The sequence below is a fragment of the Lynx canadensis genome, chromosome B4 (genome assembly GCF_007474595.2).
Source record: "Lynx canadensis isolate LIC74 chromosome B4, mLynCan4.pri.v2, whole genome shotgun sequence".
NCBI lineage: Eukaryota > Metazoa > Chordata > Mammalia > Carnivora > Felidae > Lynx > Lynx canadensis.
In genome coordinates, this window is record NC_044309.1 from 135002849 (window position 1) to 135073108 (window position 70260).

Here is a 70260-nt window from a genome sequence, read left to right on the forward strand (position 1 = left end):
GGAGAGGTGGGGTGGGGCAGGACAGGGGACACCGGCCTAGGGGCCCGGGGAGGCTACCCGGCCCTGAGTCAGCGGTGGGGGGCGCGCAGAGTCAGGGTACGCGCCCGCGGGCAGGCCCCGGCCACCAGGGGGCGCCCAGGGCCAAGAAAAGTCTCCCTGCGCGGGTTTGCGGGCCTGCGGCCTCTTGCACCCCTAATAGCCACCCCTGGCGGGGGCGTGTCTCCCTACGAATTGTGCGTGCATCTCCGCTATGTGTGTGTGTGTGTGTGTGTGTGTGTGTGTGTGTGTGCGCGCGCGCGCACTCGTGTCTCCACCGCTCTAGGAGATGTTCCCGTTAAGCCGGCGTCTGTCCCCCTTGCAGACCCCTCGGCGGGGAGGAGAGGCCGCGGCCCCTCTAGGAACCGTGCAGTATCCTCGGGCCGTGGGCTCCGGGGAAGCCGCAGGGCGGAGCAGAAACTCTGTCCTGGGGCGGGGTGGGCGGCCTGGGGAGGCTGCCCGGGAAGGCCTGGGAGGACCGGCAGGAGTTCAAGGGGTGGAGAATGTGTTCTGGCCGAGGGCGTGGCTCGAACACAGGCCGGGAGGTGGGAGAGCTGGGGGGCCTGGTGAGGGGCCGAATCAGCCTGCGGAGAGCTGCCCCCCTTGCCCCCCCCCCCCTGCGCTCTCTGTCCGGGGCTCCTCAGATACCCGGAGGGGCTGTGGGGCGCCCTCTGGAGCCTCGGGGTCGCCGTCTTGGTCCCCCGCGCAGCCTCGAGGCGGTGGCAACCGGCCACCAGCGCTCGAGATGAAATTCCCCTCCATCCCGCCCATCTCCTTCCTTGGCCATCCCCTCCTCGGCTTATTCCCCCGCCGCGCTCAGCACTTCTAGCCCTGCCCCTTAGTTCTCCAGCGCCCCGGAGGCTCCCGGCATCAGCAGGATGAAACTCTAGAACTGGGGTCCGGATGGCATCCGCGGGGGCGCGCACGCAGGGCCCATCCCCTAGGCGTCCCCGCCTGATGGGTTCAAGGAGGTGCTGCGGTCAGTGCTGAGGACAGAGCCTGGCGCAAAGAAGGTGCTTAATAAACTTTAGCGCTTGGTAATAGCTGTCTTCCCTCAAACCTCCCATAGGTGCCCGTTAACTCCTCCAAATTTCACACTCTGGAACTTTCTTCTGTCCCTTTCCACCTACCTCCTTTCAAAACAGACTCTGCTGCCTTTTACTAAAAATCGGGAAAGACACCTTAGCCCCTCCCTGGCTGTCTTCTACCCGATTGTTAAGACTTCCTAAAGTCTCCCCTCTGGGTAGCATTTCTATTTTATGAGAAAGTTCCGGCTACACAGCAACTTAAACCCAAAGGAAGTGATTATGACGGGCTTTCAGGCACAGCGCCAGGCCCTCTAACCCAGCCAGGGGAGGATGGGGTCCTGGGGTGTTCTGGTCCAGACCCCGTCTCCTTCCACCCAGTCGGACACAGGTGCTGAGCCCAGAGGGAGAGCCAACATTTCCCAGGGGACTTTCTGCACAGCCCTGAGCAGGTGAGGCCTGAGCAGGGCAGCCTGGAGGAGGCAGGCTACTGTGGTACCTACACCATCTTGGGCCACCTGTCCTCTGGGGCCACCTGTGCCCCGTGTGAAATCCTGCAGAATTCAAAACGGGGGATATTACTGAGGGCAGAGGTGAGGCCTAGGCCAGAGAGGTCTAGGCCTGGACCTGGCTTTGACATTGACTTTGACCCTAAGCCCATTACTTAGCTCCCTTGAGCCTCAGTTTTATAGTCTGTAAAATGAGAATAATTATACCCATTCTGTCTCGGGCAAACTTTTTAATGCTCCGAGCTTCAATTTTCTCATCTGTAAAATGGGGCTAATTATAGCCTCTCTTGTCTACCTTATAGCGTTGTAATTAAATCCATCCATCTGTTCATCGAATAATAAGGAAAGGAGGGTGCTTGTTGTATGCTATAAGGGACCTTATAGACACACTGTAACACGTCCATTCCTCCCGACCGGTCTGGGCTGTCAGCTGTATTGCCACCGTTCCAGAGAAAACACGTCACTGACTCGCTTCCCAGCATCACATAGCTGGGATCCAGGCAGTCTGGCCTGGCAGGTGCCTCTCTGGACACAGCCCCCAGGGACTGCTGTACGGCCAAGTCAAATAGTGGTGGGGTGAAGGGCACCGCCCAAGTGCCCTTCAGAGAGAGGAGCCGGCCCAGCTATTCTGACACGCTTAAGTCAGACTGGGATCTGGGGTCCACACTGCAGCCTGCACACGGACACAGATGAGCATTGCGGGTTTTTGCGCTGTAACAAGCAAGGATGGGATTTGTCATATATTTTTATCCCCATCTGAGATCTGGGTCCCCTGGGTAGTCACAGGGCAGGGGCTTTGAGCGAAAGCCTGGGACTGTCTGGTGTGGTTGACCGAGCATGAGTTCTGTCCTCCGAGAGACAGTGATTCGAGCCTGGACCTCTCTGAGGCCTCAAGAGCCCCATCTCTAAAATGGGAATCTTGGGGCGCCTGGGTGGCTCAGTCGGTTAAGTGTCTGACTTTGGCTCAGGTCACGATCTCACGGTTCGTGAGTTTGAGCCCCGCGTCGGGCTCTGTGCTGACAGCTCAGAGCCTGGAGCCTGTTTCAGATTCTGTGTCTCCCTCTCTCTCTCTGACCCTCCCCCATTCATGCTCTGTCTCTCTCTGTCTCAAAAGTAAATAAACGTTAAAAAAAAAATTTAAAAAAATAAAAATAAAATGGGAATCTTTAGGGGCACCTGGGTGGCTCAGTCAGTTGAGCATCTGACTCTTGCTCTCAGCTCAGGTCTTGATCTCAGGGTCGTGAGTTCAAGCCTACTTAAAATAAAATGGGAATCTTTATTACAACTTAGTAAGGTGGTTGTGTGAAATAAACAAGAAAGCTAGGTGAGAAATCCTGCAACGTGAAAGGAAACAGACCACTTTCTCTGGGGAATAATATGCTGTGGCTGTTGCTGCAGGACCCCCCCCCCCCCCCAAAAAAAAAAATTAACTTTGCCTGGAAAATAACTTCTTCTCCTTCTTTTTTAATGTTTATTTATTTTGGAGAGAGTCCAAGTGGGGGAGGGGCAGAGAGCGAGGAAGACAGAATCCGAAGCAGGCTCCAGGCTCTGAGCTGCGGGCACAGAGCTGGACGCGGGGCTCCAACTCACGAAGTGTGAGATCGTGACCTGAGCCGAAGTCGGACCCTAAACTGACTGAGCCCCCCCTCCAGGCGCCCCCCTTAGACACCTTTCCTGTGTTCTACAACAGCTGGGCTAAGTGCTGTGGTATAGAGACTGAAATTAAAGCCAATATTGCGTACCGCCTTGACTTCTGGTGAAATCAGAAGGCCCTCAAATGGCCTAACGGCAAGTCCCCCTAACCTCAGCTCTGCTCCTGTGGTTGGATAAGGTCCCCTAGCCAGACAACCCTCCTTGTCATCTGCACCAGGTACAGTTCCCACTTACGTGTGCGTGGCGGGTTTCGGTTCCCTGGCAGCCCCAGGGAGCTACACGAACAAGCCCATCACATCCTCCCGTGGGAGCCAGGGGCACTCCACCCTCTCGATACTACAAAGCTTGCCTCCCACCGCCCCTGGTTGTCGCGCCGTGCCCGGGTCCAGCCCCGAGTGGCCCTGCCTGGCCTGCGGTGACTCATACGCTGCTGTCTGTCCCACCTGTCCGGTGGGGGGTGTCGTGTTTTCAGCCATCCCGTAATCCCCCGTCTCACCCATGAGATGAACGGGAGGAGATTAAAACAAGTGTGTGCTTGTAGTCAACTTGGGTTACATCACCGGGGTCCCATTTTCCTCAGCAGCCACCCGCAAGCTCCTCACTGTGCTTGCACAAGACCCTTCGTACCGTCTGGTCCCCAATCCAATGCCACACGAACAAAATGCTTGTTTCAGGGAGAGGCACCTGGGTGGCTCCGTGGGTGAAGCATCTGACTGCGGCTCAGGTCATGATCTCGTGCTTCGTGAGTTCGAACCCCGTGTTGGAGCTGACAGCTCGGAGCCTGGAACCTGCTTTGGATTCTGTGTCTCCCTCGCCCTCTGCCCCTCCCCCGCTCACACTCTGTCCGTCCGTCTCTCTCTCTCCTCTCTCTCAGAGATAAATAAACATGTTTAGAAAATGTTTATTTCAACAGCATCCTACTTCTACATACAGGCTGTCTGCTGGTCACCCGTTGCTTCGTAACCCATCCCCTTCAAATTTAGTAGCTTGGAACAAAGATCCTTTGTTTATTTGCTCACACCTTGCAATTCCGTGGGGTCGGCAGGATCACGTCTCAGCTCCACTGGCCATCAACTGGGATAGTTGACCGCCTGGAAGATCCATTTCCCTGATGGCTCATTCACACAGCCGGGAGCCTCGTTCTTGCCTGTGGGCCTGTCCCTGCACCTGCTTGGTCTTCCTCACCGCCTGGCGTGCGGGTTCCGAGAGGGAGGGAGTGGAAGCTGCCTGTTCTCTTAAAGGTCAGGCCCAGAGTGGCACACTATCCCTTCTGCCGCCGCCCTCCGCCCAGCCCAGACTCAAGGGGTGACCAGTAAGCTCCCCATCCTGATAGGACATGTGGTGCGTGTGCCTTGAGTGGGAGAGACTGTTTGGAGCCATCTTTGGAGACTAGCCATCACACCCGTGAGTTAAAAACATTTTTTTAAATGTTTTATTTTATTTTATTTTATTTTGAGAGAGAGAGAGATTGCGAATAAGGGAGAGGCAGAGACACAGAATCCGAAGCAGGCTCCAGGCTCCGAGCTGTCAGCACAGAGCCCGATGAGGGGCTCACACCTACCAACGAGAGATCATGACCTGAGCCGAAGTCGGACACTTAACCGGCTGAGCCACCCAGGCGCCCCGCACACCCATGATTTTATAGATGAGCAAAGTGAGACTGAGCAGTGGGACTGGAGGCTAAAGGGGCGGGGGGAGTAACAATGAAATAACAGCGTTTCCCGACCTTTTCCTACATGCCCAAGACTGTGCCGGCCATGCGATCTCACAGTCATACGAGGCAGGAACAATTACTATCCCCATTTTACAGATGAGAAAACGGAGTGACAAGCAGGTAAGGAATTTGCCCAAAGCCATATGGTTTACGGGAAGAAGGCCCAGAATCACACCTGAGTAGTTAAACCAGAGTCAAACTCCAGAACTCATCCTTGGATCCAGTAGCAGAGTCCAAAAAACATTACATTTTTATCTTGGGACACGGTTTTGGCATTAACAACAAAGTGGGACCGTGCCCAAGATGCTAGCAAGTTCCAAAGAAAACAAACTTTGACATTCGTCATGCTTTAGCGTGGTGCATTCTGGAAAACTGTGCCATAAAACGATCTGTATTTTCCCACAGGAACCCTCTGTGGCAGAAATGGCCAGTTTCTCCCAAATAACTATTTCCCTGTCTAATATACAACAATAGACCTTTTTAGTTGGTCACCTGGCACCCCGTCTAACAACTGTTTTTCCCAGCTTCCCTTGCAACTAACAGGAGTAGGGTGTAGCCAATGGGATAGAGCAGAAGTGATGGGAACAAGCTCTGGGTTGAGTCTGCCGGCTGAGTGTGGGTGCAATGGCAGGAGCTAGAGCAGCTGCTTTGGACCATGAGATGAAAGCTGGATATGGAGGGACAGAGCAGGGTGGCAGGAGCCTGGGTGTTTGGATGACTTTGAGAAGCAGCTAAATCCTTGAGCCCTGACTGCCACCCTTGGCTTCTTACTTTTAGAAATAAAATGTTACTTTCTCTAAGCCATTGTCAATTTCAGTGTTTGTTTCTGCATTTGGAATCGTATCAACACTTACAGGCTATCTTCAAATGGAAGGGTGAGTGTTTGTCCAGGGATGTTGCCGCTGGGCCTGTGGGTCTGCGGTCCCTCACAGTCCTGGAATTCTGTGGCTTTGTGATGGGAAAGGGTTGAGTTGGGCTGAGGACTTCCAGTAGTTTCTAGGCTCTGGACAAGATGCTGATCTTTTCCTCCCTTTCTTCATGTGAACTATTTTCCCGCAACCTTGCTTTGGCCTTCTGCGGTCGAACGGACCCGTTGGACTACATTTAAAGCCCAGTGGAAAGTAAGAAGCTGTTTGAGATAAATTTTCCTTTCGGGCTCTTTGGGAGGTTGAGACAATTTATGATCATTTTGCAATGGCCAGAAATCTACTTTGTAAAATGCTGTGTGTGTGTGTGTGTGTGTGTGTGTGTGTGTCTTTTTGCTCTACGAAAACATCATGGAGTCGTTTGGGACTTTTTTTTTCCTTTTACTCTGATTAGGAAAAAAAAAAAAAAGCTTTGTTTCCCCATCATGGCTAGGATGTGGAGCTTTCTGGTGAAGAAATATTCAGTTGATTTGGCCTCTCTGGGCATGTGGGGACTTTCCTGGGACAGGGAACAGGACGAGGAGGCTCAGTAGTGGGGGGAGACAAAAGCGGCCCTGAGAAGGGGGAGGGCTTGCCAGGGGATAAGGCCTGGAGCCCCAGCCACAGGGAGAGGCTCGGGCAGAAACACAGATGCAGGAGAGGGGAACAGGGCAGTGCTGGTGACGACAGAGGCCTGAGGGCAGGGAGCCAGGTAGCTGGTTCCAGGGGCATAGTCCCCCACGTCTTGGGCCTCTCTTGGAAGGCGTGCTTCTGTCCAAGGGGACGTGCCTGATGTGTCTCACCAGAGGAGTCAGGAGCCAGACTGGCCAAACATGGGAGATGTAGCAATTCGTGAAAGGCCAACCTCAGAATGACCTTGACCACAAATGGCTCATCTTAACCCAGAACAGCCTTCGAGATCTTGCAAAGTGGGTCAATATGCCCCTTCTTCAAAGGGTGAGTGTGAGGGTAAGTGAGTTACACATGTAACAGCTGGCTGACAGCAAGGGCTGGAAAACTGTCAGTGGCCATCCCCGCCATCATGGCCATCATCATCATTTCCCCTTTTAAATAGATAGTCGCTGGAGTCCGCTGTGGCCTTTCATGACCGAGAAAGGCTTTGTCGTAACCAAGTTTCATGTTGCTATTAAAACAGTGGGTTGCTAAAGGCAAATAAGGAAGTCACTTCAATTTCCCCGAGATTTGAGGAATTTTAGGTTTGGGGTTTTTGTCTCGTAAGCACAGTCAGCACTGACACATGTCTGTTGGATGGGTTTCAAGTTCAAGGCTTTGCCGTAGTGCTTCCTGATCTCATTGCATACTTTCCTATTGATTTTTTTAAAAACTGTTTATTTATTTATTTTGCAGGGAAGAGGGGGAGAGAGAGGGGGAGAGAGAGAGGGAGAGAGCGAATCCCAAGCAGGCTCTGCACGGTCAGACTGGAGCCCAGCTCCGGGCTCAGACTGATGAACCGTGAGATCATGACCTGAGCCACCCGGGGGGCATCCCTGTTGGGCATCTTTTTGTGTGCTTATTGGCCATTTGCATATCTTCTTTGGAGAAATGCCTTCATAATCCATTGCCCATTTTTTTAATTGGGTTGTCTTTTTATTTTTGAGTTGTAACAGTCCTTTGTATATTCCAGACATGCAAATATTTTCTGCCATTCTGTGGGTCCTCTTTTCACTTTCCCAATTGGGTGTCCTTTGAAACATCAACATTCTAGGGACGCCCCCCTGGCTTAGTCGGTGGAGCATGTGACTCTTGATCTCGGGGTTGTGAGTTTGAGCCCCACGTTGGGTGTAGAGACCGCTTAAAAGCTTTTTAAAAGGGGGGGAGGACACCTGGGTGGCTCAGTCAGTTGAGTGTCCGACTCTGATCAGCTCAGATCGTGCTCTCACAGTTTTGTGAGCTCAAGCCCTGATTGGGCGCTGACAGCACAGAGCCTGCTTGGGATTCTCTGTCTCCCTCTCTCCGCCCCTCCCCCACTCACACTCTCTCTGTCTCTGTCAAAGTAAATAAACTTACAAAAAAATAATTTAAAAAATTCTTTTTAAAAAATTAATGAATTAATTAATTATGTAAAATGTGCATCCAAGTTAGTTAGCATATAGTGTGCAACAGTGAGTTCAGGAGTAGATTCCTTAGTGCCCCTTCCCCATTTAGCCCATCCCCCCGTCCCACAAACCCTCCAGCAACCCTCTGTTTCTTCTCCATATTTAAGAGTCTCTGATATTTTGTCCCCCTCCTTGTTTTTATGTTATTTTTGCTTCCCTTCCCTTATGTTCATCTGTTTTGTCTCTTAAAGTCCTCACTCATATGAGTGAAGTCATATGATTTTTGTCTTTCTCTGACTAATTTCACTTAGCATAATACCCTCCAGTTCCATCCACGTGGTTGCAAATGGCAAGATTTTATTCTTTTTGGTTGGCGAGTAATACTCCACTGTGTATATATACCACATCTCCTTTCTCCATTCATCCATTGATGGACATTTGGGCTCTTTCCATCCTTTGGCTATTGTCGATAGTGCTGCTATAGACATGGGGGTGCATGTGTCCCTTTGAAACAGCACACCCGTGTCCCTTGGATAAATGCCTAGTCGTGCAATTGCTGTGTCGTAGGGTAGTTCTATTTTTAGTTTTTTGAGGAACCTCCATACCGTTCTCCAGAGTGGCTGCACCAGCTTGCATTCCCACCAACAGTGCAAGATTCTCTTTTTTTTGCATCCTCACCAACATCTGTTGTTGCCTGAGTTGTTGATGTTAGCCATTCTGACAGATGTGAGGTGGTACCTCATTGTGGTTTTCATTTGCATTTCCCTGGTGATGAGTGATGTGGAGCATTTTTGCATGTGTCAGCTGGCCATCTGGATGTCTCCTTTGGAGAAGTGTCTATTCATGTTTTTGCCCATTTCTTCACTGAATTATTTGTGTTTTGGGTGTTGAGTTTGATAAGCTCTTTATAGATTTTGGATACTAACCCTTTATCTGACATGTCGTTTGCAAATATCTTCTCCCATTCTGTCGGTTGCCTTTTAGTTTTGCTGATTGTTTCCTTCGCTGTGCAGAAGCTTTTTATTTTGATGAGGTCCCAGTAGTTCATTTTGGCTAAAAAAAAAATTCTTAAAAAAAAAAAAAAAAGAAATATCAACGTTAATTTATTTTTTTTACTTTTTTTTTTTTCAAGTTTTATTTATTTTTGGGACAGAGAGAGACAGAGCATGAACGGGGGAGGGGCAGAGAGAGAGGGAGACACAGAATCGGAAACAGGCTCCAGGCTCTGAGCCATCAGCCCAGAGCCCGACGCGGGGCTCGAACTCACGGACCGCGAGATCGTGACCTGGCTGAAGTCGGACGCTTAACCGACTGTGCCACCCAGGCGCCCCTACTTTTTTTTTTTTAATGGTTATTTATTTTCAGAGAGAGAGACACACACAGCGTGAGCAGGGGAGGGGCAGAGAGAGAGGGAGACACAGAACCCGAAGCAGGCTCCAGGCTCCAAGCTGTCAGTGCAGAGCCCAAGGTGGGGCTTGAAACCATGAACTGGGAGATCATCACCTGAGCCCAAGTGGAGTGCTCAACCGACTGAGCCACCCAGGTGCCCCCCAATATAACATTTTTTATGAGTAAAATAACTGCTAAGATTTCCGTTTTCCTGACTTGACCCTCGCAGATACATGCTTCTATTCATTCATTCTTCATTCATTCATTCTCTCACTCAGTTCACACTTCTGTGATGGGGCCCAGGCAGGGCAAAGCTGGGGGCTCGCAGATAAATCAGACGTGGTTCAGGGTGCCTGGGTGGCTTAGTTGGTTGAGCGTCTGACTTCGGCTTGGGTCATGATCTCTCATAGCTCGTGGGTTCGAACCCCGCGTCAGGCTCTGTGCTGACAGTTCAGAGCTTAGAACCTGCTTCGGATTCTGTGTCTCCCTCTCTCTCTCTGCCCCTCCCTGCTTGTTCTCTCTCTCTCTCAAAAATAAATAAACATTAAAATAAAATAAATCAGACATGGTTCTACCCTTGAGGAGCTCACAGGCCGATAGGAGAGGCATTCACGGACACAGAGCCAGTCCCGAGACCAGCTGCCAAGGAAAACCAGGACCACAATTTGAAGACCCATGTAAGCCTTTCATGCTTCCTGTCTCCTCCTTGTCCAGTCCTGGGAGACTTCTGGGGGTGGGGGCTCTCACCCCTGGGAGCTGCTGGGGGGAGTAGGGACAGATATGAGTTGCATCAGCCCGGCTGGGGTCCCCCGGGGGCTGCTGAGATTCAAGCCAGCCCACAGCAGGCTAATGGGACCCAGATGCCACAGCAGGTTCCGGCACATGCAGAGTCGGGCCTGAGGCCTCTCAGAGGAGCCGGGGGTGGGGGGGTGGGCAGTGGCTGCCCACAGGGGAGGAAGCGTCGTTCTGCCTGGATTCCCCCATCAGAGATTCGGTCTCTTGGCACAGAAAGGCCTGAGCCTTACCTGATGGGATGGACCGGACAGTGGGCTGGATCTGAGGGTGGTCCTGTGACCCTCTCTGCACGCCCCCCACCCCAATAATGAGTGGGTCCTTCTTGGGTTTCCCTAGAGGACGGCCGAGCGGCATACTCCTGGGCTTGGGACAGGAATCAAGCTCAGACAGACCTGGATCACGTCCGGCTCTGCCTCCCACCAGCTGTGGACTTTGGGCCCGGGCTTCTTAGGGCATGGGTGTCTCCGCAGTGAAGTAGGGCTCACACTTGCCTCACAGGAGGACGGGGCGCTTTGTGAAACGTCAAATCCTGCACCCATGCAAAGGGTCGTGTGATGACCTTGTCCCTGAAGCTCTCAGAGCCTGCAAGGGAAATGAAAGTGCTGTGTGTGGGAACTGCCGGGAGGGACAGGGGGCAGAGAGGGGCCAGGGGGCCAGGCTGTGTTCCAGATGGATCTGTTCCGGGTGGCAGGAACCAGCTGGGAATCCCTGGGCCCCTGTGGTGCCCATCTCCTGGCAAAATGACGGTCGGTCGTGATACCCGCCCCAGAGAGTTGGGTGAGGTGACATAAGGCAGACACTTTCCTGCAATCTGGGGACACGTTGTCTCAGGCCTTCGTTGCCTCCGGGCTTTGAGGTGTGTGATCTCCTGGCGTGGATGCCCTATAATGGCTCTGAAGGCTGTATCCAGAAACTTCCTCCCAGGTGCTGCTACAGGTACTCCCAGGGCAGCTGGGTCAGAGCCCCCTGTCCCATCCAGGCCTCACAGAGGTCCTGTGGCCACATCCCAACTCTAGCCCTTGAGGCCCCTTGAAGTTTTTCATCCATTTGGGGATTCTATTTATTTATTTATTTATTTATTTATTAATGAGAGAGGGCACAAGTGAGCGAGGGGCAGAGAGAGAGGGAGAGAGAATCCCACAAGGGGCATAGAGGGAGAGAGAAAGAGGGAGGAAGAGAGAGAAGCGGGGTTCACCCGAAGCGGGACTCAAGCTCACCCAAAGTGGGGCTCGAACTCACGAACCGTGAGAACATGACCTGAGCTGAAGTCCAACGCTTAACCGACTGAGCCACCCGGGCGCCCCTGTTTGGGATTTTAGAGCCAGAAACTGCTTAAGGGCTCCTTAGTACCTTGTCCCCACTTTGCAGATGAGGAAACTGAGGCCCAGAGAGGATGTGACTTTCTTCAGTCCCACGGGGGGGTTGTTGGCCCATGGAACACATTTCTTCCCACTACCCTGCAAGGCAGCCTTCCAAGGGGTCTTTATCGAGTATGATTTGCACACCGCTAACTCTTTCGACTTCCTAAGGTAACATTTGGGCTGAATATCCCAAAGGCCCCGAATCCCAGGGCCCAGCCTAGCCCTCCCCCTCCTGGCTACGCTGGAGTCCTAGCCCAGCCCGGCTCTGTCCTCCATACCATGCAGCCCGGGCCGCTTCTGGCCCAGACTGCTTGGGCCCCCTGCTCATCCTCTGCTCCAAGAGCATGGGCTGGGCTGGCAAAGAGGGGCCAAGTCCCCATCAGCCCTGTCAGTGCCTCCTCTGCCTGGGATCCCTGCAAGGCCTCCCTGATTACTGCCGACCCTCTTCGTAAATGCTCACTGCCCGTGCCTGGAGGGAGAGAGCCTGGGACTGCTGGCCTGGGGGCTCAGAGGCCCCAGCTGTTAGCACCAGGGGCCTCTCTGAGCCCCAGAAGGACCGACCCCCCTTCCCCACCCCGGCTCACTTCCGGGACACTGCTGGCTTCTGGCCTCGCTCCACCTCCTCCAGCTGCTTCTCCAGGACTCACTCTCCGAGGGGTAGGCATCCCCCTCCAGCGGGTCTTTGGCCTCCAAGGTCCTTATGTGACACTCTTGCCTGGGACCAGCTCGTCCTTTCTAAGCCATCCCTGGCCAGGGCCTTGGGTGAGCTCAGTCTGGGCTGTCGTGGAGCCCGAGCCGCATCTCCAGGGGCCGCTCACATTCAAGTCTCGTCTGAGTTTCTTGTCTGCTCACGCTCCCACCAGGCCAGCGGGCAGGCCGTACCCCAGGTCCCCACGTCGTCCTGCGCTGCAGCATAACAGCCTCCCCAGCCCTCTCCCTCCGCCCTCAGAGCCTCCGTCCTGTTATTCCAGCGAAGCACATAATCCGTAAATGTAAGACCAGCGGATTTTCTTGATCACCAGATCAAGAAATGGTAACCGGAGCCCCGAGCCCCCTCCCAGGGCGACCGTGATCCTGACTTCCAACACCGTGGATTATTTTGCCTGTCTTTGAGCAGCGCATGAGTAGAATCTCATAGTATTGGGGTGGGTGCTGTGATGAACTGCCCAGGTTCCCCTCCTGGAATGGAGAACTTAACTTGCTTCTGGGAGAGCAGCTGGAACATGGTCGTCAGTTCTTGGCCCTTTGGGGGCTACAAAAGCTGCCTTGCCCAAGGTCATGTCTTCTAGGGACTGCCTGCATCCAGTGACTCGTTAGCATGGGCTGTAAAGACCCAGCCCCTTGCCCTAACTCGGGACAATCCTGCAGGGCCGTCCAGCCCCGTGGGTGCTGAGGCTGTAAAGGGAGGGCATCACGGTTCAACTCCTCCTTTGCAGCTAAGTTGTCCTATGACTTAAGTTCTGGCAAATGATGTGAGGTGTAAATATCACATGCCACTTTGGGGGACTCCCTCTAAGGGGCAGAGAGTGCCCTGCTTCAGTCCTTCCTTATTCCTTCTGGCTGGAATGCATACGTGATGCTGGCGCTTGAGCAGCCATCTTGGACTGAAAGGTAGGTGGAAGCCGTGTGCTGAGGGTGGTACAACCCACAAGCCGATGGGAACCTGGCTCACTGACATTGTGGTGACCAGCCCTGGGCTGCCCTCCTTGGGCTTCTTCACAAGCGAAGAAAGTAACTTTTTTTTTTTTTTTAAGTTTATTTATTTATTTTGACAGAGAGAGAAAATGCAGAATCCCAAGCAGGCTCCGCACCATCAGCGCAGAGCCCGATGCGGGGCCCGAACTCACGACCCATGAGATCGTGACCCGAGCCAAAGTGGGATGCTCAACTGACTGAGCCACCCAGGCACCCCGCGAGAAAGTGACTTCTAACCTGTTTAAGCCACTCTTACCTTGTTGTTGCTATTTACCATTGAGATGAATCCTGACAGATTCGTTTCATTCGTGATTAATGAACCCTCAAATGGTCTCAACGCCAACCAGTCATGGACGAGTGAGAGGCCAAAAAGAGTAAAATTGTGCACTGCATCTAATGAAAACAGATACCTCCCCCCAAAAAACGATTTTGCAAAGAGCCTTAGGATACTATTAAAATGTGCCTTCAGTTTTGATGTAGAATAAAACCCATGTCTCTGCAAAAATACTCCGCCATTCCCTCTCTCTCTGCCCGTCCTCTACTTGGGCTCTCTCTAAAATGAGTAAATGTTAAAAAAAAAATACTCCGCCATTTACATCAGCATGGAATATTGCTTAAGATCTGATTTTGCCGGTCATAGAACTAAGAGGTTCCCGTCACCGGAAGGGCCTGGCTCTTGAGTTCCACACACCTGGGCTGCAACTTGAGCTCTTCCAGGTGTTGACTGTGTGGCCTCAGGCAAGTCACCTAACCTCTCTGAGTCTCCATTTCCTCATACAGGAAATGCCGCCGGCGTCCAGTGGGGCGAATGAAATCATGTGCAGGAAAGTGTTTATTGCTGGGCTTGGGGCAGAGCAGGTGGGCGGGAAATGCCAGTTCCCAGGGAAGCTCCTTACCCACACCCACACCTACCCTTCTTCTTTCTTGCTAAGGGAACCCTGATTGTGTTCAGCCCTCAGGTGGTCTAAAGCTGGAAAGGAAGTGGGGCACCCTTCCCAGGCCCGGGGGGGGGGGGGGGTTAAATCTCAATTGGTCTAAGCCAGTCTTTGTCATTCTACTCCCTTTGCTAGTAATTGGGGTAGGGAAAGGGCTCTGCAGCGACAGTGGGGAGCCTACCTGGGATTCTCCCTCTCTCCCTCTCTCTCTGGAGACTTTTGGATGCCCCATCCAGGCCCACGGGCCTTGCAGCGCTCAACCTAGGGCCATGATGTGAGAGAGGAACAATTTCTTGCCTTGTTTAAGCAACCCTACTTTTGGAGTCTTTTCATGACAGCAAGCTTCCTGAGTACCTTATGGAGACACCCTGAGTTGTTGAGTCTCTGTTCTTGGTTCTCTCCTTGGAAGGTGGTGGGGATTGGGGCGGGGTTCTGATTTGTGTGGGTGGTGGACCATGGCTGTGACGAATGTCTTCCTGTTTGGGGACCTCCCTCCCCCCCCAGTTCAGTCTCACCCACCACCTTGGTTCCCCCCTGCTGTGGCCCTTGGCCAGGAAAGTGGGTTCCCTTCCGCCACAGCCCAGATCACCCCTGAGTCCACGGGCGTCCCAAGCCCCGACCTCACGGTGGAATTCCCAGCATGCCTTGCACCGGCCTGGGCCACGTCAGGACTAGCAGAGGTTGAGGGATAAGTGAACCATGAAACCAGACTTCCAGGAACACACTTCTTAGTTAACTTACTCATCCTCTGCCTCTGTTAGGCACTTGGATGGAGGACGTCCCAATTTAATATTTAAACAAGAAGTTGAATTTTGATACAGGGGCGAGGGGACTTGTTCCCCTAGCCCAGAGCTGCTGGAAAAGCTACTGTCCTGCTTGCCTGGGCTTGGCCAGCCAGGAAGATTCATTAGATTACCTGCCTCAGGCCCTGCTGGGCCCCTCTTGACCCCCCGTAAAGGGCTGGATCCTCATCTTCCTAGACTCCCAAACAAAAGCATCTGCAAACACACAGCCAGAAACCAACCGCAGGGTTCCTAGGATCTGATTACTGTCCCCAGGGCAGCCTTCCACGGGAGCCCGCCCCTCCCTTCCCCTTTCCGAGAACTGGAGAACTCAGTTGCCCAGCAAATGTTCCGGCTATTAAGAAGGGGGGTTAGCCCAGGGCTGTGAGCTTGGGATGGGGTTGAGCCAAGCACCAAGAGGCAGAGGAGCCCCAGGGGGTGGGTGGGGAGGCGGGAGCTCTGCTCTGTGGGTGCTGCCCTGGGAGGTCAGGAAGAGCCCTCTCCAGCGTCCCCAGCCTACCTCCTCCCTGCTTGGAGCTCAGGCCTCAGGCCAGCCCAGGGCTGGGTTCGAATCTCGGTATTGCTGCCCACGTGCTAAGCCTCAGTTTCCCCAGGGAGCATTTTGGGGGAGGGGTGTAACATAGAAACGTATTCCGTGCCAGGCGCCGCGCTGGCCCATTTGATCGTCACAACCATGCAAGAACAGAGCACCAGGGCGGGTGGAGGAGGCTGGGGTCCTCCAGGCTGGGTGGTGAGGGTGGCATCTTCCGGCCTCACAGCCAGGGGATGAATCAGCCTTTCCCCCTTACCTCTGCCTGCCCACACCCATCCTCTCGGCCTCTTTTCTCCAGGCCGCTGCTGTTATTTCTGGCCAGCTGGATCCTGACTGGTTTATATCCGCCGCATTAAGAGGCTGGGCGTGGGTCAGGCTGAGGTCCAGTGTCCCAACTGCCAGGCTGATGGATGGAGGGTCCTTTGTAGAACGCGGAAGAGGAAAAATCGCCTGTGTGCCCCCTCCGCCTTCCCCTGCCCCCTTTCTCAGAGAAAGGATGCCAGGAGCATCTGAGAGTTCTCCCGTTCTTGGCCCCGCCTGGCGTGATGTGAGGAGAGTCTGGAAGCCAAGGCTGCCTCCTGGGCCCCATTTCCAGAATGGGGTCCTCTTAGGAGGTCTGTGAACATTTGGCCAGGCTGTGCTCCTGCAGAACTGGCTTCAGCTGCTCTGGCCTGGCCTGGCGGATTAGAAGGCGGCAAGGGCGGCCGAGGCCCCAACGATCTTACTGATGCACCCCTCCCCGGGGAGAGGGGACCCAGAGCTGGTCCCTCAGCTCTGCATGGACTTCTGGGAACCTCTTGAGGCACCCCCGTGCCCACCCCCGCCGAAAATTACATGGATGTGCCTCACTGGGAGCCTGAGCCCAAACCCAGCGATAGCCCTGAGAGGCTTTGACAAGCCGCTGCCCTTCAAGATCTTTGGGGACGGGCCAAGGATCCAATAGTAGTCGAAGATGCCTGGGAGCTGTGGGGCCGCAGGAAGGGCAGTCAGAGAAGGCTTCCCGGAGGGGACATCCACCTTATGGGAAGGAACATGAAGAGTCTGTTGGTGAAGATGGATGGGAAGGGCAATACAGGCACAGAGAGGCCAATAGAGAGGGAGGGGAGTCAAGCATATGCAGTTTGGCTGGAGTGGAGGGCCATGCTGAAGGCTGCAGAGGGAGGCAGGACCAGCGATCAGTAATGCTGGGCCCGAGTTAGGCCCACAGAGGCGCTGAGGGTGAGCAAGTGACGTCGTCTGTTCACCTCTGCGTGCTGGTACCCAGTAGGCACTCACACACGACGGCTAAATGGCTGATTAACCAATGCTTGATCCTAGGAGGGCACCTTACCTGCCTAAGTATATACAGTTATAGAATTTCCATTATTGAAGTAAAACCTGCTCGTTCTAAAAAAAAAAATTAAAAGATAGGTGAATGATGTTGTGGTTGGAGAAATTACTTACATAGAATCCATTGTTTTCACCAAAATATCTCCTGTTCTTGAGTACCCCTAGAGCCAGGGAGCTCACTTCCTAATAAGGCTGCCCAAGAGGGTCTGCAGGCAGAATCCAGGGGTCTCTAAACACCTGCCCCTTGGCTGCCAGGGCGCAGCCTGCCGAGCCCGAGTCCCCGGCAGCATCGTGGCCCCGCAGGGGGAGTGCTTCTCCAGGCTGACCAGAATGCCCAGCTCTCAGAGACGGCTTCCTCAACACCAACCAGCAGGGGCCTCACCTGGCAGAGAGCATTTTCCTCTGGCCCAGCCCTGGGACTGCCAGCAGGGCACCTCTGGTCTCTCCCGGGATCTTGGCCAGGCATCCAAGGTGAGGCAGGAGGGACCCCACGGGCCGGGGGCAGCATGGCCCTACTCTGGTAACGGGCTCTTGGGGGCATCTCATTTGGCCTCGTTTAGGTTACACACCGGGGGTAAAGGGTAGGAACGCAGGCTCCCCACGCCAACCCCACCCCCAGGCTGTCAGCTTATTGGCTGCTGGGTCCCTAGACTCTGCTCTCTGGGCAGGCTGAGTGACCTCAAGCTTGTCACCAACCCCCTCCAGCCCCAGATGCTTCCCCATCTGCAGGATGGGGCTGATGTGGGCTGTGTGAGCGGGTTCGTTTCATCAACCACCAAGCACTTGGTGTCAGGGCGTCACTTTTATTATATTTATTATTATCATGTGTTGATTGTGGGTGGGGGGGGGTGTTTTCCTTAAAATGCTTTTCCTGAGCCAAAAGAACTCCACGCCCCCATGCCCTGGGGTGGCCAGCTGGCACATCTCACCCTTGCAACAACTCTGGAAAGAAGAAAGAATGGGGTGGGCAGGCAGGCCTCCCCCAAAGGGCTCCCCAGGCCAGCTCTGCATGTCTCAGTGCTGCTGAGAAAGAAACCAAAGGCAGAAAAGAGCCAGGCACCTACCTGGGTTCACGAGGCTGGGTTTGCACCCCCGGCTCTCCTACAGGCTGCCTCCCCCTGCTGCTCAGGAGCTCCCCTCTCCTTCCTATCCCCTTTTCTTGGGTTTTTCCATGCTCCCGTGGTGGGCACCTCAGCCCCCACCAGCCTGGCTTCCCTGTGATGCCCTGGAAGACGCTTCGGTGTTCACGACGGCTCTGGTGTGTCCCGTCCAGATGACCCAGATGTTCACCCGGCTCACTCCAGCTCATTCTGGCTGCCGCTCCCCCCTCCCCGCCCCCCGGGACCGGCTGCCTCCACCCTGAGATGGCACACTGGCCTGGGGGTGTCCCACCAGCCTCACACTGAAGGGAGTGTATCTAGGGGCCTACAGCAAGGCCTCCAAGAACACCTCCTGGGCCAACAGTTCCCCGCCCTCCCCCCAGCCTGCCCCAAATCCTGGCCTGCAGCAACTCGGGCCTCCCTCTCCCAGGCCGCACCCCCCCCCCCCGCCCCGTCTCGCCTCCCCCGGGGAAAGGTGACCGGGAGCCCCTCTCATCAGGACGCCCGGGTGGGGCGCGGGGTGGGCGGGGCCCGGCAGGGCCCTCACAAGTACATCTTCATGGCCTCGTGTGTCGTGGGGCAGTAGCGGGCATGGAGCTGGGCCAGCAGTGCCCTGGACGTGGCCTTGAAGCGGGTGCCCTGGCTCTTCCTGTTCCACACGTGGACGGCGTAGGTGGCGTTGAGCAGCCGGCGCAGCTCCTGGGGGCTGATGTCCTCGAAGTACTTCTTCCAGTTCTGCCAGGGGATGGGGTAGAAGGCCTCACAGGGCAGGGCGGTGACCCCGCGGCAGGCGTGGCTGTCACCCAGGCTGCGGACGGAGCACCACTTCTTGAAGACCCGCGTGAGCAGCTGCGGGCCCTGGTGGCCCCAGATCCAGCCGTTGTAGTGGGCCACGAAGTCTCGCATGCACAGCGCCATGAACTCGTGGTGGCGCTCGAAGGCCAGGAAGGCCCCGTTGAGGACGTAGCGGGACTGAGTGCCCAGCGTGTTGGTCAGATTCCGCAGGCTCTTGAGGACGATGAAGTCCGTGTCCAGGTAGATGCCCCCGAACTTCCACATGAGCGCGATCCTGGAGGCGTCGGAGAGCACGGGCAGCAGGTAAGGCTCCCACCGGCGTCGCCTGGCCGCGTACCAGGCCGCCAGCGGCGTGTCCCGGAACAGCTCTTCCAGGTCCAGCGGGAGCACGTGGACGTTGGGGAAGCAGCCCAGAAGCGAGAGCCCCAGGTGCCGGGGCAGGGAGGCGTTCCCGCCGGGCAGCCCCTTCATCAGGACCACCACCCGGGACTCGGGGTGAGCCCTGGCCGCCGACTCCACGGAGCACATGAAAAGGAAGTTGGGGTTGGTCCGGTCTGAGGTCTCCAGGAAGAAGATGTTGCCCGGAGGCGGGGTGCTGGAGATCGGCGTAGGGGGCACCAGCCGGGGGCAGGGGACGTCGGCAGGCAGGTTAGAGAACTCCCTCTGGCCGCCGGGCTCTCCCGCGATGTGCCAGTAGATCATGACGGAGACGAAAAACGTGAACTTGAAGCTGATGATAAACAGGGTGCAGACCCGCTGCCTCGGGGCTCCCCGGAGCAGCCGCAGCAGGCAGTCAGGGGGCCTGGACATGTTCTCCCCGGATGACCCCAGGAGCCTCCAGCGGGAACTGGCTGGTCTGCAAGAGACGAGCAGCACATCAGGGCAGGCTGCCACCTCCCTAAGCCCGAGAAAACGCTTCCCACAGACACCGGCCACGGCCGGTGCTGGCTTCCGAAGCCCTGGGGCCCGCTGGTCGCAGAGTCCCATCTCCTTCCTCACCTGGGAAAGCTGGAAAAGCAGGCCACGGGGCCGAGGTCTGGGCAGAGTCCCTTTCGCTCTCTGTGACACACCTGTGAGCTTCCCAAGGACGCAGCCAGTGCTATCTACGACACGTGGCCATCGCGGGCCCAGGCCGGGGGTTCCGGCAGCCACGAGGGTTGTCAGAGGTGATGCTCCTGCACGCGGCACACAGGCCCCTTTGCCGGGTGAGGCCGGTCCCCCTCGGGCCGCTGGCAGCCTGTGACTCGAAGCCTAGCGCTTTACCCCTCAGCCCCATTCAGCTCCACAGACCGGCTGGAACTGCGCCGAGGAGGCAGACGGCCAAGCAGCCTTGGGGACTTTCTGCAGAGAAGCCTGGGGCTCCGGCGGCCTGGGCGCTGGCTGCTAAGGGGCTGGCTGGCAAGCTTGCAGGACGGGTGGGCTCCAGACACACGGGGATGCGTGCTGGGTCCTAAAGCCCTTGCCTCAGACGCAGTGGGGTCTCCTGGGCACCTGGCTTCCCCAGCCCCCGCCCTGGGCCGTGCAACTTACAGACGCAGGTCTGGAGGGACAGGGGCGGGGAGGTTGTGCCGTAGCCCGTAACCTTGCCCAGGACTATTGCCCTTGGACCCTCACCCTCTCCTGGTGATGTCCACTTGGCCAGCAGCTAAGAACATCCTGGGGGTCCGGCAGGTGGCTGGGGGAACAAAACAGGCTTGGGCTCTGTCCCCAAGGGTAGGACTATAGGAGCATCTGGGAGGCACGGGACCTGACGTGTACCTGAACCAGCTAAGACCTGGGGCAACGCACTCAGCTCAGATTTGCCACCTTCAGGACGGGAACACTGGAACCCACTCAAGGGCTGGCCGTCACCACACACGTGCCAGGTGACGTGCTCAGCATTTCACACATAGTCAACTTCTTAAACCCTCACAACCGCCCTTTGCAGAGGCGATCATCGCCCCCATCTTACAGGTGAAGAAACCGAGGCACTGAGAAGTCTGGTAAGCTCACATACAGTCCCACGGTAGGCAAGTGGCAGGGCAGGGCTTGGAAGCCAGGCCATCTGGCTCCAGAGTGCACTCTCTCACCACTGCACAATCCGGCCCGGGAGAGAACCGGCAGAGGGGACCTGGGAGCGCGCCTGGCACTTTGAGGACTCGGTGCACATTCGCCGGGGCTGTTCTCGCTTTTCGCAGGATCCTGGCCACCGTGTACTCAGTGCCTTCTAAATTCTTGGTGCCCCACGCACACCCCCTCTGGCTCTCAGTAACCCCAGGGGTAGTTGTATCATTTCTCCTTCGGCGGCCAGGAAACTTGGACACAGAGGGGCGGGGGGACTGGGTGCGGCCCGCAGGCTAAGGGGAGCTGGAGTCACCCCTTCCCCAGGACGGACGGATCTCCTGGCCTGAGAGCGAGACTGAGCAACTGGCCGGCCCTCCTGGTGGAGGGCCGGGAACCGCGATGACGTCACTGGCTGGTAACTGACCAGCCTGGGCGGCCCATGGCGGCGAGGTGGGGATCTGGGCAGCCGGGCAGCCCTCCTGGAGACACGCCCCGGCTCAGCAGCCAACCGTCTCTGCCAACAGGAACACGGCCCTTCCACAGGCTCTCCGCGTCCACAAATCCATCTGTAAGACACAGCGAGACACAGAGTGAGGGGGGTGGCGGGCTCACGGAGTCAGCCCCCAGCCGCACAGGGGGGGATGTTCATTGATTTGTTGACTGTCTCGGCCCCACAGGGAGTGTACTTGGGAGAAAGGGAGAGCTGGGCGCGGCTCTGCCCTGGGGGAGCTCTCAGCGTGTGGGGGGACCATCTGGAAATGCACTAGTCACAGTTGAAATGGAGCAAAGGGAAGGTGGCTTCTGGAGAGGTCACACTGATGGAGGGGCCTTAGCCAGATGGGCCTCCATACCGCCAAGGGCGCCTGCACACCTGCCCTCCTCCCCGGAGCCCAGCTCGGTCCTTGGCGCATAGTAGGGACACACAACCTGACTCATCCTCTCGTGGACCCGCTCACTCACTGACTCACTCCCCTGGCCGCCAGAGGGACACTTCAAAAACACAAGCCAGGTCACGCCATTCCTCTGTTCAGACCCTCAGTGATGTGGGAGGCCCCGGTCGCCCAGGTGCCCCCATCCCTGACCTCACACCCCACTTGCCCTACCCCAGCCACGCCTGGCCTCCTCACGCCTTAACCCCACCGCCCACCCCCGTGCTGCCATCTCAGGGCCTGCACACTTGCTGTTCCCTCGGCTTGGAATGTTCTTCCCATAGTGTTTACCTGGCTCGTTCCCTCACCTCCCTCTCGTCCTCAAAAATCATGCCTCCCCAGCCCTTCCATAGTCCCCTGTGGAGCTCGCGGCACCTAATCGAGCATGCTGGACATTTGGTACTCGTTTGTTTGGGTTACTTATTTGGAGCATAACCCCACGAGGACAGGTATTTTTTGCCTTTTGTTCAGCATCCAGAAGAGATGACTCTTGGAAGGTAGTTAACGAATACCAAGGGAGTGAGTGACGCAGCGGGTGGGTGAACGAAGGTGGGAGCGAGTGAGTGAAGGAGCAGATCAGTGAATGATCAGCGAGTGAATGAACGAATGAGTGAATGAATGAGTGAATAAGTCAGTGAGCCAGCAAATCAGCACGTGACCGAATAAAGCAGTTGAGCGCCTGTGTGAGGGACCTGGGGGTCGGCGGCTGGGTCAGGAGTGGCAGGGCCAATATACATCAAGAACCTTGCGTTCCCCCGCCCTGGTTTTCGCCTGCGAGGAGAGGCTATTTTGGTCTTGAGTATTTTTAACCCAGTGTGAACCACACCGAGCAGGGGACAGACAGTTGGATCGAGCAAGGTCCTGGCTGCTCGGGGGTCCCGAGGCGTTGGGGTGATCTGGGCCTTCTGTGGGGTGGGGTGGGGTCTGGGCCTGTTGGGGAGACGGGATTTGCCACCTGAGCCCGCGCCGACCGCAGGGGAGAGTACCGGCCCCGAGCAACACCGTATTTGGTGCTCGAGCCCAAGACCCAGGAATAGAAACGACGCGCGGGGCCAAGTTGGCCACAGCCAAATACCCGTGTGACCTCAGGCCCGAAGCATGCTCCTGGCCCCCCTGGATGGGCCTCGCAGCTGTGGCTCAAGTCCTGACCCTTGTCAGTGGAGCCTGGCACACTGCTCCTCCTCCTGCCTCCCTGCCTAACGCTTTCAGCCCTGCACCGGGGAGAGATTTCCAGTTAGCTGGTCAGCTGTGGCCACTTCCCTGCCCTGAGCTCTTCTGTGGCTCCCCATCCTCAGGGACCCTCCCAGCCCCCCATGATCCATCTCAGGCAGGACGTGAGGGCGAGAAGCACACAGCCGGCAGGCCAAAGGGCCAAAGGCCTGACCGCTCCCTGTGGGTTCGGCCCTTGCATTAGTTTTGGGGGCCCCACGTCAGGAGCGTCAGCATCAGGGACCAGCCCAGGGCCTTGGAATGGCCCCACTACCTGAAGGTTGTCATTCATTCACGGCCCACAGTAGGGGCATCTCCCTCTGCCCTTCCCTCGGCTCCCAGGTCCAGCCCAGCTCAGCCCACTGCTGGCTGACCACGACCCAGACAGAACAGGGTCGCGGCAATGGTCAGACACAGTCCACACTTCCTGAACGACTTACTACCAGGATAGGTGCTCACTGTCCCTGGGGTTCCAGAGCTAGGCCCTTGGGAGAGTCTGATATCCCAAGGGGGACACAGAGGCCCAGAGACGGTGAGGGACTTGGCCAGGGTCTCGCAGCAGCAGAGAGTGGAACTGGCACCCTTAGGGAGCTCTTCCTACCCCTCTGCAAGAAACGTCCCCTCCCCGGGCCTTCCTCGAGCTGCTGCAGGAGGCTGAGAGCCCAGCAGAAGTCTCAAACCACAAAACCAAGGAGATGTGCGAGACTCTGATCAGCATCCTGTATCGGCTTCCTGTGGCTGCGGAAACTGATGACCCCAGCTCTGAGGCTGAACGCAGACGCGTATCTTCTCACAGCTCTGCAGAGTGGAGGTCTAAATCCAAGGTGTCAGCGGGACCACGCCCCTTCTCGGGCTCCGGGGGAGAACGGTTCCTTGCTCCTCCCAGTTTCTGGCGGCTCCAGGCATTCCTGGGCTTGTGGCCGCTTCCTCCAATCTCTGCCTCTGTCTTCACGCGGCCTTCCCCTCTGTCTCTTGCAAGGACACTTGTCATTGTACTTATGGCCCACCTCACTAACACGGGGTCATTTCCTTAACTCAAGATCCTTAACTTAGGAACGCCTGCAGAGACCCTTTTCCCAAAGGAGGTCACGTTCACGCGTCGCAGGGTTAGGACGTGACAATCTTCTCTGAGGCCACGATCCACCCCACTACACCTCCTTTCTGTGTCTCTCTGCCCTGGAGACTCAGAGCCCCTCTCAGGTCACACACTGCCTGGAACGTCCCTGAACCGGCAGCTCCGTGGAGAATGTGCCTGGGGGGGCCTCTCTGCGTGGCAGGACAGCGCTGGGGAGTCCCAGTGGACATGGGGTGGCAGGCTCTGCCTGCCCAGCATCCGTCCCCCCTCTGCTGATAAGAGTATCCTGATTGCCTTTGAGGGACCACCTCTGCCCCACAGACCCCACTCTCTAGCTCTTGGGGGCGGCACAGATTCAGATCTGCCTAATGACTGTGTCACGTTCTCCAGCCACAGTGAGTAGCCGGGGGCAGGGCATGTAACCCAGTGCGGGCCAAGCAGAGTCAGGAGCTTTCCAGTGGGGTCTCTAAGATGAGGCCCGAGCCAGAGGGGAGAGCCTGGCTGAGGCTGAAGCCGGCCCAGAGGCAACAGAGCCAAGAGACGGAGAGAGAGAGGCACGATGACATCATCTTTACATCTGGATCCCGCTGTGTTTGAAACTGGTACATCCTGCACTTTCCACAGACACAGAGACGGGGTGGGGGGGACGTGGGAAGAGTCTGCCAAATTGAAAGCAGGGACACTTCTGGAGACAGGACAGGATCAGGAACTCAGACCCTCTTTGATGGGAAAAATCAATACCTAGAGCTTGGAAACCCTGCTTGAAGGGTCCGCTGTCCTGTCCCTGCACACCCCCTCCCATCTTTCAGGGCATAAATAAATTCTTCTCTTTTTAAAAACTTTTTAAATGCTTATTTATTTTTGAGAGAGACAGAGAGACACAGAGAGACAGAGCACGCGCGTGCATGGGGGAGGGGCAGAGAGAGAGGGAGACGCAGAATCCGAAGCGGGCTCCAGGCTCCGAGCTGTCGGCACAGAGCCCGACGGGGGGCTCGAACTCACAGACTGCCAGATCATGACCTGAGCCGAAGTCAGAAGCTTAACCAACTGAGCCACCCGGGTGCCCCAGTAAATGAATATTTCTACTGAAGGAGTAGGAGTTGCAGTTATTAGAAAGTGATCCTCGTAAAAATGGCTGTTTTCAGAATGGAGGTTATAAAATGTTCCTCCTCCAGAGCCTATAAGATGTTCTAAAGCCAGGGAGGTAGGGAGGTAGAGACTTCTTTTTCCAATAGGAATAAGGCAGATTCTGGGTTCTGGATCTTTCCCCCCCTGCTGATGTCATACAGAGCAACACAGGAAAGAGAAAATAAGCCACAAGCTACAGCTTTAGCAAAACCGGGGCATGAAAAACCCATAAACTCCAACTCGCAAAGCTGGACCAGCAGATACAGCGGTGAGGTGGGGAGGAACGGGGGGGGGGGGGGGGGGCCGGAAGTGGAAGATCGTAGAGATCGCCACTTCTAAAAGGAAGACGAGGGGCGCCTGGGTGGCGCAGTCGGTTAAGCGTCCGACTTCAGCCAGGTCACGATCTCGCGGTCCGTGAGTTCGAGCCCCGCGTCGGGCTCTGGGCTGACGGCTCGGAGCCTGGAGCCTGTTTCCGATTCTGTGTCTCCCTCTCTCTCTGCCCCTCCCCCGTTCATGCTCTGTCTCTCTCTGTCCCGAAAATAAATAAACGTTGAAAAAAAAAATTAAAAAAAAAAAAAAAAAAAAAAAAACAATGGTGAAAGGAATAAACACAGTGCCCATATAAGGAAGCTACAAGAATGAAAAGGGGAAGGAACACTAATGTTCTCCTATGTAGAGAAACTATTCACTGTAGTTTAAGCATTCACTATAGTTGGGGGCGCCTCGGTGGCTCAGTCGGTTAAGCGGCCGACTTCAGCTCAGGTCACGGTCTCACAGTTTGTGAGTTCGAGCCCCGCGTCAGGCTCTGGGCTGACAGCTCAGAGCCTGGAGTCTGCTTCGGATTCTGTGTCTCCCTCTCTCTCTGCCCCTCCCCCACTAGCACTCTGTCTCTCTCTTTCTCAAAAATAAATAAACTTTAAAAAGAAATTCACTATAGTTAAGAAAATTCACTACAGTTAAGAAAATTCACTGTGAAAATATCACCACATGGGGCACCTGGGTGGCTCAGTCAGTTGATGACGATCTGGCTCAGCTCACGAACTCACGGTTGGTGAGATCGAGCCCCGTGTCGGCCTCTGCACTGACCGTGGAGCCTGCTTGGGATTCCCTCTCTCCCTCTCTCTCTGCCCCTTCCCCGCTCGTGCTTTCTCTCTCTCTCTCTCTCAAAAATAAATAAATAAACTTAAAAAAAAATCACAAAACATGTGGCATCTGGGTGGTGCTGACAGAGCAGAGCCTGCTTGGGATTTCTCTCCCCCCCCCCCCCTCTCTCTCTCTCTCTGCCCCTCCCCAGCTTGCTCTCTCTCGAAAAATAAATACACATTTAAAAAAAAAAAAAATCACCACAGGGGCGCCTGGGTGGCGCAGTCGGTTAAGCGTCCGACTTCAGCCAGGTCACGATCTTGCGGTCTGTGAGTTCGAGCCCCGCATCGGGCTCTGGGCTGATGGCCCAGAGCCTGGAGCCTGTTTCCGATTCTGTGTCTCCCTCTCTCTCTGCCCCTCCCCCGTTCATGCTCTGTCTCTCTCTGTCCCCAAAATAAATAAACGTTGAAAAAAAAATTAAAAAAAAATCACCACAAAACAAATAAAAATTCGAATACAAAATTACAGCATGAATTTAAAACAATGAGAACAACAACAACTTTAAAAAGTAATTCTAGCCATGAAGGCAGACCAAAAAGCAGAATGTACAAGAGCTGGAGAAGAAACAATTAGGCAAAGTGACAGCAAGAGAAGAGGATGATGTGTGAGGACTGACAGACCTCAGGAAAGAATTAGAAGGCGATAACAAAAACACTTCGGAAATGAAAACCAAACGGCCGGGGACACACGGGAGCACGGGCTCCATACAAAGTATCGAAAGAGATACAAACAGGAAAGGGAGAAGAAGTCAAGAAAATCCAACAGAAATCATCAAGGAGATGTTAGAACTGAAGACACGAGGTGGAACAGGCAGCAGAGGGGAGCCAACAAACGTGCGGCCAGGGCTCCTGAGGAAGAAAATGACGCCAATGGCTAGAAGAAATATTTGCGATTAAAATTCAGGAGAACTTACCTGAAATAGGGGGAGACTTGATCCCATGAATGGAAAGGCACACGGTGCGTTAGACAGCGGTGACCCGGAACCGTGAATCCCGAGACGTGTAATAGTAAAATCTCTGGACTTTAATTTTTTTAAAAAATGTTTTATTTTATTTTCGAGAGACAGAGACAGAACACGAACAGGGGAGGGGCAGAGAGAGAGAGCGAGACACAGAATCGGAAGCAGGCTGCAGACATTGAGCGTGTCTCCACAGAGCCACGATGCGGGGCTCGAACCCACGAACCGTGAGATCGTGACCTGAGCCGAAGTCAGACGTTCAACCAACTGAGCCACCCAGGTGCCCCCAAATCTCTGGACTTTAAAGGTACTTTAAAGGACTTTAAAGGCCCCTCTGAGGCTTTAGAACTGACAGAAGATATGCCTTAATCACTCAGTACAGTATCAGCTGAAATGGGGCAGCCACAAGAGAAAGGGAAACCCGTTAAGTTTATTGTTGTTCATAGAAGAGAAACAACAGAGACTCTCTAAAGAAAAAAGAAACCAAGAGTATTTTATATAAGGGTGTCAATATAAATGTAGCCACTAGAACAAAAATACAAGCTTTCCCGAATATCAGAGGGATTTTTTTTAAATTTTTTTTTTTTTTTCAACGTTTTTATTTATTTTTGGGACAGAGAGAGACAGAGCATGAACGGGGGAGGGGCAGAGAGAGAGGGAGACACAGAATCGGAAACAGGCTCCAGGCTCCGAGCCATCAGCCCAGAGCCCGACGCGGGGCTCGAACTCACGGACCGCGAGATCGTGACCTGGCTGAAGTCGGACGCTTAACCGACTGCGCCACCCAGGCGCCCCAGAGGGATTTTTTTTAAACACAATGAAAGAATAAAGAATATAGCCCTCCCACGTGTGCAAAGACATATACACACATACACAACATGATGGAAAGAATACCAGACACCTGTCGCATCAATATATATAAACAGGCTTGCCTCGCTTACCTTCACTAAGAAAAAAGATTTTTTTATTTAGATCCCAAACAAAACCCAACTCTATCCTGTATTTAAGAGATATACATCAAAATGATTTAGAATGGTTAAAAGCAAAAGAAAGAGCAAAAATATAAAAACAAGTATAAACAAAAAGAAAGCTGGGGCCGTAATCTTAATATCAGACTGAGAATTCAAGCAACCATCAGTAAGTGAGCCAAAGAAGGGCCAATAATAATGCTAAAAGGTATAATTCACAACATACCAGCAGCAATTTTCAGGAATTAGAAATTACAGAATGCTACGATAAATAGATTGAAACACACTAATAAGAGATTTTAATTCACCACTCTTTTTTTAGAATGTTTTAAATGTTTATTTAATTTTGAGAGAGAGACAGAGACAGAGACAGAGACAGAGCAGGAGTGGGGGAGAGGCAGAGAGAGAGGGAGATACAGAATCCGAAGCAGGTTGTAGGCTCCGAGCTGTCAGCACAGAGCCCGACACGGGGCTCGAACCCACGAAGTGTGAGATCATGACCTGAGCCGAAGTCGAACGCTTAACCAACAGAGCTACCCAGGCACCCCTTAAGTCACCACTCTTAACCCAAGAAATAAATATAAATAAGAATTCAGAAGATGTAAATAAATGATCAGTGAGGTTCTACACTGTATCAAACTCTCTATCTTCATAATAGGCAACACACTTTGTTCTCAAGAGTTGAAGCATTCACTAAAATTGAAAACAAAACTGACAAACCTTTAGCTGGATTCATTGAGAAAAAAAGAGAGAGGACTCAAGTAAACAAAACTGGAAATGAAAGAGAAGAAATAGCAAGCAACACCACAGAAACACAAAGAATTATACGAAAATACTATGGAAAATGACATACCAACAAATTGGACAACTTGGAAAAAATGGATACATTCCTAGAAACATATAACCTTCCAAAACTGAATCAGGAAGAAATGGAAAATCTGAAAAGACTGATTACCAGCAATGAAACTGAATCAGTAATAAAAATAAATAAATAAATAACAAACAAAAACCCAACAAACAAAAGTCCAGGACTGGATGGCTTCACAGGCGAAGTCTACCAAAGGCTTAAGAAAGAGTTCATACCTATTCTTTAAATAGTTAAACTATTCCAAAAAAATAGAAGAGGGAGGAAAGTTTCCAAATTCATTTTATGAGGTCAGCCTTACCCTGATATCAAAATCAGATAAAGATACTACAAAAAAAAAAAAAGAAAACTATAGGCCAATATTTCTGATGAACACAGATGCAAAAATTGCCAACAAAATATTACCAAGCTGAATCCAACAATATATTTAAAAAATCCTTGGGAGGGGCAGGGGAAAAAAGCATTCAGCATGATCAACTGGGATTTATTCCTGGGAGGCCAGGGTGGCTCAATATTCAAAAATCAATCAACACGACACATCCTATTAACAAGGGAAAGGATGAAAACCATACAATCATCTCAACAGATGCAGAAAAAGCACCTGAGGAAGTACAACATCCATTCATGATAGAAACCCTCAACAAAACAGGTTTAGAGGGAACATTATCTCAACATAATAAAGGCCATATATGAAAAAGCCACAGCTAACATCATGTCAATGGTAAAAAACAGCTTTTCTTCTAAGGTCAGTAACAAGACAAGAACGTTCACTCTCACCACTTTTATTCAACACAGTGCTGGAAGTCCTAGCCACAGCAATCAGACAAGAAAAAGATATAAAAGGCATCCAAATTGGTAAGGAAGAAGAAAAACTCTCACTATTTGCACATGACACGATACTATAAAGAGAAAACCTAAAGTTTCAAAAACAAAAACAAAACAAAACAAAAAAACTATTAGAACTAATCAGCGAATTCAGTGAAGTCATAAGACATACAGAAATTAATACACAGAAATCTCTGTTGCGTTTCTACACACAAATAATGAAGTAGCAGAAACTGAAAGTAAGAAACCAATCCCATCTACAATTGTACCAGAAGGAATAAAATACCTAGTAATAAACTTACCCAAGGACGTGAAAGATCGATACTCTGAGAACTATAAAACACTGATGACAAAAATCAAAGATGACACAAAGAAATGGAAAGGTATTCTATGCTCATGGATCAAAAGAACCAATATTGTTGAAATGTCCACACTACCCAAAGCAAGTTACAGATTTAATGCAATCCTTATCAGAATACCAACAGCATTTTTCCACAGAACTAGAACAAATAATGCCAAAATTTGTATGGAACCACAAAAGACCCCGAGTAGCCAAAGCAATCTTGAGAAAGAAGACCAAAGGGGGTGGTTTCCCAATCCCAGATGTCAAGATGCACTACAAAGCTGTCGTCATCAAAACAGCATGGCACTGGCACAAAATCAGACGCATAGATCAATGCAACAGAATAGCGAGCCCAGAAATAACCCCCCGCTCGTATGTCCACTTAATCTTCGACAAAGGAAGCAAGAATACGTAACGGGGAAAAGACAGTCTCTTCAAGAAATGGTGTTGGGAAGACGGGACAGCCACATGCAAAAGCATGAAACTGGGCCGCTTTCTTCACGCACACAAATAAACTCAAAATGTATCAAAGACCTAGATGTGAGACACAAAACCATAAAATTCCTAGAAGAGAGCACAGGCAGTAATTTCTTTGATCTCAGCTCTTGAAACCCTTTTCTAGATACCTCTCCACAAGCAAGGGAAACAAAACCAAAGACACATGTGTGAGTCTGGAATTTACAAATTGAGTCTGAAGTTCATATACCAAAATAAACAAGCCAAGACCCATAGGAAAACTCTGAGAAGGAGGAAAAAATGAGAAAGGGCTGGAGTGCTTTAGATATTAAAACACACTCTGAAGTTTCTTTTTTTTTTTCATGTTTATTTATTTTGAGAGAGAGAGCGAGTACAAGTGTGCATGCACGAACCGGGGAGGGACAGAGAGAGAGGGAGAGAGAGACTCCTAAGCAGACTCTGCTGTCAGCACAGAGCCCCATGAGGGGCTTGATTTCATGAACTGTGAGATCATGACCTGAGCCACATCAAGAGTCAGACGTGACTGTGCCCACGTGCTCCTATAAATTTTCAATAATTAAAACAATGCAGTCTTTGAAAAAAAAAATGAAGTTTATGTATTTATTTATTTAGAGAGAGAGAGAGAAGGAGAGGGCAGAGAGAAAGAGAGAGAGAGAGAGAGAGAGAGAGAGAGAGAGAGAAAATCCCAAGCAGACTCCACACTGTCAGCACAGGGCCCTATGCGGGGCTCGAATTCACGAACCATGAGATGATGACCTGAGCTGAAACCAAGAGTCAGATGCTCAACAGACTAAGCCACCCAGGCACCCCTAAAACAATGCAGTCTTTTTTTTTTTTTTTAATTTTTTTTTCAACGTTTATTCATTTTTGGGACAGAGAGAGACAGAGCATGAACGGGGGAGGGGCAGAGAGAGAGGCAGACACAGAATCGGAAACAGGCCCCAGGCTCCGAGCCGTCAGCCCAGAGCCCGACGCGGGGCTCGAACTCCCGGACCGCGAGATCGTGACCTGGCTGAAGTCGGACGCTTAACCGACTGCGCCACCCAGGCGCCCCAACAATGCAGTCTTAAACACACACACACACACACACACACACACACACACACACACACACCAGAAAACAAAAACAGTGCAGTCTCAGCATACGAACAAACAGGGCAATGAAACAAAACCTATCACAGCAATAACGAAGTGCTCGCACATCCAGTAAAGGCAGTATCTCCAATCAGTAAAGTTAAATGGGTCTTCTAAGGTGTTGGGCAGGTGACATGCCCCAGGGTAAACTCCAAATGGAAAATAATAAACCCCATAAACATGCAGAACAAAACATGGGTGAATTCCTTTGTAACTTCAGAGTTGGGAAAGTTTTCTTAACTATGTAGGAAATCCATCCAGAAGCCATAAAAGAACAGATGAATAAACTTGACTCCTTGAAAATGCCAACTGATCTGTGTCCTCCTCCAAAACACCATCAGGGAAGTCAAAGTAGAAGGAACTACTTGGGAGAACTTTTGTGCCCCTCGGATCCCAAAGGTCCACTTTTCCTAACCTCTAAAGAGCTCCCAGAAGTCAAGGAGAAAACGACCAACAACACAGAGAAGAAAAAGAGGCCAAGGGCAGCTTTCGCACAGGCAAAACACGACCCTTAATCTGTCAGCGAGAGGGAGGATCTTTTTGTAAGTAAAAGAAATGCAAATTGAAACACTCAGATAGCATCTCTCACCTGTCAGATTGGCAAAAATCCAAAACTTCGACAACACGTTCTTCTGGCCAGGCTGGGAGCAAACAGGCATCTCGCACACGGCCGGGAGGCATTCCAGATGGTACCAGTCCAGTGGTGGAGGGCAACTGAATGACATCCACCGAAACCCTTTCGCCACGCCATCCCAGTCTGTGAATTTATCCGTAGATAAGCGCCATTTGTACAGGTCACAGGTTGGTTCTCGATCGCAAACGATGAAAAACAACCCAAGGTCTTTCTCGACGGCACTGATTACACATTGATGCCATGAAAAACAATGTCAGCTCCCAGAGGGCAGGGACCAAGTCTGCTGTGACTCATTGTTGCGTCTTTCGTGGCCAGCACGGACGCTAGCGCAAAGCGGGGGCTCGATATATAGGTAGATAGATGTAGACAGATAAATATATATATTCTGAACGAGTGAGTGAATGATCCCTAAACGGCCCACAAAGCCAAGATCAGATACGGTCACTGACCAGGGAAATGCCCTTTGCAAACTGTAAGCCACGTGTGGATGCAGATTACAGCTGGTAGAAAGCGTAATTGACACGTCCTGCCTCACCATCTGTGGGTACAAATTAAGGTCACACGCCTTTGACTTTTCATATTAAAGTACCTGAGTGTTCACGGGTCCCGAGAGAGGAAAGGCCACCTTCCCAAAGCCTGGGAGACACGATTTGCCCCTAGGGAGATCTGCCCCCAAGTCTTAGACCTCTCCTCTCTTCCCGAGGCCATCCCTCCCTGCCAGGGTCACTGCCCCTCTGCACCGGAGGCTGGACTGAAGATCGGGCTGCCTGGGGTTGGCTTCTCAGGAGCAGAGGGTGAAGTCACCGTCCCCGAGCTTTCTGCTCAGTTCAGGCAGGACAAAAGCCACCACGAATCTGGATTCCTACACCTTTGCTGTCTTGGCATGTCCACACACGCACTTGCCAGGACCCCCTGCAGTGCCCCGGTGGCAGGGCGTGGTGAGCTTTCTGCGTCGGTCGCTTGCTCTGCCCAGAGATCACAGAGGAACAGGTAGCAGAAAACTCTTCATCGGATAAAATCATGCCCGGCTTTAGGCAAAACTGGTGCCTTTAGCACTTAGGTCTAGGCTACATTCTCGGTTAATTTTTGTGTGTGGTATGAGGGAAGACTGCGGCTCATTGTTTTCCGTAGGGATAGTTAGTTTTTCCAGCCCTGGTCCGGAAATGTCTGCTCCCACACTGAATTACCTTGGCACTCTGGTCAAAAATCGATCTGCTGTTTAAGCGGGAGTGTGATTCTGGACTCCAAATTCTGCTAATTGAACGACAGGTCTACCCTTGTGCTAAGACCACACGGACTTCATAACTGCAGCTTTATGATAAGTCTCGAAATCAGGTATCCCTCCCACCCTCTGTCCTTTTTTTAAGAATTGTTTTGGCCACGATAGGTCCTTCATACTTCTGTGTCAATTTTAGAATCAGCTGATCAATCTCTACCAAAAACTGCTGGGATTTTGATGGGGATTGCACTGAATCCGTAGGCCAATTTGGGGAGAATTGTTATCTTAACAATATTAAATCTTCCACTCCATGAAAAAAAAAAAAAAATCATGCCTGCAAATGCAATGCCCATGGAAAAGGCATTTAGAAACTCTGGCCTGGGGGCTCAGTTAGTTAAGCATCTGGCTCTTGATCTCGGCTCAGGTCCTGAACTCACGGTTTGTGGGATCGAGCCCCACATGGGGCTCTGTGCTGTCGGCGGAGAGTCTCTTTGGGATTCTCTCTCCCTCTCTCTTTGCTCCTCTCTCGCTCACACATACTCTCTCTCTCCTAGAGTAAATAAATAAACTTAAAAAAAAAAAAAAAGAAAAAGAAAAGAAAGAAAGAAACGCTGGCCTGAGTTAAGAGTCCAGAGTTCACCCTACTTGGAAGAAAGTTTCCATGTTGCTTGACTTTTTCCTCTTTTACTGTATTCAAGATTAAAACTAATTGGCAGCAAAAGACAGTGCCCACCCTGCCCCACGCTGTTTGCACACACACACAGCACTGCCCACACTCGGTATTCTTTCGATTAGCAATAATCGCGCCTCCGATAAACCTCATTGGCTACGATACTGCCAATGAGCAAAGCTCACACTCGGTATTCTTAACAGCCTTTGCTAACTGCACATTACCTGAGCAAGGGACCTGGTTTCTATCTTCTACACACTTGCTCTGTGATCTTGGGGTACGGCCTCCCCCACCATTTCTGAGCCTCAATTTCTCCACCGGTAAAATAAAGAGCTTGGAAAAGACCATCTCTAAGGACCCTTCTAGAAAGACCTTCCAAATCTGGTTTCTCCAGCACCAGTTCTGTTCATGGCCAGCATCGGCCTCTCTAGACAGAGTATTTCAGGGCCACCTGCCCCTTGGTGTCAGGCCAAGAGCGCAGGCAGATAATAAGGCCAAGGGGCTGATAATTCACAGATAAGAGAGTTCCTGCTCAAGCTGATACCAAAACGTCTTCTTGGAAAGAAACCCAGCCAGCCCTCGGCATCACACAGAGCACCCTGGTCCTTCATTCAACAAATGCTTGGACACCTACTATGTGCCACCCCCCACTCCGAGGTCTGGAAACACAGACAGCAGTGAACAAAGCAGATACTCTTCGGCTTCATGGAGCTGAAATCCTAGCGGAGAAAATTAACGGATAAAGAAATACAGTAAGCGATAACATGTGCTGGGTTGAGAAACACAGCAGGAACACTGGACTGGAGGACCAGGGGCAGGGGTGCTACCTTACATAGACCAGCAAGGGATGGCCTCTCTGAAAAGCCGACAGAGACCTGAAGGAAGTGAGGGGGCAAGCCTTAGGGCTACCTTGGGTGGGGGGGCGGGTAGTGTGTCCAGGGAGGGAAATCAGTGAGTGCAAAGGCCCTGGGGCATGTGTGCCCGAGGTATTGGTGGAATAGCACAGTAAGCAAGGTGGGAGGAAGGACAGGAAGTCAGAGAGATAATGAGGAGGCAGGGTCATGGGGGGCCTTGAGGGCCACTGGAAGGATTTGTCTCTCTGATTGGGAGACCTGCCTTTGGGAGATTTTGAGGAGGAAGGGGCTACAATGTACCTTATGCTTTAAAGAGATCTTTAGGATCTGGATGTTTTTTGAGACTAAACCAAGGGAGACGTGTGGCAACAAGAAAGCAGTTACGAGGCTCTTGGGGATAATCCAGAGGAGAGGGAGGCACAGGGTTGGGACACAGGGGGACAGCCGCTCTTGCAACACCTTTCTGACACATCTCTCCTGCCCATCTTCAGCCCTGTGACCACAGCCCAGCTCAGGACTCTGTCCTCTGCCTTGAACCCCAGCAGGTCTCCACACCCCACCCCACCCCACCCCGCAACACCCATGCCTTGTGGGCACTTCCCCAGCACCCCCCGCCCCTCTCCAGGCCCACAACCTCCAGACCAGCCAAGCTGACCTCTGCCACATTGCTCAAGCCAACAGGCTCTGGGAATTCCGGATTTCTGCAATACGCTCCCTCCTTTCCCTAAAACTCCCCCCCCGCGCTCCCCTGTCCAGGAACCTCTTAACCGAAATATGTGGGAAGAGCTGCCATTTGCCAAGAATGTGCCACCTTGTTGTGGCATCCTGTGATGCAATGTGAGGCATCCTGCCAAGCACCGTTCGCCCTTTACTGTGTCCTCGTGTCTACCACCACGGCCCCATTTTACACATGAGAAAACAGAGAGACCGACAGGAAAGGTGACCCACCCAATGCCGCGGGGCTAGTAAGCATGGGAGGGAGGATTTGCACCCAGGTTATTATATCTGCCCCAAATTCTCAGACAGCCCTTCCTCCCTGAGTCTCTCCCGACCTAGACGAGCAGGGCAGGCCACCTCCAGGAAGCTGCCTGGATTTTGGCACAGCTCCCACCGTGGGCCGTGGGCTGGGGCCCCCGCGCCGCACACAGTAGGCCCTCGTGGCTCCCTTCCAAACGAGCAGCACTCACCCCAAGGCCTGGCCTCGCCCACAGCCTGGATCCCGGGCAGACCCTCAGGACCCCGGGGGAGTCCCGCTGGGAATGGCCAGGGTGATTTGGCCTTGGGGCCTTCGGGGCACTGAGCCAGACGCCGCTCTCCCGAGGCTGTAGGTGACCCTAACGAACTTAGGGAGGGCCTGGCGACAGCAGGTGGACCAGAAACTTGTGACGACCGAGGGATAAAGGAAAACCATCCTGATGCTCCAGGAGCCCTTGAAAATGACGGTAAAAACTTGAAAGGAAAATCAACTCCATGGCTCAAACCCGCCAGGCTCTGGGAACTCCGAGTTTCTGTAAAATGTGCCTCCTGCTTCCCAGAATGCCAACCCCCCCATCCCCTCCCCTGCCCCAGCAGCCTCCAGCCACAGTAGGTAAGATGAGCTGCCGTTTGCTAAGAGTCCCAAATGCCATTCCTGGCGGCGAGGGTGACGGGCGACGTTAGCTGTGTCTTCGTGCCTGCGGCTACTGTCCCCACGTGTCCACAGAGAGGGGGACGTGTCCAGTCACCACCCTGCAGCGACACCTCCTGCTTTACTCTCTCTCACGGACGGTAGTGTGACGTCACTAAAGGCCTGAGGCGAAAGCACGTGCCACGGTCAGCCTCCCCGTGACCTTGGCACCTCGAGTGCCCGCGTCAGCGTTCCGGTGGAGCCTTTTCGGTCCCTTTCCGCGCACCTGCCACACACAGGGCTGCCGTGGACAGACAGAGCCACATACGACGGAAGGAGACCCTATCCCCCGCGCTGTTCTATACCTTGTTTTATTTTTCACCCAGAGACACGCCGGGCCCCTGTATTTTCAAACCAGATAGCGGTGGTGCATACGGGGCGATATCCACGACCTGAAACTCATCGAGCCGCGCGAACGGTTCTGGAACAAACCCGCTCGAGAGCACACGTGCCCTCTGCCCTCCTATCACGCCCACAAACGCAGACCCGTACCCTCAGTTCCCAGGGTCGCGCGTCACCTCGCGTGGTTAGTCGCATCCTTCGTCCCGCCTGCTTCCCGTCTGGGCTGCCGGAAGTGTGGTTTGCATCCTTCTGCTTTTACGGGCGACACCGCGGTGACTGTCTTTGCACTCCCGTCTTTGAGCACATCCTTAATTGCTTCGGGAGGACTGGTTCCTCGAAATGAGCCGCTTGGGCCGAAGGAAATGGAATTTGCACTTACAGATGCGGCACAGTAACTGGCCTCCAGAAAGGCTTTCCAGAGCTCACGCTGTCATCCCCTCAGCATGGGGAGGGGTGAGCGCGCTTGAGTTGACGTTTGTGACTGGCTCCCCCGTGACAGGCGCGGAACTACGTGGTCAGTGTCCACTTCCTGAGGACTTCCTGTGCACAGCCACGGGGCAGAGTGGCTTTCGCACGGTAACTCACTTAAGCCTCCCGCCAGCCCTCTTCGTATCCAGCGGGCACTCTTCGTATCCACCAGTTTTAAGAGTTGAGGGAACCGCTGGGGTTCGAACCCCCTCCCCTAGGTGAAAGGGGTCTGCCCGTGGCCAAGTTCACCTGGGAGTGCTGTGGCCCCGGAGCCTCAAACGTCCCCCACCCCCCGCAATAAAGAAAAGGCACGTAACTCTTGACTCTGAGTCTTAGTTTCTTCACCTGTAAAATGGGCAGAATGGCACAGGGTGACCGAGGGGGTTAAATAAGGTCAGGTAACAGCGTCTGGCACCGGGTAAGGGCTCAATCGTGGAAGCCCGCCCCCCAAATCAGGAGGTTGCCTTGGAGACCCGATGGAAGGTGCAAATGAGGACTGCAGAGGACCCCGGAGAGGTGGGGGCGGGGGGGCAGCCGTGGGGACCTTTCTGGGCTCTGTTTCTACACCCGGGACAACAGATTCTGCTCTTCCAAACCGAGTCTGTTGGGTGAACGTGAAGATCACTTCTCCCGCTTCGCCCTCACGTGCCTGCCTCCTCACCCAGCGCCCCCCCCCCCCCCCGTCTGTCCATTCAGACCTGGCGCTGGTGGGACTTCCAGGAAGTGCTCTGTGTCCTGCTGGAGTCAGCTCCTGGTGGGTGCGGGTGTGGGCACAGGGGACAGTGTGCAGGCACTAAGCAGAAGGGGAGGGGTTCTTCTAGTCCCGTGGCCAGCTCAGCTTCCAGAGGGAAAGCAAACAGGCAGACAGGAGAGGAAAGGACACTCGCTCGGACTAAGATGGGCACGGCTTCCTGATACCTACCAGAAATGGAGGCACCAAGAGGAGAGCGGTTCTCAAGGGCGCGCAGTTAATGTTGGAGGGCCAACGTTGAACCCATCCCCGCCGCTCATCAGCTGACTGAACCAGAACAAGGCAGCTTCCCTCCCCCCAGTCTGTAAGTGGGGGGTGATAACACCTGCTACCTCCCAGGGAAGCAGGGAGGACCCCAGGGGATGAGGCTGGCAAACAGCATTGGGAGCTGGGACCTCAGGACCAGAATCTCTTCTCTCCACTGAGCTCTTCCGCCTCTCTCTACATGAAGATCAAAGCCGGTCCCTAAGGTGTCGGTCCAGCCCTTCCCTTTCGCCTCTTGTCCTCACCAGCTCAGAAGGTCCCTCAACCAGTGCCAGACACCCCTACCTCCTGCATCTCTGGGACCTCAACCTACGGACCCGCCTCTCCTCCGGGACTCAGCCGCTCCGTCCTCTGGCTCCTTCCCGTCAGCTCATAAATGCAGCCGTCTCCGTCATCGAAAAGCACCACAGCAGATAAAGTAAAATAAAAATAAAAAACGTGCTCCTCAAAAACACACACCGGTGGCAGCAAAAGCCAAAGCCAAATGATAACCTGGGAGGAGGTCTTTGCCACCAAGAGACCAGACGAGGGGCAAAGACCTCACGGATGAGCTCCAACAAATGAATAAGAAACACACATATGGTGATAACCATTTCGCAATTCACGCATACCAGATCGTGCTGTATACCTTCAACAGACACAGTCCTGCCTGTCATTTATATCTCAGTAAAACCGGGGTGGAGGGGGCGCCTGGGTGGCTCGGTCGGTTGGGCATCCGACTTTGGCTCAGGTCATGATCTCACAGTCCGTGAGTTCGAGCCTCGCATCAGGCTCTGTGCTGACAGCTCAGAGCCTGGAGCCTGCTTCCGATTCTGTGTCTCCCTCTCTCTCTCTGCCCCTCCCCCGCTCCCGCTCTGTCTCTCTCTGTCTCTCAGAAATAAATAAACATTAAAAAAAAATTTACAAAAAAAAAAAAAAAAAAAACTGGGGGAAAAAAACCACACAAAGATCCCGGACATTCATACTCTTTGACTCAGAGTAATTTCACCTCTAGGAAATAACGAGAAATGCATACTCACAGCCTGAGGAGGTACGAATGGTATAGGCCCTCTACAGAGCCAGCTGGCTCTAGGTAGAGCCCTTCTAGACCTTCCTATACATCAGATGCAGTGACTACCAGGTAATTCTCTTTCCAGGAAAGATCTGGCAATGTATAAATGCGAAAGTTCCATGTAACGTCATCCCAAAGAGCCAAATATTGAAAAGCACCTAAATTTCAAATAAAGTCTATTAACTAACATGATGTAACGTATCCAAGTGCTGAAAAATATTTTAAAAAGTGTTTGCGAGAGGTGAGGCATTTGAAGTTTTCATATAGACAAGGTATATTCAACTACGTTAAAAAAGTATTTTTGAAAGTTTGGCGAAATGGTGAATGTGAACGATTAGGTATCTCCAGGTGATGCAAATATGGAATCTTCCCCTATTTCTTACAGTTAATTCACTCAAGCAACATTTAGTGAGCACCTACTACGTGCTGGGCTGGGCACTGGGTTTCGGGCGAGGTTCTGTCCCTCCAGAAGTTTCCAATCTGGAAGAGGAGGGGAACAATGAAAATACGGGGGTGGGGGGGGGCGTTTAGCAGGAGCTGTGAGCTCACCTGGGGGGTAACGGTTGGGAAGAAATGCATTCAGGAGAGCACAGCAGGCGCAGACCTTGGTTGAGGCCAGGAGACTCATACCCCACCCACCCGCCCGCCCTTCGGGGAGGGAGAGGAGGGAGAGGGAGAGGAGGGAGAGCCGGGAGGGGCTGCAGCCAGCGGGGAGGGAGAGATAGGGGAGGAAAGAGCTGTTTCCACATTTCGAGCTTCCCTTTCTCATCTGCCCTTTCTTCCAGTCTGGTCGCAAACGTCCCCGGCGGCCACTTGGTCTTACTCTGCCCTCGTTCCAATTTGGACCTTTCACCTAGACCTTTCTAGGCAGCTGAAAGGGCTTCGGTTGGCACAAGGAAAGGAGGCGCATTTTTAAGAATTTCTGTTTTGGAGTTTGGACTCCAATATAGAGCTGTCCTGGCAGACAAGCAGGGACGTGCATTCGAGACACTAGGAACAAGTTTGGGAGGGAGATGAACCCCGAGAAGATTCCACCTTTCAGCTCCTCCCTTTCTTTCCTTTTGTATTTGGACCTGGCTGGGGGACACCCCTAGGGAGTCCCTGTGGGAACAGGGTGTGCAGGCAGGCCTAGGTATGCAGGGTGTAGTCCTGGCCAACGTGGGCCCTGCTTTTGGGGACCCCCAAGTGGCCAGCTGGAGCAATCCCTGAGGATCTGGGGGAGACGGAAACGGTGTCCTCCAGAGAGAGGGGTGGGTGCGGGGGAAGATGGCTTTTAACCCTCTCGGTGCCAGGGGCTCGGCTGAGTCTGTCAAGGAGGTGGGAACTTCTGTTCCGCGGTGTCAGGTGAGGAAACTGAGGCAAGGGGGCTCCGCGAGCAGCGGAGGGGACTGGACCTCCCCGCCAGAGCCTCTCCCGAGCACAGAGCAGATCCCACTCAGTGTTTCCCGTCTGGAGAAGAGGGAGGGGGCGAAGCAAGCCGGAAAGACGGTTCGTCGCCGGGTCCGGATCCCCGGGGAAGAAGCGCTCGGGCCCTTCTCTCCACCTGCAGGGCCCTCCCCCTACCTGGGTGCTTCCGAAGCCTCAGCATCCTCCCCCCACCGCGCGCTCCCCGGGCCCCGGGCCGACGCCTCCCGCCCCGGGCGGTCTCCCCTCCAGCCGGCCGCTCCCTCCCCTCTCCCAGCCGCACCCCCTCCGGGGCCAGGGGCGAGCCCCGCCCGGCCGCGAGGTCTCCCGAGGGGATGCCGCGCCCCGCGCCCCGCGTCGCCGCGCAGCGGGGCTCGGCCCCGGGCCTCCCGCCCCCTCGGCCCCTCTCGGCGGGCGCAGGACCCGGGCCCGGGCGGCGCTGCTCCGAGGGCTCCCGGGCGCGGCGCGCCCTCCCCTCGCCGGCCAGGCTCCCGGTCCCGCCGCCGCGCTCAACTTCGGGGCGCAGTTGGCCGGGGACCGCCGCGCCCAGTCGGCGCGCACCCTGGCGTCCCTCCGGAACAGGTGGCCCGGGCGGCGGCCGGGCCCTCCCCGCCCCCCCGTAGCCCACCCTCCCCCTCCACCCCCGCGGCGCCCCCGCCCGGCCGCCCCCCCTTGCGGCGCGGCCCCGGTACCTCCGGCTCCCGCGGTCGGCGGCGGCGGACGAGCTGGCCCCGCGGGGCCGGCGGCGGGAGGACAGTTGCCCGGCGTACGGCGGCCGGCCGCGCCGCCCCCTCCGGCACGGGCGTGGTCAGCGCCGCCCCGCCCGCCCGCCGCCCGCCGCCCGCCGCCCCTGCTGGGTCCCGGCTCCCCGGGCCGCGCGTCCCCGCCGCTCCCGGCGCCGCGGCTGGACCGCCGGCCGACGGGCATGGGGAGCTCCCGGGCCTCCCGGCCGCCCGCCCTAGGGCTTTATAATCCGATTGCCCCATTTAACAGATGAGGAAGCCGAGGCTCACACGGTTGTCCCTTGAGGGTCATGCAGCCGAGACGGGGCAGCGTCAGGACTGGAACCCGGGCCTGGAACATCTGCATTAACCTCCCCAGCCCCCGTCCCCAGCTGTGACCCGAGCTTAAACGCCGTGCAGGCATTTCAGTGATGTGCTTGAACCTTCACAACTTCCGAGGGTCCTCGCGGCTGCTGCGCCCCGGTCCCCACCCCCCACCACCGGGCCCTCCTGCGGGTCCACCCGCCACTCGCCCTGTTGTCCCCCCTCCTCTGGGCCCAGCCTCCCCGTCAGCCCGTGACTGGCCCCCGGGCCACCACCTTGAGACACGGGAGACTCTCCACCCCGGCCCCGGGACGGTCTGGCACTTAGTAGGTGCCTTTGAATGAATGAATCGGAAGGACATTCCTCGAGGCTCCCGCCACCCATCGCAGTCTCCGCCGACCTGGCACTTAGACGCCGCCTTTCCTCCCAGGACCCGCTGACCCCCTACGCCCCCTCCCCTTGTCCGCAGGCTCCCACCCTTGGCGCCCGCACTGACTCAGCAACTCTGCCCTCTCTCTCGGTCCACCTGCCGGTACTTCTATCATAAAACCAAAACAAGACGAGGAAAACCCTTCCAGGCCCCCCGGAAACCGCCCCCACTGCTGCCTCACATTTGTGCTTCCCTTTCCAGAAAAAGTTCTCTCCTCCTGTCTCCAGTCTCTCTCCTCCTTTGTCCCTTATGCCCCGCCCCCCCCCACCAGCCCACTAAAGCCGTCCTTTTGGGTCCCCAGCGACCTCGTGCGTGCCACTGGAGCCACACGGAGGCTGGTCCTTGTCTCCCGGTCCCTCCAGCAATTCCCGTCAGTGCTGCGGACTTCCTGTTCTCTGAAGCACCTTCCTCTTTTGGCCTCCCAGACCCACACTTGACTGGGTCTTCTCCTCCTTTGCAGACTCCCTTTTCTCCCCAGCCTCTAGAAGTTCCCACGGGCTGCGCTCAGCCCTTGATCTTCTGCTCCTTTCCCCACTCTTTACCTCGATGCTGTCGTCCAGGCTCGTGGCTTCCGGAGACATCTATCCGCTGATGACGCCCAGATGTGGCCCGCAGCCCAGACCTCTCCCCGCACGCACGTACCTAACTGCTCCCTCACAAGGCTCCAGCCAGCGGCCTGATCTCTGCCCATGCTGCCCTGCGACTTCCCCATCTCAGCTGAGGACGGTTCCATTTTCCAAATACTTGGGCCCCAAACCGTGACTCCTCTGTGCCCACCGCACACTTTCCCCACGCTCACTCCAACAGCAAGTCCTGATCCGATCTGCCCTGAAAATACGTCCGGAATCTGACACTCCTCATCCTCCACCCCCCCACCCCACCCCCGGTCCAAGCCACTAGCCCCCTCTTCCCCGCCCCCACCTCCTCTAGCTGGTATTCCTGCCTCCCCCACTCCCCTGTCCAAAGAGCAGCCCGAGGGATGATGGTAGAAGGAGGTCAGACCAGTTCCCTCCCCTCCGCCCCCCCCCCCCCCCCCCCCCCGGCCTCCCCCAGGCCCCATCCCTTCCATGGGGACCCTGCCCAGCCATGCTGGCCTCCTTGCTGGCACTCACCGCCTCCAGGGCCTTTGCTCTCACAGCTCCTCTGCTAGCAACAGCCTTGCAGGGATCTCCGTGGCTCTCTCCTCCTTCACGCTCAAGCTTCGATGTCAGCTTCTCAGTGAGGCTTCCCTGACCTCCCTACCTCAAACCAGACCCACACATCCTGCACTCGCCACGGCCTTCTCTCCTTGATTTTCCCCCAGACGCTTACCACCATGCCTTATGTTTCACTCATGCATTTCTTTCTTTTTTAATTTTTAATGCTTTACATTTTATTTTTGAGAGAGAGAGAGAGCACGAGCAGGGGAGGGATAGAGAGAGGGGGATAGAGTATCCCAAGCGGCCTCTGCAACCGAGAGCAGGGGGTCCAGTGCGGGGCTCGGACTCATGAACCATGAGATCATGACCGGAGCCGGAGTCGGACGCTCAGCTGCTCAACCGACGGAGCCACCCAGTCGCCCCACGTATGTATTTATTTTAAAGCCAGTCCTGTGCTCTGGAATGTGAGTTCCACAGAGCAGGGGCTCCTGCTGACTTGATCACTGCTACGTCTCCCTCCTGGAACAGTGTCTGGAACAGAGTAACTGGACACTCAGCAAACGTGTGTAGAATGAATGAACCTGTATGATTTCACCACTGGTAATACAATCCTTTTTCTTTCTTTCTCTTTTTAATTGTTTTTTCATGGTAGTTTATTTATTTTGAGAGAAAGAGCTAGAGCACGAGCAGGGGAGGGGCAGACAGAGAGGGAGAGAGAGATTCCTAAGCAGGTTTCACACTGCCAAGCCCCCCACCCCTGATGTGGGGCTTGAACTCACAAACCGAGAGCCATCCCCACCCCCCCTCCCCCAGCAGCTGGTTTAACCTCACGACCCTCTGAGATCATGCTGCCACCAACTCCCTTTTACAGCTGAGGAAACTGAGGCTGAGATGGAACTCGCCCAGCTCACAGAGCATGTCAAGGTGGACAGAGATTGGAACTTGAGTTTTTGCCTCACCCTAAGCCCTGGGCAGACTCTGAGGTCAAACCCCTCTCGTCTGCCCTGGCCTGGCTGTTGGGGGCACTGAGGGCAAGGCATGGAGGAAGTGGGTGGGGATGGAAGAGCCCGTATGTCAGCCCTGCTCTGGCCTCAGTTTACCCATCTGTAGAGTGCCGCCAGGGAGCTCGGGGCATCACTGGAGCCTGTCTGTCCCCGCCACCCGCACCTGACCCTCTTGACCCGAAGGCTTCCCCATTGTATAGTTTGGTGTAACCAGATCAGCTAGATTCTTTTTTCCTTGTGTGTAGAAGAATCCTAATTGGTTCAGCTTTCACCACTGACACCTGCTCCACCCAGAAGCAAACTGGAGGCCCCCCCCATGGTCACAAAAAGGACAAGAAGTCAAAAAGCAAAGCGACCCCGCCTCGCCTCCGTGACCTCCAGTTCTCTCCTACCTCCAGCCTGTTTCTCAAAAGACTCATCTCCGCCCGGTTGTGGCCCTTCCCTTCCTGGTCCCCCCTCTCATCCGCCCCCCCTCCTGCCCGGTGCCTGTTCTCAGCTGCTTCCTGTCCCCATCTGTGGATGGGGGCTCTCGTCAGTGTCACAGTTACTTGTCAATGCAGGATCAACAACAATACTGCTAACCTTTGTTAATAAAAGCACAGACTGAAAGGATTTACTGTATGACCTTAAAAATACAGAAGTATTGAGGTGCCTGGGTGGCTCAGTCGGTTGGGCGTCCGACATCGGCTCAGGTCATGATCTCACAGTTCGTGGGTTCGAGCCCCGCATCGGGCTCTGTGCTGACGGCTCAGAGCCCGGAGCCCGCTTCGGATTCTGTGTCTCCCTTTCTCTTTCTGTCCCTCCCCAACTTGTACTCTGACTCTCTCTCTCAAAAATAAATAAACATTAAAAATATATATACATAGGGGCGCCTGGGTGGCGCAGTCGGTTGGGCGTACGACTTCAGCCGGGTCACGATCTTGCAGTCTGTGAGTTCGAGCCCCGCGTCGGGCTCTGGGCTGATGGCTCGGAGCCTGGAGCCTGTTTCCGATTCTGTGTCTCCCTCTCTCTCTGCCCCTCGCCCGTTCATGCTCTGTCTCTCTCTGTCCCAAAAATAAATAAACGTTGAAAAAAAAAATTTAAAAAATATATATATACATAGAAGTATTTCCTGTTTTGTTTTTGACCAGAGTGTCCTAAAAGCCACAGGAGCCTCTGACCACCATCCCCACATCTCAAGGACACCTCAGTGCACAGACTTTGACCTCGAAGACCTTCTCCACTAAAGGAAACCGGGATTCTTTGGAACATAAAAAGAAAATGAGAATGGCCCAGGATGCCCTGTTGTGGCCAGAAAGGAAAGCCACCCTCAGAAGTACTCGGCGAGCAGAGGAAAGACAATGGAATGATCCAGTCTCCCCCAACACGAGCCAAGCTGTAATAACACGACCTTCAAAAATTATTAATTGAAATAATTACAGTCAGCTTGAAAAAATTCACTCTGTGAAAGGTCAGGGCTATAATGATACCCAGAAGAGAAAGGTCAAGATAAGCATTCCAAGAGAATTGGAAAGATGGCTGCCCTGTGACTTGTTTGGATTTTTTATTGAGCTTAGTAAGTTGGGATGTGTTGGTCTGTGCACCCTCTGTCTCTCTTTCTCTCTCTCTCTCTCTTTCTCCCTCTCTCTCTCTCTCTGCCCTTCTCATGCGTGCATGCATGTGGTTTCTCTCTCTCTCTCTTTCTCTCTCTCTCTCTCAAAATAAAGAAATAAGCTTTAAAAAAAAAAAAGAATAAACTTTTTCTGGCCCTGGGGAGCCCCGGGGACCACCCAGAACCGCCGGGGTGGAAGAGGTTTCTTCAGGTGCACTGCACAGGGTCACCGTCAGTTGTCCAGGAGAAGGGGGCATCACAGAGCATGTCCGCAGTGGTCAATTAGCCAAGTGTCATCCCAGGAGAGGCAGCTAAGGCCCGTGTCCCAGCCGAGGACACAGTTAAACATCCAGATCCCGTGACCTCAGCTTGTCCTGCGAGATTGTCACAAACATGAAATGGTATCCAAATTTCATCACCAAAGCCCCAAGAAGAAACAAAAGCGAGGATGGAAATGATGCCTATGGCCTTGACATTTTAGAAGCCTTTAAGGATAAATGTTATGACAGAGTTGTTCTCGGACCTCGCCTCGGGACGTCTGTAATTGCGGCTCAAACAGTTGACAGGGATTTCATCAAGTTTGTAATCAAGGATGGAATACTCCAGAAGAATTGGATTTCTAAGTCTCGTTTATCATAGAGACGAGCTGAGCTTTGGGAAGGAAGTCCGCATAGCTGTGGCTGTCCCCTCCGGGGACTGAGGTCTCCTGACAGTTCCATCAGCAAAATTCGGTGGGCGGTTTCCAGGCCGCCTTTCTGACTTTCTGGTGCCATCTGGCTGTTGACCATAAACTCTCTGTGCTTCTTAGCCTCCTGCCCTCTGACTGTCATCCTCGGGAGGACTCTACGTTCTCCACCTGTCCCGTCCATTCTAGAGTCCCTGGCCCTTTTCCAGGCCCCCCTCAGGCATCTCGTGCGCATGTGGCCTGGCCTCCGGGTACCCTGGCCTTCTTCCAAAGCTGAGCCCTCACCCGGCCCACAAAGGGGCTGCAGGACCCAGAGACACCATCTACCTGCTCAACCTCTGGAAACGGCAGCGTCAACCCTCCTGGGTCCTCACCTTCCCCTCCTCCACCTCCTTACACAGTCAACCACCAAGTCTGGCCCATCTCCCACCCCCCCAGCCCACCCCAAGGCTCTCAAATACGCCTGCTCCTTCCACCCCCTACAGCAGCCCTCGGCCAGCCATCCGTCCAACCCTCGGTCCTTTCTGAGCACCCACAATGTTTGAGGTCCTAGAAATGCAAGAGGGACGAAGGGCTGCCATGATGGGACTTAAGCCAGCACTGCGCGAGCTCTACCTCGCGCACCGTTCCCGGGGGAATGGTTACGGCGCAGGCTCTCGTGCTGCGGGTCTGGGCTGGAGCCCGTGAGTCTGCATCTCTAAGAGGCTCCCGGTGCCACTGCTGCTGCTGCTGGTGGCCCCAGACCCGCTCTTTGAGTAGTGAGGTCCCAGATTACACAGGGGTTTTGGGTCTTGCCAAACAGGATTAGCAGACAGCATAGGGGGCTCAGAAGAAGGGTCCTTTGATGAAACTGAAGTTTAGGCTCCCCCCCCCCCTGCCCGGCAAGTGCAATAGACCCTGGTTTCTTTCATCAAAGCCTCTTCCCCAAGATGGGCCCTCCCCCCACTCTTGGCTGCATCGGGAAATCTCCCATGATGCTTAATGAGCCTCTCGCCTCCTGAGCTTGATAACCAAGATCCCCAAGGCTGTCAACCCATCTCTGGGGAAGAAAACAAACGCCCCTGCCCCAACCCCCTCCTCTGTCATTACATCCAGCCCCAGACTCCAAAAGGGTTTTTCCCCAGCCAGCTTCATACCCACTCCCAGCAGCCCTTGATGGGTCTCCTGCTTTTAGGAAACCTGGTCCAACTTTTCCTTCTGAACTTCCCAAAGCCCCCCGGGCTGAGGATGAGGTCCGGCCCTGTTAGATGGCGCTCCAAAGCCCACCTTCCCGGACCTCCCCTCTGCCTTCGAGCCCTGGATTTATAGGCTCCTCCAACCAAGGACGCACATCCTTTTTCCTTCCTGCTTCTCCTTTCGCCCCTGCTGGTCCTCAGCCTTAGAATGGACTTCCCCTCTCCTTGACTGACCCCTGAGTTTCTTAACAGGATTTTACACTGCTTACATCTATTTAATATCTATGCAAGCTTAGGGAGAACATATGATTTTGACCATTTTAGAGATGACAAATCAGGGGCACTGGGGTGGCTCAGTCGGTTGAGCATCCAACCCTTGATTTTGGCTCAGGTCATGATCCCGGGGTCGTGGGATTGAGCCCCTCGTGGGCTCCACACTGAGCGTGGATCCTGCTTAAGATTCTCTCTCTCTCTCTCTCTCTCTCTCTCTCTCTCTCTCTCTCTCTCTCTCCCGCCCCCTCTGCTTCTCTCCCCTGCTCGCATTCTCTCTAAAATAATAAATAAATCGGGGCGCCTGGGTGGCGCAGTCGGTTAAGCGTCCGACTTCAGCCAGGTCACGATCTCGCGGTCTGTGGGTTCGAGCCCCGCGTCGGGCTCTGGGCTGATGGCTCAGAGCCTGGAGCCTGTTTCCGATTCTGTGTCTCCCTCTCTCTCTGCCCCTCCCCCGTTCATGCTCTGTCTCTCTCTGTCCCAAAAATAAATAAACGTTGAAAAAAAAAAAAAAATTTTAAAATAATAAATAAATAAATAAATAAATAAATAAATAAGGCACCTGGGTGGCTCAGTCGGTTGAGCATCTGACTCTATTTCGGCTCAAGTCATGATCCCAGGGTCATGGGATCAAGCCCCATGTCAGGCTCTAAGCTAAGTGTAGAGCCTGCTTAAGATTCTCTCTCTCTCTCTCTCTCTCTCTCTCTGCACCTCTCCCCTGCATGTGCCCTCTTTCTCCCTCTAAAATTTGAACTAAGTAAATGTATAGATGACCAATCAGAGGCTTAACAAGGCTGGGTCACTTAGTTCAGGTCACACCGGTGGGCCATCTAACCTAGCTAACCTAGCTTTGGGACGCAGGAGAAATGGTTTAGAGTTTATCCTGCACACACCTGGGGGCCTGGGGGCAGGCAGGGGTGGGACACAAGTGAATGTTTTAGGGGAATAGCTCTCTTATAGCAGTGGGAAGCTTGGAGGGTGCTGACGGGCTGATAAGGAGGCCACTGAGACAACCCAGAGGAGAGACACTGAGGCCACGCTAAGGCATCTCCCCCGGGACTGGGGGCTGGGGGGCCGGCCGGCTGCAAAATCCACAGGAGTCGGGGGCTGACAGGCTATGCGGGGCAAGAGGAGGCAGGCATCTGGAAGGAAGCTTAGGTTTCTGGCTTGGGCCCCTGGACGCCTGTCGTTTGTGATAGGAAGCCTGGGCTGTGGCTGGCTTTGGGGGGAATCGGGATGAATTCAAATTGGGGGTGTGCTTGAGATGCATCGAGGCACCGGTGACATCCAGGCGGGAGGTCAAAGGCAGATGGACATTGGAGCCAGAGCTCCAAGGACAGATCTGGGCTGGAGACGTACAGTCGGAGCGCAGGGATGATGGGCGCCTGGACGGAGCCTTGAGCGGCACCAGGGTTCAAAGGACGAAAGAGCATTGCCAAATATTTACCTTCAGAGCGGTGGGTTGGTTTTTTTTTTCCCCTCTTAAAGAAAATGAGAACGTTCAATTTCCGGCGCAGCCCGTAGAGAGCTGGGAGGTCATCACTCCCATCCTCACAACAAGAAAAAGGTGAGCAGACTGAAAATCAACAACCTTTCTCAGATCCATTAGAGAACTGGGGTCACAGGGCAAACCGGGGCCCAAAGACTGGAGAGAAAGGCAGGTCCGGGGAATCACAGCTGCTTCGGAGCAGAAGCCCCCAGCTGGAGCTGATAGTGGTAGGAACACTTCAATCGCGATTGCCACTGGCCGGAGGCTCCGAGTAGGCAAACTCGAGAGAGAAAAGCTGAAGGAGACCCCCACACTGTCATGCAGAGCTTTGGGCAGGGAAAGGGGCGAACCAACTACAGTAAAACCTTGGATGGCGAGTAACTTGTTCTGCGAGGGTTCCCCAAGACGAGCAAACGTTTCTAATAAATTTTAACTTGATAAATGAGCGATGCCTTGCAATACGAATAGTATGGGATGCCGAACGTCATGTGATCGCAACTGAGCCAGTGGTTTTCTCTCTCTGTGTCTCTGTGGGTGATCACGCTCGGATGCTTGGTCTCAGGCCGTGATGTTTGGCAGAAATCAGTGATTTTTCAGAACGTTGAAAGGTCCCCACAACTGGCACCAGTGTATTTTTTGTCACTTCCAAGCACCTACGGACAGTCCTGTGCTTTTCCACCCAAGAGTAAACTTAGGAATGCTTTGCTTCATTCTAGGTCAGGCTGCCTGCGGATATAGACCCTTTCCTCTGCTCCCTTATTGCCAGTTCCATTAAATATAGTACATGACAAAAGTTTAGTAACGCTACGTTATATTACAGTATTGGAGTCATTTTTATACGAATAGTTTTTGGGTTGCGGAACGAATCATCAGAGTTTCCATTACTTCTTATGGGGAAATTCGCTTTGATATACAAGTGCTTTGGATTACAAGCATGTTTCCAGAACGAATTACGCTCGCAAACCAAGGTTTTACTGTATTTTGAAATATATCACAAGGGTTTTGTTCTTCCTCCTGCTCGCTGTAGTGCCCGGGTAGTAAAAATTTTCCCCTACCCTCTTCGGGTTTCCAGCTGAGACTGACATAAAACAGATTAACAGCAGAAAAGCATATTATATTTACATGTACTTGGATGCCCTCACAAGACAAATGAAGACCCCAAGAATGATAAGGCCCAAGAGCTTAGATACTAGGTTGAAGACGGAGTAGTGATTGTGGACAAGTAACTAAAATACGTGGGGAGACTAAAGGAAGGTTAAGAGTTATCCGAACAATGTGTGTTTGTGCAAATTTCTCTTGACCTTAACTTCCTGTCTCGTGATAGGAGTGTTTCTTCCTCCTGGTACAGAGAAGGCACCTTTCACATGGGCATTTTATCTCCTGGAACTAAAAAAGGGAAAAGGGAAGGTCACAGTGTACCCTGTGTGCATGCACTGTTTTTCAAGTGCCTTTAATTCAACGTAATCAATATGCCAAAGCAGCACATTTGGGAGGAAGGAGGGGGGTGCTTTGAACTCCTTTAGCAGCAAAGCCAGCCCTTAAAGGATGGGACTTTACCAGAACCTTATCCCACCTGGGAAAGGGAAATTAGCCAACTCCATGTGCTCTGACCTTCCAGTCTTATATATGATAAGGAAAAAACAAAACAAAACTAAGAAACTCTTCTGAAGGTCATAGCCCAGGGACAGGACTCTGGCCTGCCAACAACAACAAAAACCAGGCAGATTTAACTATAAGATTATAGAACACTTCTCCCCATAACCTTCCCAAACAGAAAGCACCAGGCCCGAATGGTTTCACTGGTGAATTCTACCAAACATTTGAAAAAGGGACACCAATGATCTATGATCCCTTCCAGAGAATAGAAGCAAAAGAAACACTTCCTAACATTCTATGAGGCCAGCGTTACCCTAAAACCAAAACCAGACAAAGACGTTACAAGAAAGGGAAACAATAGGTCGATATCTCTCATGAACATAGATGCAAAAATCCTCAGCAGAATATTGGCAAATTCAATACAACAGTGCATGAAAAGAATTATACATCAGGACCAAGTGGGATTTATTCCAGGTATGCAAGGCTGGTCCAACATTTGAGAATCAATTAATGTATTCCATTACATCAACAGGCTAAAGAAAAAATCATATGACCATATCCATAGTTGCCGAGAAAGCATTTCACAAAACCCGACACCTACTCAGCAAACTAGCATAGCAGGGAACCTCCTCAGCTTGACTGAGAACATCTACAATCTGCCCAAACTTCTGCAAATTTAACCTGCCCTAAAACATAAAGTCTGTTAATTTGAAAAATACTATAAAAAACAAGGGGCACCAGACTGGCTCAGTCAGTTGAGCATGTGATCTCGGGGTTGTGAGTTCAAACCTCATATTGGGTGGAGAGATGACTTAAAAATAAAATCTTAAAAACTTACCATAGGGGCGCCTGGTGTAACATGTGACTGTTGATCTTGGAGTTGTGGGTTTGGGCCCCGCATTAGGTGTAGAGATGGGTTAAAATTTTTTTCAAGAATCTTTAAAAAAACTATAAAAAAATTTAAAAAAACTATACACACACACACACACACACACACACACACACACACACTCTGTAGTATTTTGGATGCCCGATTCTGCATCTTGCTTTTTCTCCTAACAATACACCTTGGTGGTTTTTCGTGGCAGGACAATCAGCCAAGTCTCTCAACCAGGTTCCCTGAGAGATCTACAGAAAATGATTTGGAGGTCTGTTTTCTCAACTGACCCAGCGATGGGACACAGCTGATACCTTCCTAGATGCATAGGAGAAAAGTGAATTCATGATTCTAGTTCCTTCTCTTTCTTCCTTTCTCCACTTCTTCTCTCCTTGTGTCCTGCCCTTCCTTCCTTCCATCTTCCTTCCTTCCTTCCTTCCTTCCTTCCTTCCTTCCTTCCTTCCTTCCCTCCCTCCTTCCTTCCTTCTCTCCTTCCTTCCTCTTCCTTCCTTCCTTCCTTCCTTCCTTCCTCCCTCTTCCTTTCTTCCTTTCTCTCTTCTTTCTCCCTTTCTTCTTTTTCTTTCTTCCCCTCCACCCTCTTTTTTTTTTTTTTTTGCAAGAAAGGGGTAGCTACTACAAACAGTGCTGCAATTTAGACACGTCTGTTCTGGGGCATGTTCAATAACCTCTCTGGGCCGTGATAGATTTTCATTCTTTCTTTCTTGTTTGTTAACATAAATAGGTCCTGTCCTTTAATACGTCGAGACCACTGCTCTATTCCTTATCCCAAAGGTTCTGACATGTGCTTTTATTACAGACTTTTTCTAAATGTTCTGCAGTTTGGATTTTGATTTCCTCCCCACCCCCACCCAAGTGTTATTTAAGAGGCTTTGACATTTGCCGGATGGTAGGACCTTTGCCGGGAAGCGGGGTTGTTTCTTTTATAGTCTGGGCTGAATTGTGTCCCCCTCAAAATTCATGGGTCGAAGTCTTAATCCCCAGGACCTCAGAATGTGACTGTATTTGGAGATGGGGCCTTTGCAGAGGTAAGTAAGATAAAATGAGGTCATATGGGTGCGCCCTAATCCAACCGACTGGTGTCTTCATATAAAGAGATTGAGACAGAGGCACCTGGGTGGCTCCGTCTGTTAAGCGTCCAACTTCAGCTCTGGTCATGATCTCGTGGTTCATGAGTTCGAGCCCCGCATTGGGCTCCGTGCTGAGCGCTCGGAGCCTGGAGCGAGGGCATTTGTCAAGTTTTCCTTTGTTATCTGCCAGTGCGTATGTTAGGTTTTTGCGAATGTCCCGCTGGTGCCTGAAAGGAAGTTTGTTCCGTTTTCAGAGTCTAGAATTTAATCATCTCAATCTTTGTTAAGTTTATTTATTTATTTAAGTAATCTCTACACCCAGTGGGGGGGCTCAAACTCACCACCCCGAGACCAAGAGTCGCACGTTCCTCTGACAGAGCCAGCCGGGCGCCCCTCAATAAGCTCGGTGACATCACCCTTCTTGATCAAGTCATTTCTGTCTTCCATATCGTTACTCATTTAGTTTTATTTCTGATTTTCCTACTGGACCTGTCATGGGAGGTAATTAGTCCGAAGGCTGAGAGACAAGCGTCTGACTTCAGGACTTGCAGGGCACAAGAGTATGCAGTGAATAAGATCCTCATTCAGAGGGGAAGGGAATGAGGCATGGCCCGGGATCCCTGGCCATTCAAGAAGAAGCAGCCGGCTCCTGCTGGACAGGAGTGACAAGGATCCTTGCTTTGGCAAAGGGCTAATCTTCTTCATTACCCAATATGGCGGCCGACGTGGAGGCCCAGCCTCCCTTTCCCCGCCTACCCAACCTGTTCTCCGCTCTGCTGGTCAGAGGCTTCTGCCTGGCCTCTTCACTTGCTGTCCTGTACGACTTCAGAAACCTACAGATCTCAGGGGGAGGCAGGGGTCCTTCCTGTTGCCTTCCCTTCCCTCTGGGATCCTGGCTGTCGAGGCGCTAAAATTTGCTGCCGAGCTTCCCAAGATGGTCAAAGGCTCTGCTGCCTTGTCTCCAGAACTTCTGCCCCGGGCCGTACCCCCGGCTTCCCGCCCCATTCTCGGGTGAGCAGACGCTTTCGTGGTTTGGCTCGGGTCGCCTGTGTGTGCACTCCGCCTGGCTTTCCCAGCTCTCGGCGGATCCTCACTCCGAGGCAAACCTTCTCCCGCAGAGCTGGAGGCAGAAATCCCGATCTACCCCCTTTCCAAGCACCATCACCCCTGCTTTCTGAGCGGAATCCTACCGGATTCTGTAGCTCCTGGGCTTGGCCACCACAACAGCCTGGCGTTCATCTTTTTGGGGGTCTGTTAGATGAGTTAGGCTCCTTCTCTGCCTTCCAGCTTCCAAAGCGTAACCACCGTCTCCTTCCCTGTCAGTTCTGCCCTCGAGGTGTTGTGCCTTTGTTTGCTCTTAATGTTTATTTTTTGAGAGAGACAGAGACAGAGAATACGAGTGAGGGTGGGATGTAGAGAGAGGGGGACAGAGGATCTGAAGCAGGCTCCGTGCTGAGAGCAGCGAGCCGATCATGGGGCTGAAACTCCCGAACCCGTGAGACCGTGACCCGAGCTGAAGTCAGCCGCTTAACCGACTGAGCCACCCAGATGCCCCGAGGTGTCGTGCCTTTAAAAGCGTCCTTTTTGTGTCACTTTGGTTAAGCTTTGGAAGAAAATAGAAGTGGCACTTCCATATATGATCTCAATCTCCCTGCCAGCTCCTGGGGAGGAATGATCATCCTACTTTACAGATAAAGAAACTGAACCCCGGAGAGGTCCCTTGACCCGCCCAAGGTCACTATGCCAGATGTGGGACGTGCCCTCCTCCTTCTTTCACTCGGCAGCCTCTGGCTGTGACTCAGTGGTCGACCGATCCAGCGGCACAGAGAGAGCTGCTTTCCCGCCCGGAGCACTTGGAGAAGAGACACGGAACAGAAGAAGCAGGCAGGAGAAGGCCTTTGGCAGCCTGGCCAGGGCTATGTACGGGCTGGTTCCCGCCCGGAGTTTGGGCTGACGGTTAAAGCCCGGGCTTCCTGGGCACAGCAACCTGATTCGAGTGCGGATCCTGCCCTGGGCTAACCTGTGACGTTGTCCCGCCTCGGGGGTCACGCTGGGCACCCAGCCCACACCGGACACCTGTTACCGTCCCCTTGGACGGTCTTCGGGACTCCAGGACAGTGGCTTTGGAACCCTCAGGTTCCTGGAACCCGCAGACAGCCGGGCCCCATCCCTGGAGTTTCTGATTCGGTAGGTCTGGGGCGGGACTTTGAGCGGCTGCCTTTCCAGCAGTTTCCAGGGGCTGCTGCTGCTGCTCGACCGGGAACCCCACTCTGAGAAACGGAATCCTATTCTGCCCTAACCCCCAAGGCCCCGCAGCTTCCTGCACAATCCTGCCAGGGGTGCCCCTGGCCCCGGGAGGTGAATGGCAGTGTCCAGCTGTTCGGGGGAAGGCCCTGCCCGGACTTGGCAGGCAAGAGGAAACTCGGGATTGTGTTCCAGTTCTGCCTCCCAATGTGGGGACAGCAATGGGTCGGCCTCCGTGTCGGCCCTGCCTCACCTCTCCCTGTCCCCATCCCGGCCTTGGTGACACAGCAGAGACATGGTCTGCTTTCTTCTCTCTCGGCCCCGCTGGCCAAGGGCTTCTGGAGGGAGAGCCTGGGTTCCATTCAAGCGCAGGGCCTGGAAGATACTGGATACCTGGCAATGTTGAACGAATGAATGAATGAATGAACTGAGGCTTTTCCCAAAAAGTCAGCTCAAAGTGCCTTTCTACCTGTAAGTTCTTTGGTTTCAATCCCCCTGCTGGTGTCTCGGAAGGACAACGCTAACCACAAGCCCCACTCGAAATGGTGACCTCCGGGCCAGCCCGGGGAGGCAGGTGAGTTGGAGGTTACTGTCCCCGTTCTGCAAATGAAGACACGGGCGCTGGAGGGCGGGGGGTGAAGCCACCCGCTCAGGTGCTGGCAGGAACCAGCACCCCTCTGGGCGCCTGGTCTTCCAGCCTGGACGGAGCCATCGTCAGAGGTGACTGATGTCAGCGATGCTGAAATCCAATCAGCTACAGGGGGGCAGTGACCCTCTCTGCTCTGGAGCTGAGTCGGGAAGCACGAAAGGCCTCTCGTCCACAGGTCGGTGTGGCGAGGGCGTCCCTGGCCGGGGGCACAGCCCGTACAAAGGGGCAGTGGCAGGAGCAGCTGCTCCGGGAAGGACGGTGAGTTCAGTTTTGTCGTGTTGCATCTGAGGTGTGACTTCTCTGGGGGACAGCCCAGGGGCACCTGTGAACCTGGATGTCAGGGGAGCCGGCTGGGCTGGTGGGGCGGGGATTTGGTGGCTCTGATTGTCCTGGGAGTGGTGAGAACGACGAGAAGAAGTAAGAGGGCTGGAAGGAGCCCCGCGACAGTCTGGGACTGGCCAGCGTGGAGGGAGAACGCCCTCGGGTGACCGAAGCGGGGCCAGGGGAGAGGCCTTGGGGAGGGACGGTGTCGAGGCCTCAGACCCTGCAGGGGTCCACGAAGACAAGGGCTGACATCCCTGCAATGTGGGACTCTGGGAGGAGAGGCCAGAGGGACCAGGGGGGACAGCAAACATATATACCATTCTCTCAGGAAGTTTGAATGCAGAAAGGAGACAAGGGATGGTCAGGAACCAGAGGGCGAGGAACAAGGTTTTCGGGTTTTTTTAGTGATTTAGTGATTCAACAACTCTACACATTACTCAGTGCTCCTAATGACAAGTGTCCTGTTCACCCCCTTCACCTGTTTCCCCCCCCCCCCCCCCAACCTCCCCTCTGGTAACCATCAGTGTGTTCTCCGTAGCTAAGAGTCTGTATCTGGGTTTGTCTCTCTCCTTTTTTCCTTTGCTCGTTTGTTCTGTTTATTAAATTCCACATATGAGTGAGATCACGTGATGTTTGTCCTTCTCTGACTGCCTCATTTCACTTAGCACAATACTCTCTAGCTCTATCCATGTCGTTGCAAATGGCAAGATTTCATTCTTTTTTATGGCTGAGTAATATTCCACTCAGTAATATGGCTGAGTAATATTCCACATATATATATATATATATATATATATCTTTTTTTTTCCAAAAATTTTTTAACATTTATTTATTTTTGAGAGACAGCGAGAGGCAGAGCAGGAGTGGGGGAGGGGCAGAGAGAGAGAGGGAGACACAGAACCCGAAGCAGGCGCCAGGCTCTGAGCTGTCAGCACAGAGCCCGACGCGGGGCTCGAATTCATGGACCATGAGATCATGACCTGGGCCGAAGTCGGACACTCAACCGACTGAGCCACCCAGGCGCCCCTGTACCACATCTTCTTTATCCATTCATCAGTTGATGGACACTTGGGTTGCTTACATATTTTGGTTATTATAAATAATGTGACTATAAACATCAGGTGCATGTATGCCTTTGAATTTTTTGTATCCTTTGGGTAAATTCCCAGTAGTGCAATTACTGGATCGTAAAGTGGCCCTATTTTTAATTTTTTGCAGAACCCCCATATCGTTTTCCACAGTGGCTGCACCAGTTTGCATCCCCACCAACAGTGCACGAGGGTTCCTTTTCCTCCACATCCTCGCCAACACCTGTTGTTTCTGGTGTTGTTGATTTTAGCCATTCTGACAGGTGTGAGGTGATATCTATCTCATTGTGGCTTTGATTTGCATTTCCCTGATGATGAGTGATGGGGAGCGTCTTTTCATGTGTCTGTTGGCCATCTGGATGTCTTCTGTGGAGAAATGTCTGTTCGTGTCTTCTGCCCATTTTTTTAATTGGATCATTTGGGTTTGCGGTGTTGAATTGTATATGTTCTTTGTATATTATGGATACTAACCCTTTATCAGAGACGTCATTTGCAAATATCTTCTCCCATCCAGGAGGTTGCCTTTTAGTTTTGTTAATTGTTTCCTTTGCTGCGCCCAGGTTTTCACGTTGATATATTCCTAGCAAGGTTTTTTATTTGCTTCTTTTGTTTTAGGGTAGGGAGGCCTTGAGTCAGCAACCCAACTCACTCATTTAGGCACAAAGGGGATTCAGGGGCCAGGAGCATCTGTGAAGGACTCCAAACTGTTGGGGAAGGAAAACTTCCTGCTCCCCTCAGATTCCGTGGTTGGCCTAAGAATTAGCTGACTTGAGGCAGGTTAGCAGGAGAGAAACGTACAAGTTTATATAATGTTTCTGTCTGTACACAGGAGTCTTTGGAAGAAACAGAAGGATCTAAGAGGCCCTTAGGCCCCAGAGCTTGGGGCAGTAGCTTGTGGGACAGTCACTAGGAAAAATATGGGGAAACACAGAGCCTTGTTTTAGTAGCTTTGTACACATCCGACTCCGCACCGACCCCCAGCCTCTGGTGATAAGAACGTTCTCTTCCTGCTGCAGGGAGGGCACCTTTCTCTCTGGGGAAATGTTAGGACTGGCTTTTGGGTAGAAAGGGGGAGGGCAGAGGGCCTTGTTCTGTCTGCTTCTTCTCAAGCACCTTTGAAAGAGAGCTCCGGGGGCGCCTGGTGGCTCAGTCAGTTGAGCCTCTGACTCTTGATTTTGGCTCAGGTCACGATCCTGAGGTCTTGGGATCGAGCCCTGCATCGGGCTCGGCACTGACAGTGCAGAGCCTGCTTGGGAGTCTCTCTCACCCTCTTTCTCTGCCCTTCCCCCTGCCCTATGCCGTGCTATCTAAAAAAAATTTTTTTTAATTTCAAAGGAAAAGGGGGAGTTGCCTGAGGGGCTCAGTCAGTTGAGCGTCTGGCTTCCGCTCAGGTCGTGATCTCTCGGTTCGTGAGTTCAAGCCCGCGTCGGGCTCTGCGCTGACGGCTCGGAGCCTGGAGCCCGCTTCGGATTCTGTGTCTCCTCTCTCTCTGCCCCTCCCCCACTCACACTCTGTCTCTCAAAAATTGAACAAACGTTAAAAAAATTTTCTTAAAAATCTCCAAAAAACCCCAAAAAAACAAAAAACAAAAGAAGGCTTCACCTACCTCCATTTTCACCTCAAACTTTCCAGTTGATTGAGTTCTTCTTTCCAGTGTATCTCTTAACTTGGGCAAAAGGCTGGCGGGTAAAGCATCTGCGACAAAAACGAAAGTCCCCCCTCAAGCAGTAGGGACTGCCTGAGCTAGCATGTGATTGACCCCGTGGCAGTGACCGACCTGACCTGTCCAGCCCACCTGCACGCACCCACCGACCTTTATCCCACACTCTCCCTCTACAAACCTGGAAGTAGGTTCAGCTCCTTAGAGCCAGTCTTTGGGACATTAGTCCTCTGTCTTCCCGGTGTCAGCCTCACTGAAAAACACTCCTTTCTTGTTTTCCCACGGTTTGTTTCTCGGCCTTTGGATTTCGTCAGCAGCAGTGGCCGAACCTGGCCTGTTGGGGACCCCAGAGCCAGGCGCTCTCACGCCCCTGGCCCCGGCTACACCTTCAGCTCAGAAGTAAGCCATATGCGAAGCGGTGTATTTTGGGATGGTATGTTCTGAACTCCTTCAAAACCAAATCTTGGGGCACGTGGAAACCCCCCCGAGCGTGGGGCCTTGACTGCCCCCCCCCCCCCCCCCCAGTCAGGATAAAACAGAGCTCCTGTGTCTTTTCTCTCCCTGGGTGACATTATCTCACGTGGGGTCCGGCTTCTTCTACGTGGTCAAAAAAACACTCCCAGAGGCTTCCAGCTTCCATCAGTGACATTCTCCGCCACCGGGAAAAATTAAAATCTCGTCCCCAGCTCCGTGTGCGCAGCCCTGGGTCTGGGCTCTGATCGGCCTGCAGCTGGGATGCGGTTCCCGTGGGACCAAGGTGCCTCGCGGGGCCCTGAGGCCGGTTCCCCGTCTGCGCCTCTGGGCCAGCGCACCCGTGATCTGGACACTCTGGGGCCTCTCCGAACAGCCTCCTCTCCCGCTGGGAAGGCCCTGCGGGCCCAGGCGTGGTGACTTGGTGTGGCAGGACGCCCAGGCGTCTGTGAGGGTCTGGGGCGGGGACGCTCAGACTGAGGGGTGGGGGGCAGAGTGTCCTGTGTCCTGGGCTGCCCTGCTGACTCTCAGATCACCCTCCAGGGGCTTTCACCCCTGCCCCCTGACCCTATTCTTCTCCCCCTGGACATCTGTTCCCCAGGGAACAGAGAGGGCATCTGGGGCCCCATTGAAGTACGTCCTCCCTGGGGCTCGGGGCAGGAAGCCCCTGATGGTGGGAGGGGACCCGGCGTTTGGAGCCAGGTTCAGGCTCAGGCTCAGCCCTGGGGACGCCCTGGCAGGGGGCCTGCTTGGCCTCCCCCTCTTGGGACCTCTGTTCTTTCCATTGTTTGGCCTCTGTTTGCCCCCGGTTTCCTAGGAAATTTGCTTTAGGGGAGATTCCAGCTGGTCTCAGCTGAACCGAGAGATCCATACTCCCATCTGTGCATCTCTCGGGCCTGGGGGGGTGGGGCGGGGGGGGGTGTGCTGGGAGCATCCCTGGAGGCTGGGTGGGGCCCTGGCTGGGTCCGGAGAGCACAGGGGAGCCACGAGGGGGAGAGGGGGCCGGGCAGTGTGAGAGATGGGACGAGTGGGAGAGAGACGGGAGGCGGGAAGAAATGCCTCTAAAGAGACACAGAGGCCCAGAGATGGGGGGAGAGCGAGGGTGCACAGGGAAAGGGTCAGATGCCAGGCCCACAGGGAGGGGGCCCCAGAGACGGACTCGGCCCCCCAGTGTACCCCCAGGTAAGAGCAGGCTGAGGACTTTCGCTGACCCTGAAGATCCGTGGGTGCCTCTCCTGGTCCCCAGAGCCCAGAAGGAAGGGAGGTTGAGAGTGGTAACTCGGGTTCAGGCCTCCTGGGATAGACACGTGTGGGAGCCACGCTCCCAGGGCGTTGCCACCTGATGGGAACACACGAGTTCCTGGACAGAGCCAGGCTGCACATCACATGGGCCATGACCACAGCACTCCCAGGCATTGGCTACCGGCTCCGCGGCTCCCTCAGGGTGACAGGGCACTCAGGAGCTGCCGAAGGGAGGCTTGGGGCCACAGGACGAGGCATTCGGTGGGTGGCAGCACAAGGTACGATCATTAGCAGACTCACTCATTCCTTCAGCAAATCCTCTGAGCAGGCCCTGTACTGCCTCTTGGGGACCAGGCACACCAGAGTGAGGGGGACAGGCCAATCAACAGACAGGGGCGGCGGGGTGTGTCCAGGGGACACAGAAGACCAGAGGAGATGGCTGATGCAGCGAGGCATGTTGGGGAAGGCTTTCTGGTGAGAAAGAAGAGGCTGGAACATGCGATCCGGGCAAAGGCCCAGAGGCGGGAAACAGCAAAGTACGTGCGGGACACAATTGCCGGTCGGATTCTCAAGTTAGGAGAGGAGCCAAGGCCGGAGCCAGGCACGGAACAGGATACAGTGGAGAGTGAGTGCGGAGGGACGGGAGAACACCTGGGAGAAACCTTGGGCCTTGAGCCACAGGGTGTGAAAGAAGCAAGGCGGCCCCATCCCCCACAGGAAGCGCAGATCTTCCAAGGGCTCTAGACTCCCAAGTGAGTAAGGACCCAGGCTCCCGGCCCCTGGCAGAAACAAGAGCAAACTTTCTCTGCGGGAAAGCAAGCCTGGTTTGGGCCCCTGTGGATTCCCAGATTAAGTTCAACAACATAGTTTACAAAACACGCACACGCACGCGCACAGAAGGCATTACAAATGTCAGTGGAAGTAAAACAGACTGGGAATTTAGACATAACTCTCCGCCCCCACCAAGGACTACAGATAGGCGACATCAGGTACAGAATATAAAACAACCAAGTTCCAGATACTTAGAAGTAGAAAAGATGAAATAAAATAGTGATCAGGGAACAAGGGACCGGGTGGTTTAAAATTAAGCCAAATAGGGGCGCCTGGGTGGCTCAGTCGGTTGAGCGTCCGACTTCGGCTCGGGTCATGATCTCACGGTACGTAAGTTCGAGCCCGCGTGGGGCTCTGTGCTGACAGCTCAGAGCCTGGAGCCTGCTTCGGACTCTGTGTCTCCCTCTGTCTCTGCCCCTCCCTCGCTTGCACTGTCTCTCTCTCGCTGTCAAAAATAAATAAAGATTAAAAAACTTTAAGTTAAATTAAACCAAATAGAACTGGTAGGTATTAAAAATATAATTTTTAAAATGAAATTCTCAGCGGAGAGGGTCTCCACGGCCACCAGAACGCGATGAAGAATGGGCTGGAAGGCAGAGATGAACAAACACGGGGAGAAGGAGATCGATGAGTAAAGGAGGCTGAGACACCGAGAAGAGTAAGGTGAAGCAGAGGCCAGCCCGAGTCCCAGAAGGCAGGGTTGGAAGAGGGGTGGCAAATGAGGAGATAATGGCTGAGAATTTTCTAGAAATGGTGCAAGTCATGAATCTACAAATAAAGGATTCACGACATATATTGAGCAGAGTAACTAAGAATTGTCTAAACCTGCATATGTTTTCACAAAGCCGGGAGGGTCAGAGCTCTGCTCCGGGCTCCGGTGGCCCTGTGCACCACATGTAGCTCCCCGTGGCTTCAGAGCCTGGCGGCATGCAGGGATAGGGAACCGCGGGGACCACTCTGCTGCCCCCCCCACCCCATCCTCTCCTGAGACCTGCCTGTGTGACCTCCCCAGCCCTGTGGCCCGGTGGCTGGCTCTTACCGCCAGCATCCCCTTGCATCACTGTCGGGCCCCATGGCCTGCTGGGCCTACTCTGTCCTCAACCCCAGGGGGCTTGGGTCCAAGTCCTGCTCCTGATCCTGTGTGGTCCTGGCCAAGCCCACTGCCTTCTCTGGACCTTAGCTTTCTCCTCTTGAGGATACAGTTTGGCTCCCCAGCTTCCTGCCTGCTAGAAAGGCCAGGGGAGGATGAACCTGGGACGGTCGTGGGGTTCCGCCCAGCCCGGAGGGAGGTTGGGATTCTTTGATGGAGAAGGAGGGAGGAGCTTGGAGCGCTGACCTTGAGCCCTCCCTTAGAGTTTAAAATGAGTCCTTCCAGCCCCGGGGGTCTCAGGTCAGCTGGGGCGGCACAGGGAGAGGAATGTTCTGCCCGGGCTCTTCCCACGGGGCCGGCCCTCCACTGTGGGACCTCCGGCCATCCCTTCACCTCTGCAAGCAGAAATAAGTTCAGCGGCTGCCATCCAGCACGTTCTGCGTGTGCGGGCGGCTCCTGGCCTGGGGTAGGAGCTCAGTACGCGAAGCTGGCGCCCGGCTTCCTCACGGTAGGGTCTCCGAGGCCTCCTAGTGCCGCTCTTCAGATCAAATGGGAGCTCCTCGCAAAGTTCAGGTGCGGTGGCGTTGGGCCGTGGGGGCTGCAGGAGCGTCCGCACGGTCACGGTCTCGGGGCCCCGGGACGGAGGTGGCGTGGGCTCGAGAGCACTGAGTGTCCTGGGCACCGACGCTCCTGCCCGCGCACCATCCAGCCCCCTCCTCTCTCTTTGGAATGACGGTGTCTCCCCCAGCGTGTCCGTCACGCTGGGTGGTCTCTCCAGGTGCCTGGCTGCCTCTGTCCAAGGCCGGGCACAGACCCAGCCAGGCCTCTTGCGGGTGAAAGCACGCAGCCGGCCAATGACCTACGGCCTCCGCCTGGCGCCCGGAGAGCTGGTCCATCATCACTATAAACTATAATGTCATGAGTCCTGCTCTCCCGTCGGCCAGAGCTCTGGCTCCCGCCGTTCATTTATGGCTCTCGGCCAGGGAGCATCTGCTGGGGGGCTGGCTTGGCTCCAGTGTCTTCTGGGCATCTGTTCATCAAAAGGATGACTCTCCGGGAGGGGAAACCACGAGCACACACGGGAGGGAGCATGACAGCCAGGTCGCTTTGCCCCTCGCCACAGGCTTGCAAGGTGGGAGGGGACAACTGTCCCTTTCGCAGATGAGGGACAGAGACCCAGGTTGCAGCCAACGAGGGACCAGGCGCCAGGACCCCAGGGCTCAGTGAGAAAGCCAAGGGCCAGGCTTTTTTTCTCAACGCTGGGTTTGCGCAGGTGCGCCCGGACCCAGCAGGAAGCAGCAGGAGCCCCCCCCACGCCCCTCCCATGGCCAACATTTTACATTAGGCTATCCCTCCCAGGAAGTAGAGGCCTCCTCCACCCCAAAACAAGGGGGAAGGCCAGGGTGAGTGGAGAGTGGGGGGCCTGCCGGCCTCGCCCACCAACCCCCATCAGTCCCCCTCAGCAGGGCTGTGGCCATCTCCCACCAATTGGCAGAGTGAAGCCGGCCCCCCTGGGTGGTATGTGACTTTCTCCCGGAAGGCCCTAGTCCAAGCTGCTTTGACCTTGTATGTGAAACAAAACAATCAGGAGATAGGAATGTCCCCTAATCAACTTAAGAATTGTTCCCCAGGAAAGGAGGACAAAGGACAACCCTGCCCAGGGTGCATCAGTCATTTGGGAACCAAATTGTTTCCTGAGTCACGGACACACGTGGGAGGAGGTGACAGGCACCTCCCATATGCCGTCAGGCAGCACTGAGAGACCGGACTCCCGGCACTTGACTCTGTCCCTGGGTCTCCTCCTGGGGGACAGCGAGAGACAGGAGGGGCAGAAACGCCAGGGCCGCTCAGTCCCTCTAGGCTGGAGGAGGAAGTAGGGGGGAAGGCGCTGGAGGCCAGACTCCCCCCACCCCCCCACCCCATGGTCTTCCCCGCCTTGGGTATGCCTGGCTGCTCATCCTCCAGGAGACAACGGCCATTCCCAGCCTCAGTTTCCTCATCCGAGAACCAGGAAGGATGCCCATCCTTCCTTCGCAGGCTCAGCGTGCAGCGCTGGTTACCTGGGGGGCCTGTCCAGGGGGCACCATGGCGGCGGACAGGGAGGCCCCGTCAGCCACGAGGACTTGTGGTTCTGTAGCCGGTGGCCTCCCTCCCTGGGCCCTCCCAGGACACCTGTCAGGCTGTCTGTCCGCACAGCTTCGGCCCTAACCGAATTATCTGGGCCTCTGGCTTCAGACCTGGCAGATTCCCTTGCTGCTCTGCCCCTCTCCAAACGGATGAGACAAGCAGATTAATACCAATTATGTCCCCGTGACCATGGCTGGGTTTTCCTGGCCCGAGGTGGGATTTTTCTAAGGAGAGGATGAAATCGAAGAGGCAGACTCCTGCCCTTTCCAAAGTGCCTTCGGTGTTCTGGGCGACCACGTTCCAGGAAGACTCATCCCGCAAGCCCCGTCCACGCCTCCTCCAGGACCCCCCCCCCCCCCCCCCGGCCCGAGATGTCACAGCTTCAATCAGCGGGAGCGTGTGCCCTACTCCGGTGGGTCCACCTCCCGCTTTGGGCCCTGAGCTCCTATCTTCTTGGCCAGGGCCAGCCAGGGCCGGCGCACCAGAGCCACAGGGGACTTTCTGGACTTTCTGGAGTGCTCTGAGAACTGCAACCTCCCCCCACAGGCACAGGCTCATCGTGATCATCCTCCTTCACAGCCGCCCTGGAGCTGCCGAGTACTGGCTGTGCGCCTTGGGCAAGTGGACGGACTTCGGAGGCTCAGTCTTCCTCCCCTGCAGAATGGGGATGGTGACGGACAGCAGGCAGGGTGAGCTGTTAACGGGAAGGTGAGTGCAACGGGCTCAGCAGAGGGCTGGTCTCAGTGGTATCAGCTGCCCTGCTTGTCAATCCAGGGCACTGTGGCCCTTCAGTGGTAAGCCAAAAACAAAACAAACAATTTTTTTTTTTTGAGAGAGAGGAGAGTACACGCATCCACAGGGGAGAGGGGGTCAGGGGCAGAGGGAGAGAGAGAGAGAGAGAGAGAAGGAGGGACAGTCTTAAGCAGGCTCCATGTTCAGCCTGGAGCCCGACACTGGGCTCAATCCCGCGACCCCGGGATCGTGACCTGAGCCGAAATCACCAGCGGCACGCCCAACTGACGGAGCCACCCAGGCGCCCCAGTGTTAAGTAAGTTTTTAAGAAGACTCACAATTGTTGAGATAAAAGAAATAAAGTATAAGGGTTCAAAAACAAACGATAGCAACAGTAACACATAGGTTTAATAAATGGTGTTGAGTCAATGGGATAAGCCGTAGGGACAGAAGTGAGTTTCCACACGCGTCCCACACCATACGTAAAAATTAATTCCCAGTGGATTGAGAATCAACTCAAATGAGAAAGGCGGGGGCGCCTGGGTGGCTCCGTCGGTTGAGAGTCCGACTTCGGCTCAGATCGTGATCTCGCGGTCCGTGAGTTCGAGCCCCGAGTCGGGCTCTGTGCTGACGGCTCGGAGCCTGGAGCCTGCTTTGGATTCTGTGTCTCCTCTCTCTGCCCCTCCCCTGCTCACGTTCTGTCTCTCTCTCAAAAGTAAATAAAGATGTGTAAAAAATTTCCAAAAAATAAATAAACTAAAGGCACCACACTCGGGTCATAGTGCCACACAACCACCAGCTGGGTTCAGGAGAAGAACAGCCCCGTGGACCCTTGTGAGTGTGGGGAGTGACGGCAACACCCACACACTGCTGGTGAGTGCGCACTGGTTACTTCTGGAAGATTCACCAAAGACACACGCCCGCTGCCCTAGCCTATCCCGCTCCCGGGTACGTGCGACAGAAAGCGCACTGGCGTTGCCCCCCAATCTCGGACCTGATAGTTCACAGCAGCTTCATTCCTAACGACCCCGAATCGGAAACACCCAAAATGGGTGCACAAATTGTGGTCCGTTCACACCATGGAACCACGAACAACACTGAGGGGAGCAAGCCACAGTGACCCAGCAACGGGGCGGACAAACAAAATAGTGAGAAAGCCAGGCACGCGCAAAGGGCAAAGCAGATAGTGCTGATGGGGGTCTGAGGGGCCCATGGGGGGAGATGGTGACCGAGGGGGCCCATGGGGGGGGTTCCTGGAGCCGCTCACGGGGGCACTTGTGAAAATTCATCCTGTGGCTGTTGTTGTAGTCACGGAATACTTTAATTCAAAAACTTACTTTTTTTTTTTTTTTTTTTTTTTTTTTTTAAATTTTTTTTTTCAACATTTATTTATTTTTTGGGACAGAGAGAGACAGAGCATGAATGGGGGAGGGGCAGAGAGAGAGAGAGACACAGAATCGGAAACAGGCTCCAGGCTCTGAGCCATCAGCCCAGAGCCTGACGCGGGGCTCGAACTCACGGACCGCAAGATCGTGACCTGGCTGAAGTCGGACGCTTAACCGACTGCGCCACCCAGGCGCCCCTCAAAAACTTACTTTAAAAGAGGAACGGTGGGGCGCCCGGGCGGCTCAGCCAGTGAAGCGTCCGACTTTGGCTCGGGTGTTCGAGCCCCGCATCGGGCTCTCTGCTGTCAGCACAGAGCCCGCTTCAGATCTTCTGTCCCCTTCTCTCTCTGCCCCTCCCTCGCTTGCACTCTCTGTGTCTCTCAAAATAAATAAATAAACTTAAAAAATAAAAATACGATTTTTGGAAAACAACTTCAAATCCTTGTCCCCCGGTGAGGCGAGGTGGGGGGGGGGGGGGGGGGGGCGGGCGGAGCTGACGGGGTGGACAGTCTTGTCCGAAATGCATCTGTATCGTCTGTAGGCTGCATGTTAAGTCTACTTAGATCATATTATTCCCAGAATCTTGGAAAATCCCCCTAACCTGGAAAATCCCATAGGCCCTTGGGGTTGACTTGTGGCCTGTGATAGTCAGTTTTACGTCAACGTGGCAGGACTATTGTCCCAGTTATTTAATTAAACACTAATGCACCTGTTGCTGGGAAGGTAGTTTGTAGATGTGATTAACGCCAGCAATCAGTTGGCTTATGTAAAGGAGATTATCCTGGATGAAGTGGGGATTCTTGATTCTATCAACTGAGAGGTCTTTTTTTTTTTTAATTTTTTTTAATGTTATTCATTTTTGAGAGACAGAGAGAGACAGAGCATGAGCGGGGAAGGGGCAGAGAGAGAGGGAGACACAGAATCCGAAGCCGGCTCCAGGCTCCGAGCTGTCAGCACACAGCCCGACGTGGGGCTCGAACTCACAAACGGTGAGATCATGACCTGAGCGGAAGTCGGATGCTTAACCAACTGAGCCACCCAGGCGCCCCTCAACTGAGAGGTCTTAAGAACCAAAGTAAGGTTCCAGAAGGAAGAAGAAACCAGCGCACGAGGGCTCCTGCTCGCCCTTCCTGGGGGCCTGCCCTATGGGTTCCAGACCTTGACTCACACGGGGCCTCTGGGGGTTCAGGTCATATCTGGCTCAGAAGCTGGGGACGGTTCCCAGGAGACTGCCTGCGGTGTGGCCCCAGATGCTATACTGACCACACGTCACCCGCCTGGCCTGTGGGTGTTTCGGGCCCGCAGACTCCTAAGTCTCTCTGGTGGGTTTCTTCACGCTCTGCCACAGTATTTAGATATAGCTAATAATTTGCATGGTTGATGTAATCCTCGGCCTGGTAAACAAAACAAAGGGTAGCGGTAATGTGGCCAGAAGTAGAGGGCCGGTGCTTCCGGAGTCCCGGCTTCACAGCCGTGTGCTGTGGGCAAGTCACTTGACCTCATCTGGGACTCTGGTAAAACGCCACCCCGAACACTCATTCTAAGCATCCCACGAGTCTGAACATATAAGGCGCTTAAAATAATGCACGACACACAGGAGGTTGAGTCCCTGCCAAACGCTAGCGAAAATCTCATGATTTTGGTTGGATTGTAACAGATTATTCGGGAAAGAGCCAGAACTGTCAGCGACCGAGCTGTTCGTACCACACTTCTATCTTCGAGACGTCTCCTCGCTTGTCTTTCCGTGAAAATGGCGACACTTGGCCACAAAACAGACCCGTGCAAAACGACATACTATCAAGACACGCCATGCTCTCAAATCAGTTGGCATCAGGGAAATGGCTTTTTTTACTGGAATTAACTGTGTCGGGAAGAAAAAAAGGAAAAAGGATCCCACCCCAAGTTCCCAGAGTTCCTGAGTGAGGCTCGCACCTGCCCGTGGAAATCCAGTTCTATAACAGGCGCCGTTTCAGCTGCTATAAAAAGACGCATCATGGCCGGCTTACCGTTTGGTTCCTTGTGTTTCGCCACCTCCCTCCCCACCGAAGCAAGGGGAGGAGGGCACCGTTGAGCCCCCAGAGGCCTCTGCGAGACCTGGAAACACGGAAAGACGTTTGTGCACAACCCTCTCATTCCACGTGTGTTTGGTGCTTCCTCAAAGCTGGTGTTAATGAGGCTTTTCCTCTTTTGAAGCCGAGGGGGCAGTTCACACACACACACACACACACACACACACCCCATCTCTTTTCCTGAGCCTGGGTTCTCAGTGACACCAGAAGCACCAAGCACTTCTCACTCATCTACAAACTGTCGGACCAAGGCCGAAAATGGAGACGTCGGTGGTTTTGCCCAAACGACAAAAATGTCTACTAGACCCCTCGCGTGGTCTTTCTTATCATCCCCCCCAGGATGTAGCTGATATTCTGTGACCTCCAACCCTGTGGATCAGGGAATTCGTTCTTGCAGAACGGAATACCTGAGTCTGTCTGGGGCAGTGTACTTGTGTCCTGGGGCCGCCGTCACAGCACCACAGGCTGGGCACTTAAGCACCAGAAATTCATGCTCTTCCGGTTCTGGAGGCCAGAAGCCCGACATCAGGGTAGGTTTCTTCTGATGGCTTTGGCTTGTAGACGGCCATCTTCTCCCTGACCTCTGTGTGTGTCTGTGCCCTGATGTCTTCTAACGTCCCCAGTCATACTGATTAAGGCCCACCCCCCACTGACCTTGTTTTAACGTGATTACCTCTTTGAAGACCCTATCTCCAAATACAATCGCCTTCTGAGGATTCCAACTTGTGAATCTGGGTGGAGGGGTCACAATTTAGCCCCAAGGTTTTCCTACCCTCTCAGATCTGTTTCTGGTGGAATATGCTGGAACGTGCGATGGTGCCTCTATAGTTTGGATATCTCTTCTGCTTTTAGCCATCAAAATTGATCCGTTCTGAAGTGGAAAGAATGATTTTTCTGCTAGTTCC

The 70260-nt window shown here is 53.9% G+C and overlaps 1 protein-coding gene and 1 pseudogene across 8 annotated transcripts; both read right to left on the reverse strand.

The window, feature by feature from the left end:
- Positions 1-18376: 18376 nt before the first annotated feature.
- Positions 18377-41795, reverse strand: A4GALT (alpha 1,4-galactosyltransferase (P blood group)). Of its 8 annotated transcripts, none has more exons than XM_030320838.1 (3): positions 41746-41777; positions 32320-32487; positions 18377-21242 (listed from the first exon to the last, which is right to left on the reverse strand). In XM_030320838.1, the coding sequence occupies exon 3, from the start codon at positions 19618-19620 to the stop codon at positions 18382-18384; it is 1239 nt and encodes a 412-aa protein (XP_030176698.1). In that variant the 5' UTR covers positions 19621-21242; positions 32320-32487; positions 41746-41777; the 3' UTR covers positions 18377-18381. The 8 variants fall into 8 exon arrangements, with proteins under 8 accessions (XP_030176698.1, XP_032449945.1, XP_032449944.1 ...); XM_032594054.1 differs by lacking the exons at positions 32320-32487; positions 41746-41777 and adding exons at positions 37266-38501; positions 38916-39310; XM_032594053.1 differs by lacking the exons at positions 32320-32487; positions 41746-41777 and adding exons at positions 37266-38501; positions 38884-39310.
- On the reverse strand, positions 34264-34435 carry LOC115519515 (annotated as a pseudogene).
- Positions 41796-70260: the final 28465 nt, after the last annotated feature.

Bases quoted from the DNA above. Each gene is read 5' to 3' on its own strand.
- A4GALT (XM_030320839.1), bottom strand. From the start codon at position 19,620: ATGGGACTCTGCGACCAGCGGGCCCCAGGGCTTCGGAAGCCAGCACCG.